Source organism: Hibiscus syriacus, unplaced genomic scaffold (genome assembly GCF_006381635.1).
Source record: "Hibiscus syriacus cultivar Baekdansim isolate YM2019G1 unplaced genomic scaffold, ASM638163v2 tig00110716_pilon, whole genome shotgun sequence".
NCBI classification, from domain to species: domain Eukaryota; kingdom Viridiplantae; phylum Streptophyta; class Magnoliopsida; order Malvales; family Malvaceae; genus Hibiscus; species Hibiscus syriacus.
The window spans coordinates 1,518,128-1,590,216 of NW_024062835.1; the positions used below are offsets into that span (position 1 = coordinate 1,518,128).

At 33.9% G+C, this 72,089-nt stretch overlaps 1 protein-coding gene and 1 pseudogene across 1 annotated transcript; one reads left to right on the forward strand and one right to left on the reverse strand.

Annotated features, from left to right (window-relative positions):
* Positions 1-27,829: 27,829 nt before the first annotated feature.
* LOC120138949 (bet1-like protein At4g14600) lies at positions 27,830-30,045 on the forward strand. Its single transcript, XM_039154329.1, has 4 exons — positions 27,830-27,980; positions 28,078-28,183; positions 28,883-28,939; positions 29,436-30,045. Exons 1-4 carry the CDS (start codon positions 27,913-27,915, stop codon positions 29,463-29,465), a joined length of 261 nt encoding a protein of 86 aa, XP_039010260.1. The 5' UTR covers positions 27,830-27,912; the 3' UTR covers positions 29,466-30,045.
* Positions 30,046-30,291: 246 nt separating this feature from the next.
* Positions 30,292-33,295, reverse strand: LOC120138948 (annotated as a pseudogene).
* Positions 33,296-72,089: the final 38,794 nt, after the last annotated feature.

The following is a 72,089-nucleotide window of genomic DNA, read 5'->3' on the forward strand; positions in this document are numbered from 1 at the left end:
GTTTGGCTCTAAAAAAGGTACCTGAATTCTCCTTGTTAGTTTCCCCTTGGGCCTGCCAGACCCTCAGTCCTAAGCCCATTACAAGCTCATGTGGACCAAGTTATATGAATCACAAAGTTTACTTGCTAGGCCTATACGGAGAATACATTCTCTTATGTCTATACGGAGAATAAATTCACACGAAGACATAAGTTATATGAATCACAAAGTTTACTTGCTAGGCCTATACGGAGAATAAATTCCCATGAAGGTGTCACTTTTATCTCCACTTAAAATTAAGGTTTGGGGCTTGGGAATAGAGCCTAAGATTCAATGAATTTTTTAAAAAATTGAAATCATCAAAAACAATCACTACAATTATTTATTTGGAAAAAAATCAAAGGTAAATAACAAAAATTGAAAGGAAAATTATAATTTAAACTTACAATTTTAGATTAAGAAGACAACCGAAAATTAATTTTAACCTGACTCAGTTACTGGTCCCCAACAAAGGCGCCAAGTTGTCATAACCTTCCTTCGGGTGGGCCCGAAATCAGGTTCTGACTTAATTTTGATGTGTTAGAGACGCCATTGATCTTTTAAAATAAGGTTGACCGAACACCTAAACTTACCATTTACCTGAGTTGTGTTTTACCATAAATTAATCGGATTCGAGAGTCGATTATAGTCAAGGAATGATTAGCACCCTTTTACTACCCGTTCGGTACCAATTTAATTTCCTGATTGTCCTAATTGCGAAAATATAATTGACATTAAAATTTAAAATTCGATCCAATATACTTACCTTTGACAAATTAAAATTTCCTAAAAAAGCCAAATTAATGTTAAATAAAAAAATAAAATAAATAAAACAAAATAAAAAAATTAAATTAAATAAAAAAATAAAATAAAAATTAAAGAGGGACTAAATTGGAAAATATTATAAATTAAAGGTCTAATTGATGTTAATTGAATGTTACAAGGAGGAAAATAAAAAGTTAGAGGGTTAATAGGCAAAAATATAAAAAATATAAATAGGGATTAAATTGAATAAATTTAAAATTCAAGGGAAAATTTACAATAGGTAACCAAAATGAATTACACTTCAGAATTAGAGGGACTGCATAAATAATTAAATTATTTGGTATTTAAAAACTAGTCGACCCTATAAATAGCTCAAATTCCCTAAAAAATCCTTTTAACCCATATTTCACAAAACACTCTCCCCCTTCCTAAAATCCTCTCAACCAAACCAACCGGCCTAATGGCCGGTCACCCTTCGGTGGAGCCCCACTGCCACCAGCCGCCACATCGGCCACCACCTCCGATGACCAGAAACCTAAATACTTACCTCTTTCGAAAGACCTCAACCACGTGAACCCGAAACTAAAGCCCAAACTCCCCCCAAATCAACGTAGATCTAGGTTTTAGTTTCTCGGTTTTTACCTTTCCCGGTGAGCTTTCTAACTTTCGATGGCATCTTATTCTCTGACGAGGCTCCCACGTGTTCTCGTCGACCTTTGATGAAGCAAAGCTTTGCCTTTTGGTTTTGGTTTTGAACGTTTGTGGCCTTGGATTTTTGATGTATTTGGCTTGGTTTGTTGTTTGGTTGCTTTCGGTTTCTCTTTTTCTGAATATTGATTATTTTTTATGTGGTTTTCATGATTGTATCTCTACTTGTTCTCTCGATTTTTCTCTCTCTATCCCTTCCGATGGATTTGCAGGTACATATATAACCCCTCGTCGGATTATTGATTTGTGTTTCAGTTGGACTTTGTCACCCTAATTCTGTTGTGTCAGGAAGATGGGCTTAACTGGGCCTCCACCGGGTTTGCTAGGTCAATATAATATAATATAATATAATATAATAATAATATAATATAATATAATATAATATAATATATATAATATAATATAATATATATATATAATATAATATAATAATATAATATAATATAATAATAATATAATATAATATAATATATAATATAATATAATATAATAAATATAATATAATATAATAATATATATATAATATAATATATAATATAATATATATAATATAATATAATATAATATAATATAATATAATATAATATATAATATAATATATATAATATAATATAATATAATATAATATATAATATAATATAATATATATAATATAATATAATATATATATATAATATAATATAATATAATATAATATAATATAATATAATATAATATAATATAATATAATATAATATAATATAATAATATACTATATAATTATATAATATATACTATATAATACTATATACTATATAAATACTATATAAAATAATATGATATAATAAAAAGGAACCCGAACGAAAATGAGTGTCTACATGACTCTCTCATCTTAATTTGTTTAATTTGTAAACGTCAAGATTTAAATTTTTGATCTTGCATAAGAGAACATTGGATAAATTGTTTGTGCGTTTATTTCATTTTAATTATGATACGATTATTAATATTTAAATTTGATTATTGTTATTTTTGAATTAATCACTGATATTTGATTTATTGATCGATTAATTCAGATCGGATTTTGCATAAGCCCGTGATGGGGTGATCCTTGTTAGAGTTTGCCCAAAGACCAATCATATGATGATTGTAATAATATATTTATTTACCGATTTTATTGAATAAAGGCATTGCCACTATTATTTTCAGTTATGTGTCTGTGTTTAACATAAACTGAAAGATAATAAAGTCCATATAATAACATTATTAAAAGATCCATAGTCAAGTATTATTATGGGCATGGACAATAATAATATGCTTAAGACTAACATGGTATTGATTGATGACAAGGAGTTGTCATTGACATAGAGATGTCAGAATTGATACATATTATATTGTTAGAGAACAATATATTGGATTGACCCATTATGAGCATATGTCTTGGATAATTATGTAACAGTCATAACATTGCTCATGGTGATGACTATATGTATGATCCTCAGACTTGAGATCAATGTCATCCCAACATATATTGTTGTATGTTTTGATACAGTTAAATATACTCCGTGACTGGTTGCACTATAAAACTGTTACTGAATATATTTCGATATATGTAGTGGGTTGATATGGTTAAGATAGGATTTGTCCTTCCTACATAATAGGAAATATATTACAGGAATTGAGTGAGACTAGAAATGTATGGCCATGCTCGAATAAGTTGATATGTGATATCATATTCATTAATTATAGCCTACTCTAGATATCAAGAAACAATAGATGGGCTATACAAGTGTGACTATTCTAAGACTTGTGCCTATTCTAGATATAAAGGACAAAAGGATTGAATACATAAAAGAGTTAATCACGAAGATGATATGTCGAATCTTAATTTCTTGTAACTTAGGTGACAATGATATATTGCTAGATGTCACTCATTGTATGTAATATAAGAATTGTTCTAATAATTACTACTAACGTTACAAGAACCTACAGGGTCACACCCTAAGATTGAAATGAGCAAAAATGTACAATTTGTTGTATGTTACTAACATATATCTAGAGTTATGATATGTATATTTGATATACATATGCTTTTAATTATCTCAAATATAGCAAGTAAGCATTAAAAGAATGTAATTTAGATTACAACTCTTTTAATTGATATATATAATTCGGAATAATTAAATAAGTTTTTAAATAAACATTAAAGATTATAAGTCTTTAATGTATATTTAATTGAATTAATTAAATAATATTTTATTGTTAATTCGAAATAACTTTGAAATCCCTAAGATGTTAGGGTAATGGATATAAAAGGGTGTGTTAGGTCTATCAACCATTTTTAACAAACACATATAAACATTCAGCCATTTTTCTCTCAAAACACTTTTGGGGAAAACAAATATTGCTCTCAATCGGTGAACTGAGTAGAGGTCGAGACGTGATTTCGTGGAGGCTTACGATTCGAACAGATCTACACCATCAGTATTCACTGTTGTTCTTGATGTTTTTCAAGGAACCCGCTGTAAGTATTCGCATCCCTTCCTCCCGATTTTGGTTTTAGTACTTGCATCGCTGGTGAGACCGTCGAGTTTTGTTTCCACTGCGCCGTGGGGTGCGCCGACGGTCCCAACAGTGTGTCAGAGCCACTTGTACGATCCGAATTCGGGTTAAATTCTTGGATGATGTGATATGTATGAGATACATGTTCTAGTTTTATCGATTTCGGTTAATATAATATGTTAATTTGTTAATATGTTTTTAAATCGATTTGTTGCTGTAAGGATTTTACGAAATCCATATGTCAATCGTTAACATGATGATCCGTGGGATTGCGATAGCAGATCGCGTTTGGCAGTGGAACAAAGGTTGTTACAATGCAGAAAACCTTCGGGATTGAAAATCACAAAAGCACGATTCGGTTGATAAATGTTATCAAATCGTGAGGTTTTTCTATAGAAACGTAAGTATTATTTTTCAAAAAATACCATATTAAATTTTTTTTAACAAAGGCGTAAGAACGTATATATATATATATATGATATGTTTGTTTTGCACATTGTTTGACATGCATGGTTATAGCCCTTATTCAATTTATAATGGTTTAATGTGAAATATGGTCTATGAGCCGTGCCTTTCTATATCTCTGTTGTATTTCTCTTCTCATCTTACTCCCTCGTATGTAAAACGAGTTTCTTTTAAAATTTTAAACCTATGAAGATTCACAAGGAGCATAAGAATGGCGAGAAGATACCTAGAGAGTAGTCTTAGGTTTTAGGGTTCTTAGTTCTCCCATTGGCTTGGGATAGGCCACTTTAGTCATTGTTTTGGGCTATAACCATTGCATATTATTTATTGCTATATTTGTTATGTATGCAATGCATAAAATGATAAAATAAGAATGAATATTGATGAGATCAATAAGGGTCTAATCTTAAAACGAACAATGATGAGATAATTACACAAATCCCTCTTTATAATCTAAGTTAACTTAACCATCCAATATTTACCCTCGTTAAGGCTTAGATCGATATTGTATGGGCTTTGCCAAAGCATTGGCACATAAATCTATCTTGGTTAAACGCGAAGAATAAGCAAGTGATATTCACCAGTTGAAATATTGGCAATAACTTAGCTAGGTTATTCTAATAGGATTAGAAACCTAGAGGTTAAATATTTGGATAAGTCATGAGATGACTTAAACAAAAGTTGTTCACCAAAATGAGGAGTTACATGAGATGTAACTAGTAAAGTGTTACTTACCTAAATAATCATTATCCTAAAAGAAAAGCCAAATCTGATTTAGGAAATTGATGTATTATGGACCCTCACCCACTAAAAAAATTTTCGTTGAAATTTTCCAAAATTGAAACAAAGAGGGTTTTTAATTTTGAATAAAATAGTGGGAGTAATTTGTAAATAAAGTCCTATTTATAAATTTTAATTCGGTAAATTTACTTACTTTAATATTTCCATTGTTGTAGATTTATGGCAAACAACACTTTATCACTACGATCACTCCTTGAGAAGGATAAACTTAATGGCATAAACTTCCTTGACTGGTTTCGTAATTTGAGAATTGTTCAAACATGAAAGGAAGGAATATGTCATTGAGGAACTTGTTCCTGATGAACCGGCAGCTAATTCTTCAAGAGCTAACAAAGACAAATTCAAGAAACATATGAATGATATGTTAGATGTTGGATGTCTAATGCTTGCCACTATGACTCCTGAGCTTCAGAAGCAACATGAGGACATGGTTGCATATGAGATGATTCAAAATCTCAAAGAAATATATGAAGGGCAAGCACGTCAAGAGAGATATGAGACCTCTAAAGCTCTATTTCAATGCAAAATGGCAGAGGAAACTCCTGTAGGAGCTCATGTCATCAAGATGAAGGATTACATCCAAACATTGGAAAAGCTAGGATTTCCTCTCAAAGATGAATTGGCTACCGATGTTATCCTGCAATCGTTGTCAGATAACTTTAGCCAATTTGTCATTAATTTCAACATGAATGAAATTAACAAGACTTTGCCACAGTTACTTGGCATGTTAAGAACTGCTGAAAGTAACATGAAAAAGGATGGACCTATGCCTTTTCTGATGGTCCACAAGGACAATGGAAAGTGAAAGAAAAAGGTAGTGGTAAAGTCTAAGGGCAATGATAAGACCAAACCAAAAGGGAAAAATGCATTGAAACCCAAAGGGGGAGTTAGCAAGGAAGGAAAATGTTTCCATTGAGATAAGACTGAACACTGGAAGAGAAACTGCCCTATTTACCTTGAAGAGGTCAAAAAGGCAAAAGAAAACGAAACGTTTGTTTCAGGTACTTATGTTATTAATGTTAATTTGTCAACATCTACTTCTTGGGTATTAGATACCGGTTGTGGTTCTAATATTTGTACTTCTATACAGGGACTGCAAAAGAGAAGGAATCCGGCTAAAGGAGACGTGGACTTACGAGTGGGAAATGGAGCAAGAGTTGCTGCATTAACTATAGGGACATATGTTTTATATTTGCCTAGTGGACTTGATTTAAATTTAGATGATTGTTATTATGTGCCTAGTTTGACTAAGAACATTATTTCTATTTCTTGTTTGGACAAGATTGGTTTTGAGATTATTATTAAGAATAATTGTTGTTCTTTTTATCTCGATAGTGTTTTTCATGGTTCGACATAATTGGTTAATGGTCTCTATATTTTAGATCAAGAAAACACCATTTATAACATAAATACTAAGAGATAAAAAACAAATGACTCAAATTAAACTTATCTTTGGCATTGTCGTTTAGGCCATATAAGTGAAAAACGCATATCAAAACTCCATAAAGATGGATTCTTAGATTCATTTGTTTTAGAACAATATGATGTATGCGAATTTTGCTTGTTGGGAAAAATTACTAAAGCTCATTTTAATAGTAAAGGTGAGCGAGCAAGTGATTTATTGGGCTTAATACATAGTGATTTATGTGGACCAATGAATACACAAGCTAGAGGTGGATTCCATTACTTCATTACTTTCACCGATGACTTCAGTCGATATGGGTATATTTATCTTATGCGCCATAAATCTAAAGCCCTTGAAAAGTTTAAGGAATTTAGAAATGAAGTACGAAATCAACTAGGCAAGAGTATTAAGGCACTTTGATCAGATCGAGGTGGAGAATACTTAAGCATAGAGTTTGATGAACTCCTAAAAGAATGTGGGATTGTCTCACAACTTACACCACCTGGTACACCACAGTGGAATGGAGTTTCTGAAAGAAGAAATCGAACACTGTTAGACATGGTTCAATCGATGATGAGTCATAGTGATCTTTTGACTTCTTTTTGGGGACACGCACTTGAAACAGCCGCTTTCACACTAGATCGTGTTCCATCTAAATAGGTTCAAAAGACACCATACGAGATATGGACTAGGAAACGCCCCAGTATGTATTTTATGAAGATTTTGGGTTGTGAAACTTATGTAAAACATCAGATGTCTACAAAGCTCGAACCTAAATCTCATAAGTGTATATTTGTTGGATATCCTAAAGAAACTAAGGGATATTATTTCTTCAACTCTAACGAGAACAAAGTGTTTGTTGCTCAAACATGAGTTTTTCTCGAAAGAGAATTTCTCTCAAAGAAAGGGAAAGGTAGAAATATTGAACTTGGAGAAGTTCAAGAACAAAAAATAAATGAACCTGAAGTTGGGCATGTTTCACAAGTTGTTGAGGAGCATTCAACAGATTTAGAAACACAACCACTGCGTAGATCCACAAGAGAATGACGTGCACCTAAGAGATTTGGATTTCTCGTTACGACACATGGAGATGTTCTTCTTATGGATCAAGATGAGCCCAGGACTTATCAAGAGGCAGTGTCCAGCCCAGACTTTGAGAAATGGCTTGAAGCCATGAGATCTGAGATGGATTCCATGTCAGTAAACCAAGTATGGACTTTGGTTGAACCACCTGAAGGGGTCAAACCTATAGGGTGTACATGGGTTTTCAAGAAGAAAAGAGACATGGATGGTAATGTACAAACATACAAGGGGTGATTAGTCGCTAAAGGTTTTCGAAAAGTTCATGGTGTAGACTATGACGAAACATTCTCCCCTGTAGCTATGTTTAAGTCCATCCAAATCTTGCTCGTAATAGTTGCATTCCATGCTTATGAAATCTGGAAAATAGACTTCAAAACCGCTTTCCTTAATGGAAAACTTGAAGAGGATGTGTATATGACACAACCAGAAGGTTTTGTCATTCCAGGAAATGTTGGAAAGGTTTGAAAGCTACAGAGGTCCATTTATAGACTAAAGCAAGCTTCTCGAAGCTGGAATCTTTGTTTCAATGATGCAATCAAAGAGTTTGGTTTTATCAGAAATGAAGATGAGCCTTGTGTTTATAAGAAGGCTAGTGGGATCATTGTTTCTTTCCTAATCTTGTATGTAGATGACATACTCATCATAGGAAATGATATACCTACTTTACAGTCTGTTAAGACTTGGTTAGGCAGTTATTTTTCTATGAAAGATTTGGGTGAGGCAGCATATATCTTAGGAGTTAAGATCTATAGAGATAGATCAAGATGACTTCTAGGTTTGAGTCAAAGTACATATATAGACAAAGTGCTAAAATGGTTCAGTATGGAAGAATCCAAGAAAGGATTTTTGCCTATGAGACATAGCATTTCTCTTTCGAAGAAAATGTGTCCTTCAACTCCACAAGAAAGAGAACGGGTGAATAAGATTCCATATTCTTCGACTATTGGTTCTATCATGTATGTCATGATATGTACTCAACCAGATGTATCGTATGCTTTAAGCATGACGAGTCTGTATCAAGCGAACCCTGGTGAAAATTATTGGGTTGCGGTTAAAAATATCCTTAAGTACTTAAGAAGAACTAAGAATAAATTTCTTGTCTATGGAGGGGATGAAGAGCTTAGTATAAAAGGTTATACCGATGCTAGCTTCCAAACTGACAAGGATGGCTCACAATCGCAATCGAGTTTTTATTTTGTCTTAATGGAGGTACTGTGAGCTGAAAAAGTTCAAAGCAAGACACGGTATCTGATTCTACAATAGAGGTTGAATACATTGCAACCAGTGAAGCAACAAAAGAGGTTGTTTGGATCAAGAAGTTCATATTGAAATTAGGGGTTGTTCCCAGTATATCAGATGATGTAAAACTTCGTTGTGACAATAATGGAGCCAATGCACAAGAAAAGGAACCCAGATCTCATCAACGATCCAAACATATTCTTAGGCGCTTTCATCTAATTCGAGAGATCATAGATCGAGGAGATGTGGAAATGCAGAGTACATACGGATGACAACATTGTTGATCCCTTGACGAAGCCTCTTACACAGCAGAGGCATGATCGTCTCACTGAGTCACTCGGTATTAGATATGTGAGTGATTGATCTTAGTGCCAGTGGGAGATTGTTAGAGTATGCCCAAAGACCAATCAGATGATGATTGTAATAATATATTTATTTACCGATTTTATTGAATAAAGGTATTGCAACTATTATTTTCAATTATGTGTGTGTGTTTAACATAAACTAAAAGATAATAAAGTTCATATAATAACATTATTAAAATATCCATAGTCAAGTATTATTATGGGCATGGACAATAATAATATGCTTAAGACTAATATGGTATTGATTGATGACAAGGAGTTGTCATTGACATAGAGATGCCAGAATTAATACATGATTATATTGTTAGAGAACAATATATTGGATTGACCCATCATGAGCATATGTCTTGGATTATTATGTAACGGTCATAACATTGCTCATGGTGATGACTATATATATGATCCTCAGACTTGAGATCAGTGTCATCCCAACATATATTGTTGTATGTTTTGATATAGTTAAATATGCTCCGTAACTGGTTGCAGTATAAAGACAGTTATTGAATATATTTCGATATATGTAGTGGGGTGTATATGGTTAAGATAGGATTTGTCCTTCCTACATAATAGGAAATATATCACAGGATCTTGATTGAGAGAGACTAGAAATGCATGGCCATGCTCGAATAAGTTGATATGTGATATCATATTCGTTAATTATAGTCTACTCTAGATATCAAGAAACAATAGATGGGCTATACAAGTGTGACTATTCTAAGACTTGTGCCTATTCTAGATATAAAGGACAAAAGGTGTAATACATAAAAGAGTTAATCACGAAGATGATATGTCGAATCATAATTTCTTGTAAATTAGGTGATAATGATATATTGCTAGATGTCACTCATTGTATGTAATATTAGAATTGTTCTAATAATTACTGCTAACATTACAAGAACCTACAGGGTCACACCCTAGGATTGAAATGAGCAAAAATGTACAATTTGTTGTATGTTACTAAAATATATCTAGACTAACATGGTATTGATTGATGACAAGGAGTTGTCATTGACATAGAGATGTCAGAATTGATACATGATTATATTGTTAGAGAACAATATATTGGATTGACCCATCATGAGCATATGTCTTGGATTATTATGTAACAGTCATAACATTGCTCATGGTGATGACTATATGTATGATCCTCAGACTTGAGATCAATGTCATCCCAACATATATTGTTGTATTTTGATACAGTTAAATATGCTCCGTAACTGGTTGCACTATAAAGACTGTTATTGAATATATTTCGATATATGTAGTGGGGTGTATATGGTTAAGATAGGATTTGTCCTTCCTACATAATAGGAAATATATCACAGGCATTTAGTGAGACTAGAAATGTATGGCCATGCTCGAATAAGTTGATATGTGATATCATATTCATTAATTATAGCCTACTCTAGATATCAAGAAACAATAGATGGGCTATACAAGTGTGACTATTCTAAGACTTTTGCCTATTCTAGATATAAAGGACAAAAGGATTGAATACATAAAAGAGTTAATCACGAAGATGATTTGTCGAATCATAATTTCTTGTAACTTAGGTGACAATAATATATTGCTAGATGTCACTTATTGTATGTAATATTAGAATTGTTCTAATAATTACTACTAACGTTACAAGAACCTACAGGGTCACACCCTAGGATTGAAATGAGAAAAAATGTACAATTTGTTGTATATTACTAAAATATATCTAGAGTTATGATATGTATATTTGATATACATATGATTTTAATTATCCCGAATATAGTAAGTAAGCATTAAAAGAATAATTTAGATTACAACTCTTTTAATCGGTATATATAATTCGGAATAATTAAATAAGTTTTTAAATAAACATTAAAGATTATAATTAAGATTATAAGTCTTTAATGTATATTTAATTGAATTAATTAAATAATATTTTATTGTTAATTCGAAATAACTTTAAAAATCCTAAGATGTTAGGGTAATGGATATAAAAGGGTGTGTTAGGTCTAGCAGTCGTTTTTAAAACACACATATAAACCATCAGCCGTTTTTCTCTCAAAACAGTTTTGGGGAAAACAAATATTGCTCTCAATCAGGTGAACTGAGTAGAGGCCAAGACGTGATTTCGTGGAGTCTTACGATTCAAACCGATCTACACCATCAGTATTCACTAGTGTTCTTGCTGTTTATCAAGGAACCCGTTGTAAGTATTCGCATCCCTTCCTCCCGATTTCAGTTTTACGTACTTGGATCGCTGGTGAGACCGTCGAGTTTTTTTCGCTGCGCTGACGGTCCCAACAGTCCTCCCAACCTAGTTTACTTCATTCACATACATCAGGATTCGAACCCCTGACGTTACTTAAGAAATTTGGAGTATCATCCCACTAGACCAACTAATTGTTAGTGGATTATTGTTTTTATACATACATAAATTGTTTTTGAATGCTTTATAAATGGTTTTTTTAAATAATAACAACTGGATTTCATTAATAAAAATTATGAAAAGATTTAGAATTATAATGTACCTAAGTATAGAAGAATAGAGACAATAGTCATCAACAAACTCATACTAAAACAAAAATATTAAACCCAAAGATACTAAAAAAATGAAACGTTCTCTTGAAAATGATGTCTAACATCAAAAGAACCAAATAACCTTCATAAAAATTCAGTGTCTCTGTCGAACGAGATTCTTACGAAGTAATAAAAGAATTATAAATGAATCAAACTATCTGATAGACTACTTTACTACATAATTTATAAATAAATTTTTAGTTGTTCATTAATGTTTACTAATAGACAAATTTATTCAACACAAGTTATTTAAGTGCAATTTTAAAATGGTTAAAAGAAAACACAAGCCAAAAGGAAAAAAGCTAAGATGAACAAATACCCATTCAACCAAGTTAGGTTCGTCTAGAATGCTCAAACTTTATACAATTCACCATTCGCCAATAATGAGTGATACCATAAGCTTTCAAACAAGGACCTTTAATGGCTATTCATTTGTTGTATCTATCATGTGAACCTTTGATCGAATTAAGTTGGGTCGAATTAAAAAAAATTGAATTATTCGAGTTGACGAGTCTTATTTGATAGCTCCAACTTGATTTGATTTTTTTTAGTTGAGTTTATAAAATTCGAGTCGAGTTTATAAAAAAATTATAATACTATTTAATTCTAATTTAAATAAATTTTTATAATCATATACAATACATATATATTTCTTCATTTTTTTCATTATTTTTTTCAAACTTTAAAATCAATCTACTAATTACTAAAATTTTTGAGTTATTCGATTTGTATTTTATAACTCAATTTGAACATATAAATTTTTTCGAGTTGAGTCAAGTTTATGAAATTACAATTCGAAGTCAATTCGAGTCGAGTTTTTGTGAATCGAGTTAAATAGAAAAAATAAAAATTTCAAGTCGAATCAATTTTGCTTAATCACTTCATCTAGAATGCTCAAACTTTATGCAAATCACCGATGGCTAATAATGGTGATACAATAAGCATTCAAACACTAAGCTTTAATTGCTATTAATTTGTTGTATCTACTAGGGTGAGCGTTTGATGGAGTTGAGTCAAATAAAAATTTAGAGTTATTTAAGTTGACGAGTTTTATTTTATAATTTGAATATGATTTGAATTTTTTTGAGTCGAGTTGAGTCTTCGAGTTTCAGTTTAAATTTAATTGTAAATATTTCTAATATTATGATACTATTTTATTCTAATTTAAATGAATTTTTTTATAACTATATACAATACATATATATTTCTTCATATTTATTTCATATTTGATATACATATATCATACAGAGTCGAAGGACTCGACTCAAACTTGAAAATCAATCCACTAATTACTAAAACTTTTGAATTATTCGAGTTACTATTCAAATTATTTGAGTTGTATTTAATAACTCGATTTGAACTTGAATCTTTTCTAGTCGAGTCGAGTTTATTAAATTACAACTCAAAGTATGGGTGAGAAAAACTCTACTTGACTCGAAAAATCATTTTTTCAATTTTAGTTATTTGAGTCAACTCGAATTATCGATTCAGTTTTCGAGTTTGAGTCGAGTTTAAATTTAAAAATTTTGAGTTACTCAAAAAATAAAAAAATTGGATGACTATTTTGACAATTTTACGATTTAGTCTCTAATTCCAATTCCTAATTCCTTCGATTCCTCTTTCATTTTAAGTCTATACTTTTACAAAAATTTGAACCACATGTTTCTAAACCATCATAGAATACCGATGTACTTTCAATTCCTCTTTTGTTAGCATTTTTAATTTTTTAATTTAGTCTCTAATTTCCTAATTCCTTCAGTTCCTCCTTCATTTTAAGTCTATTTGTTACCAAATTTAAATCACATGCTCCTAAACCATCGTAGAATACATATGTGCTTTCGATTAATCTTTTTGATAATTTTTAAAAAAATCAATTTAATCCCTAAACTTTCGTGATTTCCTTATTTCTTCAATTCATCATTTGTTTTAAGTACATTTTTACCAAATTTGAACCACGTATTCATATACTTATAGAATACCTATGTAATTTCAATTCATATTTTTTTACTAAAATTACATTGTATTTTGATTTAGTCAATTAGCCTTGCATTTACTCAATTTGGTCTTTTGACTACAACTATTTGCAAATTTTCTCTTTCATCAATTCATGGACTCTTTTATATTCTCATCAATATTTTACCCTCAAAATATCTTCTTTAAAAAATATAATATTATAAATATATTTATAATTTTATATTGTTTTTGATATATTAAATAACATTATAATGTGAAAAAACTATGAATAAATATATATTTTTATATAGTTAGAGAAATTCGAAAAATTGGAATCAATCCTTACCATAATACTATAAATAATTATAATGAAATTTTCTATAGAAACTCGAATAACTCGACTCGAATTTCTTAAACTAGACTCGATTTGAAAAATTTTCAAGTTAAGTTCGAGTTACAAAATACGACTTGTCAACTGGAATAACTCAAAAAAAATTTATTCGACTCGATCTAATGCTCACCCCTAACTCAAAGTCAATTCGAATCGAATTTTTTTGAATCTAATCGAGTCAAATTTTGTTCACCTCTAGTATCTAAAGAGAATCTAATGTGAGAAATTTGTGGTGATCACGACACAGAGAAAGTGGTTGAAACGCAGAGGCAACTTTCTTTTACATTTAATTCCTTTAAAATTGCATTGAGTTTTTCATTAATGTTTCCTGGTTTTAGTGGATGCTCTTTTCCTCTCTGACTTGCCTGCTCAATTTCACATACAGGTATCGTCTGTCGGACATGAAATAATCAACTCCATTCACGGATTTTCTTTATTATTATCATTACCCTCACTGTGAAACACTCAAGTTTGCATATAAAACGATGACCTAAATCAAAATAACAGGAAAGTTGTTACTCTACATGGATCTGGTTTAACTGGAACCAGTTCAACTAATAAATCCCATACAGAAAACATGAAAAGAGAGATGAGTTAATCGGGCACGCGGTAGGTGTGAAGGCGTCTCTTTTTTCCATGTGGAGTTGGATGAGTTAATGGCCCACAGTATGAAATGACATTGCCCCATTCTTCATTTCTCTGTCACATGATATACTGAACCAGAAGGTTCTTCTATCTCCATCAACTTACGACAATTCAGTGAAACAAAGGGTACTGCCTATTTTTCCACCGTTTCAATTAACTCATTAGTTATTATACTCGAATTTGATTTGAATTTTCAAATTGAGTTTATAAAGTTTTTATTTTTTCTATTTAGTTAATATATTGAACTATATTTAATAATTTATTCAAAACAATGGGTATGTACTTGACCCGTGAGGCCAAATGCATCCGCCCCTGTTTTGTTTGTGGGTAGTTATACGATTTGAGACTGGAGTCATTAATTAAAACTTGCACCTCGAGGAAGAGAATCAGAGATGGAGAAGAGTGACATTCCTGGCGTCGTGGTTGGCAATTATTGACTAAGAGTGCACTGTAACATGATGCAGTGCGAGTAGTGGTGTTTTGTGGTTATAGCTGCGATAGTGGTTGCACGAGTTATGGAGTAGAGGGACATACCTGGCGTCGTGGTTGGCAATTAGCGACTAAGAGTGCACGGCGACATGATGCAGTGCTAGTAGTGGTGTTTCGCTGGTTATAGCTGCAATAGTGGTTGCACGAGTTATGGAGAAGAGTGAGATGGAGGAGAGTGACATACCTGGCGTCGTGGTTGGCAATTAGCGATTAAGGTGGTGTTTGTTTTTACTGTGCAAGCTCTTCAAATCACTTATGTCTGCGTCGCGCAGACCACGCGCAGACATTAGACTTCGCACTGTTTGTTTTTTAGAAGACAGAAGCTCTTTAGACGTCTGCGCGAGCTCTTCTTGGTGCAGACTTGGTTTTATGTCTTCAAAATTCTTCAAACCTCTTCAAGAACAATTATAAAATAAAGTTATTTATTAAAATAATTTTAAATAATTTAATAAGGTTATTTATTTTAAAATAATTTATTTTAAAATAATTTATTATAAAATAATTTATTATAAAATAATTATTATAAAATAATTTATTTTAAAATAATTATTATAAAATAAATTTATTTTAAAATAAATTATTATAAATATGGATTGTTTTTTAAAATAATTATTTTAAAATAAATTATTAGTATGGATTGATTTATTTAAAACATATGGATTTTATTATTGTAGTTGTATGGATTGATTTATTTTAATAATTTATTAGTATGGATTAATTTACTTTAAAATATGGATGATTTATTTTAAATAATTTATTAGTATGGATTGATTATTTTAAAATATGGATTGATTATTTTAAATATTTATTAGTATGGATTGATTTATTTTAAATAATTTATTTGTATGGATTGATTTATTATTGTAGTTGTATGGATTGATTATTTTAAATAATTTATTAGTATGGATTGATTATTTTAAAATATGTATGATTTATTTTAAATAATTATTAGTATGGATTGATTTATTTTAAAATAGATTGATTTATTTTAAATAATTTATTAGTATGGATTGATTTATTTTAAAATATCGATTGATTTTTTAAATAATATTAGTATGGATTGATTTATTTTAAAATATGGATTGATTTATTTTAAATAATTTATTAGTATAGATTGATTATTTTAAATAATTTATTTGTATCCATGATTTATTTTAAAATATGGATGATTTATTTTAATATGGATTGATTAATTTTAAAAATAATTTATTAGTATAGATTGATTTATTTTTAATAATTTATTAGTATAGATTGATTTATTTTAAATAATTTATTTGTATTGGATTGATTTTTAAAATATGGATTGATTATTATTGTAGTTGTATAGATTGATTTATTTTAAATAATTTTAGTATGGATTGATTTATTTTAAAATATGGATTGATTATTTTAAATAATTTATTATTTTAGTTGTATGGATTATTTAAATTTCAGTATTGTAAAACTAAAATTATTTAAATCTCAGTATTGCAAAACTCTTTTAAGTTTAAAAAATCAGTTTATTTATATTTCAGTTCGGTTTAGCAGTATGCAGACGTTAAAAAACAAACAGTCTTCTTCTTGCAGACTGCAGACTTTTGGTCCGCCTCTTCTCCTGCAGATGCCTGCAGATGTGGTCCGCAGACTGCAGACCTTTTACCTCTGTAAAAATAAACACCACCTAAAAGTGCACATCAACATGATGCAGTGCTAGTAGTGGTGTTTCGCTGGTTATAGCTGTGATAGTGGTTGTACGAGTTATGGTTTCTTTTTTTTCAATTTTTGAAGGCTGTGGATGGATAGAGAGATTGGGCTAGATTTTGGGTAACTTTTTTAATAAATAAAATATATTATTTTAATTAAAATAATTTTAAAATTATTTATTTCCAATTAATTTCTCCCCATTCCATAAAGGTGCCAAAAGCGTCGCACCTGCTCCTACATCAAAAAGCACTAAAAGCGCACAGATGTCGTTCTGCATTGCGCCTGTTAGAGATGGAAAACGGGTACAATTTTATGGATTCCGCACCGCATCCGCTCCAATTGGAGCGGGGATGGGTATAATTTTAGCGGGTAGTGGGTGGGTGTGGATTATAAAGTGGTACCGTCGTGGGTGGTGGGTGGGTATGGGTTTGAGACATTACCCACCATCCGCGTCTTTATTAGGGAAATATTCGGCTCTTGATAAACCCTAATCCCACTAACCACGTCACTTTCCATGTTTTTTAGCCCATGCTGCCTACAAACACAAATTAGCCGTACTATAAGCATTAACATCAAAAGCAGCAGTTTCCATGTTCTTTAGCCCCTCAAAACCCATATTAGGCGCACTATGAGCATTAACATCGAAAGCAACTCAACAATCCAGCTCTGCGACTACATGCTCCCTACAATCTGTCTCCATAACATTCGTAGAACTACTCCTGACAAATTGAAGCATGCTGCTACCCCTCACGAACTGCTGGGAACCAACTCCAACATCCCATTAGTTTGTTGTCAGGCGGGTCTATATGGGTATGTGCTAGTGGATAGTGGGTGTGGTGATGGATTTGAAAATGTACCGCGTGGGTGTGTGATTTGAAAATTTGTACCCATCATGGGTGGGGGCGGGGGTGGATTGAAAAATATTAGGGGGTATGGGGATTCCAACATCCCATTAGTTTGTCAGGCGGGTCTATATGGGTATGTCGCTAGTGGATAGTGGGTGTGGGATGGATTTGAAAATGTACCCGCGTGGGTGGGTGTGATTTGAAAATTTGTACCCATCATGGGTGTGGGCGGGTGGTGGATTGAAAAATATTAGGTGGGTATGGGGATGGGGGAGGGGGTATCCGCACCCGACCCACCCGTTTGCCATCCCTACGCCTGTACCCCCGAAGATGATTTTCTCGGTGTCCACCTACGCCCCGAGCCTTATGCGTGCTTTTAAAACTAAAGTTTCATATATAATGATTGTCTGTATTTGTGCATGCTCGTGAAATTAATTTGATTTATGTATCACATGTCTTGCGTTGTCTTATAAGTTTTATAAGCATGTCATACTTGTATGGATTCATAGGTTGAATGTTAAGAAGAAGCTCAGTGGTCCACTGCTCCTATTTTAGAAGTGTCGAAACAATTTTTCTTAAAAAAACCGTCGCAACCGTCTTTCGGTGGACCCGGAATTAGGCTTTGACTTAACTAAAACACGTTAGAGCCGCCACGATCATTTTTTTTAAAAAAAATAGGTTGATCGATACCTTAATTTACCATCTTATCTAATCTGCGTTTTACCAAATATGTCGGATTAGGGAGTCAGTTACAATCAAGGAAGGATTAGCACCCTTGAACTGCCCTTTCGGTACCATTTTTTAATGTGGTTGTCTTAATTGCGAAAATTTAAATTAAAATTTAAAGATTCGATTTGAATTACTTAACTCCGATCGATAAAAATTGCCTATATTAAAAAATGTCAAAACTGAAGTTAACTAAAAACATTAGGGTTAGAATAAAACAAACAAAAATTAAATTAAATTAAATAAGAAGAAATAAAATAACATTCAAATTAAAAGGGTTAAATTGCAAAGAATTTATAATTAAGGACCAAATTGATATTATTTGAAAACTACAAGAAATAATATAGAGTTAAGAGGGGTTAATTTGTAAAATATAAGAATTCTAAACAGGGATTTAATTGAAACAATTCGAAATTTAAGGGCAAAATTACAACAGGTGACCAAAATGAATTATACTTCGAAAGTGCAGGGACTACAGAAATAATTTAAAATTTTCATAATTACACTTCGGTCCCCCTATAAATAGCCTCAAAACCCTAAAAATCATCGTTTCAATTCATTTTTTCAAAATATCATCTCTCTCCCACCCCTAAATGCTCTCAACCTAAGCCTCTCCGGCCAATGGTCGGTCCGACTCCGACGATGCTCTCCATCGCACCAGCCGCCACCGACCGCTCCGGCTGAATGGAATCGAACTCGAAAGTTTTCATTGACAGATAACCCTTCTCGCCTTGAGCTATGTTGTGCTAAGCTGAGAAATTTCCCCAGATCTTCTTCTTGACTTTAAAGACTTCGGCTTCAACCAGAAAGTAGTTTCTCGATGGTACCATGTGGTTATCGAGCTGAATGGAATCAAACTCGATAGTTTTTTTTGACAGATAGCTTTTCTCGGCTTAAGATATGCTATTTGAGATTGTCCTATTTGAAAATGTTTTTCTCCTTTATCTTATTTTAGGAAAAAAAGAATATCAGTCCCAGCAAGAGAATGATATGGTGTTAGAGTGTATTTTTTGGGGTAAAATCAAGGGTCATTATTTGATCATGTCACTTTATCAAAGATCTGTAACTCCGATCATTTACAGAGTTTTTAATTCAGTTGATATTCAAAGAATTTCAAGTTGTAAATTTAGTTCAATGCTCGGCATAAATTCATTTAAATATCCTTATAAAATTAATTATGAGAAAGTTCAAAATGAGAAAGTAAAAAAAACAAAGTTCAAACAGGATGTTGCAAAATTGAATAAGACCTATCAGGATGTTTAATCGTAAAATTCCAGCTCTTTTCTATCCATTATTAGTTGGGTTAAGGCTCTAAATTCGGCACATTCTTGTACATTATGTCCATCTTCATTGTAATAACAACAATGACTGCCACCTTCGGAATCTGATGTGGTAGGATGTAGTGCAAGAAACCCCCCATTTATCATTTGCTTCCATACCAAGCAAGAGGTGACTTCACTTCGGAGACTTTGGTTTTGGCCTTTTTACCCTTCTCCTTGGTGATTGAATTTTCCTCATTCTCTTGTGATAGACGGAGAGTTTTGTGCAACGTTGGGTGATTCTGAATTGTTGAAATGAATCTAGCTCCTGTTGCGCATTCTTTGGATGATCCTCTTAAAGGCGAGGCAGTTTTCAATAGCATGCCCCGGAACACTACCATGATATTCAAAGTGTGTATTTCGTCATGCCACCTGGGTATGGGGGCTTTAAGGTTTCTCTAGATATGGTGACCACATGTGCTTCAAAAAGCTATTGATAAAGCTCCTTATATCCCATGGGATTGGGATCGAAAATCCTTCCTCTTTTCTCTCCTTGGTTCTCTTGAATCTTGTCTAGAAGTACCTGATGGTACGTCTGCAATTGGTTTTGATTTGGAGATTGTAACGCCTTTGCTAGCGTTGAAAATGCTGATGACCTCTCCTCTTTTCTTCTTCATGGGAGGTTTTCTACTTGACCTACATTCTTGTTTAGCGGTCATTTCTACCTCTTTTGTTTTGACTTCCTCACCAAACATCAAAGTGTGGTAATAATCTGAATTATTTTGAAGGTTGGTTACGAAGGCCTATGCTTTCATGGTAGATGAATCCCCTTGAAGTACTGGTAAGATTCCAAGTGAAATTACCAACTGTTGAGAAGGTGGTACAACCACCCCCTTAGGTGCCCCTGCCCCAGGAGCATTCATTTGATTTAGACCGGAAAACCTTGAAATAATCTGGTTAACCAACAAGTCTTGGTTCCTAGTGATGGAATCCAAGGTATTTTGTTGATTTTAACTTATTTGTTTCTTCTAGTTCCTTCTGTAACCTTAGTATGTTCTCTTCGAATTGAGCAATTTTAGCTTCCATTTCCTTTCTTTGAATGAGGTTATGTGGATGAGGTATGTCCAACTCTTGAGGTGGAATGTCCAGTGTTTGTTCCTTTTTTATGAGATATTCTTGTTAGTTAATGTGAATGTAATGAAGAGAAGAAAATGCAAAATAAGTCTAAATGCATGATGAATGAAATGTTCGAGGCATTGATCCAAAAACATGTTATTATAAATAATCTTATTGGGACAAAGGTGTACTTCTTAAGAGACAAAAACCACTAAGTCTTCTAGACCCCAAACAATTTCTAATAGATTGATTCGTTTTCTGCCTTCGTTTGTACTGGTTAAATACCCTGTCGAGTCTTTCCGGCTTCTCTGGCTAAACAATGCAAGTGCCAAACTGCTTTTTGTACTCGTTCCAAGGAATCTGAAGGGTATTTACGGCTTTCACTCTCTGCTGAGCATGTTCCCTAACGAAAACGCCATTGAAAACCTTTATTAAGGGAACTATCTGAAGTTTATTTTTCCGTTTCTTGAATTCGTCAATAATATCCTCTAATTTAGCTATCGCTTTGCCATCTGTTGTGTTGCCTTTGAAGGGACTTTCGAGATCAGTAACCTTTTCTCGTCTCGCCCCTGCAACTTTGTCCAACCTGTTCTAGAAAAGTTGACTTTTGATGTGCTTGGTGTAAACCCGATCTATTTTGAGTTCTTTCTGACCATAGTCAGTCTTCTGAGCTTTTCATTCTTTTATTATAACCCTTTTTTCCATTAATGCAAATTTTATGTTTAATGAACACGTTTTTAGTGGATCAACGCCTCTTTTGAATGATTTAATGATAAAGATGAAAGAGAACAAAAAATGAAAAGAGTTAGTGAGGTAAATCAAAACAATAATGAAAATAAAAATTCCTACCCTACATGATATCTACCCCACAGCTTATTATTCCTACCCGAACATGATCTCTATCCCACATGTTAATTTGAATCAGTCCTAACTGCATAAATTTCTAGGTCACATGCTTTGAACAGAAAATAAAGCAGGAAATAATCTCAAAGTAGCCTAGGGTCGGAAATGAGGTTTTGGGGTGGGCTCTAATTCCATGTATTCTCCCGGTTTAGGTTCTAAAGAAGATACCCGAGTTTTCTTGTTGGGCCCTTTTGGGCTTGCCAGACCTTAGTCCTAAGCTCATTACAAGCTTATGTGGACTAAGTTAAACTCAGAGAGGATACATTCCCTTATCCCATACGGAGAATAATTCACACGAAGACATAAGACATATGAATCCCGAAGGCTACTTGCTAGGCCTGTGTAGAGAATAAATTCTCACGAAGGCGTCGCTTTCACCCCCACTTAAAAGGGTTCGAAGCTCGGGTATAGAGCCTTAGATGAAAAGCTTAAAAGACTGAAATCGTGAAAGAAATCATCAGTACAACTATTTATTTAAAAGATAATCAAAAGTAAGTAATAAGGATCGAAAAAGTTACCTTAAAATTTAAATTTACCATTTTCATTAAAAGACAACTGGAAATTAACCTTTAGCCTGAACTCACTTACTTGTCCCCAACAGAGTCGCCAAGCTATCACAACCGTCTTTCGGGTGGGCCCGAAATTGGGCTTCGACTTAAAATAGTGGGTTAGAGTCACCACGATCATTTATTTAAACACAAAAAGGGTGATCGGATACCTTGAATTCTTACCTGATCTGCATCTTACCAAAGATATGTCAGATTGGGAGTTGGTTATAGTCAATTAAGGATTATCACCCTTGAACTACCCTTGAATTTAAAAGCTTACCCTTAAAAAAGGGTCAGAAAAATGTTCGATAAAGTAAATGAAGAATCAAAAACACAACAACTATAAAAAATGTCTCGAGATAAAAAAGAAAATAAATACCAAATATAAAAAAAGTAAAAACCAAATAAGTTAACTAAATTAAGGAAGCAAATCAATAAAAAAGAAAACAAAAAAAAAGAATAGAAACAATTGAAAAAAGAGAGAAACAAAAGCAGAACAAAAAAAATATATATATATATATTATCTATGTTAGGTAAAATATAATAGAATAATAAAAATTGAAAAAAAAATAAATCACTTAATACCCACCTAATTACCTAACTCTACTCTAATCATTTCACTGGGGAAGAATTTGGGTAAAGAGGGAAAAAAGTGGGGGCCTAAATAATAATAATAAATGTAGGTAAAATATATATATATATATATATAGTATTTAATAAACAAAATAAAAAATAAGAGAAAAACCATTATGATAAAAACATATATAGAATGTTTAAAAAAACAAAAAATAATATATATATAACGTAGGAAAAGGAAAAAAATAAAAAAGGAAACCGAAACAAAAAAATAGTATAAAATAAAAATAATATATAATAATAATATAATAACAATAAAACAAAAGGGTTAAATTTAAAAGAAAAGAAAATAAATGGTAAAATTTAAAAGGAAATTGAAGTTAAAATAGGAATTTATGGGGCAAAATGAGAGTTTTAAAAATGGGGGACCAAAACTGTAATTCTCCATTATTTCGAGAAAACACGCGGATCCTGCCTTGGGTCAAGTCACACGCGGGTCGATTTGGCGGGTTGCTATAAATACCACTTTTCCAACAACACCTTTCATTTTTTCCCTTGCTTCAAACAGATCAAACCCAACCAAAAAAAAACCTCTGAAGCTATTCTTGGTGTTCTCATCAATGAAGACACGCCGTGGAACTCAGAAACCGATCGGCTACGTTCATCGGTGGTGGACAAATTTTTTTTTAAACCATTCGAAGATCTCCTCACCCCCATTCCAAAAATCAAAACCTTTTCTTCAAAATAGCCTCGGGGAAGGCTAGATCTGAGATTGATAATCCCGATCCCTTCCCCCATGTTCATCGGCTTAGAACAAAAAAAGGAAAAAAAATAGGGCACCGCTACATGCAAGAACAACCAAAAAAATGTGAGTCATTTACCTTTATTTTTTTCGAAATCTTTACAAAAAATGCTTCGGTTTCACTCCGATATTACTTCTATGATTTTCGTATTTTCTCTATGTATTTCCTCCCTTCGTATGTAATTTCTACATTTATTTATAGTGCTAAAAATTTATTTTAAGGTTCGGTTTTAGTATCCTAATAGGACTCAACCGCTTGCTGACTGTTTATTTTTTGACTTGGTGATGGTGCCGAAAACTCTGGGGAGAGGTTGTTGGAACGGCGCTAGAGTGGGGGCCTTAGGGTTGTCAAACCCTAATCTTTGGTGTGATCTGGACCGTTAGATGGTTCCAGATTCAACGGTGGATAACGAAGCGACTGGCGGCTGGAATTTAAAAACAATAATTTGCTTGAGGATTTCAGATCGGGTCAGGAACAAGTGGATCCGGTTCGAGTTGTCTTGGGCCAACTGGGTTTGTTGGTATTGGGCGGTCATCGGGTTAGACCACCATTTGGGTTTATTTTTGTTTGGTACTGTAAATGAACGAAAAAAAAAGAATAAATTAATTTGTAATATAGTCAAAGTATATAACGTAGTATTAAATACATCATAAATTAAAATGTCATTTAATAAAAGTAGGACGAAAATGCGTGTCAACAACCTGAATCATCGTTTCTCCATTATTAGATCAAATTACTAGAATTCTCCACGAACCTAATGTCCAAATGGCCCTGATTTCCTGAATAGTGGAAACACTCATGTCAAATCTGAAATCACAATTAACTATAATGCAAAAGATTTTGAATACCTTTCTGATTTTATAGTGCCTCCGAAAATATTCGAATATTATTTGATCTTGATAAATCATGTCCCGAATAAATGATTAATTTGTCAGCTATCAAACCCTTTTATAGGGATTCATTTTGAAATTTAATCAGTTTACAAAAGTTTCATGGCTCCTACCTGATAAATACCAAGTACCATAAAATAACTGGATCCTCTAGTGTGTTCCCTATGTGTATTATGATTGTTTTATCTGTTTGAAATGTGTTTACCGAGATTTCTGAGTTACTGAAGTTTTAAGTATGTCTGTTGATTCATGATCTCTGGATATCGTTTCTACTGAATGTATATGTCTGAACTTTGATTTCCTGCTACCATTGATTACTGTCTGAAAAATGTTTTCTTCGGGTACTCTAGGATATAGTATGAAGTATCTGCAGGTTTAACTCGATCAAATTGGTAATTCCTTACAGATCTAAGGTGACCCTTGGGTGGGCTCCTAGGCCTAATGAGCCTAGTGGTAAGACCTTATGAACTTTAAAGAACTCCTTATGGTGGCACCTTTGCTATTTGCTTTGGGTAAGTCCTTATGGACCTGAAGGCACTCCCCTCAGGTAGGCACCTACACTTCGGCTAAGGTAAGATCTTATGGACCCAAGATGTTCCCTTAGATTGGCACCTATGCCCAATGGGCCTTAGGTAAGTCCTTATGGATGCAATTCTAGGGAACTATTTAGCGTTCGGTTGGAGGGTTTTACCATGGTTTAAAAAATAATATGTTTTCAACTGTTATTATTTTAAAAAGATCGGTACCTTTTCATTGGTTTTATGGGAACATACTACACATCCTATCCTATCTCCTGAACCTAGACCTCTGAACATTCCCTCTGAACTGTAAGCTTTATGTCTTTTACTACATGAACATATCAATGGGACCTCCGCTCATCACAAAAATCTGTATGTTTGAATCAAAAAGGAAAATTTTTCTTGCCTATTATATGCATGTCCTTCAGCATCACTTGGTAGTTCTGTATTACTGAGCTTCCCAATGCTCACTTGTTACTCACTATTTTAGGTTAAAGAATTGATCCAGTGCAAAAATCGACATCAGTTGGAGTTCCACTGGTGTTCTTGCGCAGTACAATGCATGTGTTTAGGGGGCATGTAGGTGATATCTGTTTATATCCGAGTCTGAAACGTGTATGGTTTTAATTATTTTGTCGTATATGGATGGTTTTCTGAACTTGTTTTAATTATAATTTTTTATGATTTTACACGTTTTAACATAAAATTTAAATTTTCCTGGGATTTAACTGTGGGTTGCTCTGGTGGCCCAAATGTAACACCTCGGATCGGATCGAGTCACTCGCATCGGATCGAGTCACTCGCATCGGATCGAGTCACTCACATCGGTCTGTGGGTGTTACAATAGTGGACCACACATCAACACCATTAATCGTTATGTAGCATTGTGAATAATCACATCAACATTATAACAATCAACAATGAAATCATTAATTAAATTGGTTTTTTTAGTGTAAGGGTTACATTGAGCATGAAATAGTTCGAGACCGTATTAATTTTTGTAGAAAAGTTTGAGGGCCTCACAGCGAAAAAAAAAATTAAGGCCGCACTATCATTCTTTATCAACACGTCATCTCTGAAAATAGGCACTCTCTAGAATTAAGACTATAAATAAAAGAGAAAATAACCTCAGTGACCAAAAATGCCTTATAATATACGATTTTAACCAACTTTTTTTGGATTTGCTAAAATGACCAACTAAATCGTAATGCGATCGATAATCGCAACGCGATCTCCGGTATCGCAAATCAGTTTCCAGATTCGCAACGCGAACTTCGACTATCGCATTGCGATAGTCCAAGTTCGCGTTGCGATTTATTCCAAATTCGTTGCGATAGTCCAAAATCGCAACGACTGGTGGTATTGCATTGTTTCTTAAGAATTTTCTCTAAAAAGATAGTATTCGCGCGGAGTGTTGAAGACGTATACCACGACCACGGACAGCGGCGGCAGCGGCGCGCGAGAGTCCCCTTGTTCTCTATCACTCAACAAGGAAGTGGGAAAGCCAAGCCTTAAATACCATTCCAATAGTGTTTCCAATACTATGTGGGATTGAGCATTACCAACACTTGTTTCCAATACTATGTGATTATTCAGGAAACAATTAACAATCATGCACCTTAAAACAACTAAATCAGCAACCAATTGCATTAGTATTATATGATTAAATATGTCATAATTAAAAGTCAATCTACAATCAATCGCGATTATTGCAATTTAAGCAAAACATTCAAAAAAATTGCATCACTCGCGAGAATAAAAAAATTGTTATCGTGCAGTTACAATCAATTGAAAATAAATTAGAATTGCATGAAAACTAAACGAACCACAAATATTTTTCATACAAATACTAAAGTCATTAACTATAATTCACAAATAATATCACTATTTAAGGCTCAATCTCATATAGTATTGGGAACAAGTGTTGGTAATGCTCATCCCACATAGTATTGAAAAACATTGGAATGGTATTTAAGGCTGGCTTTCCCACTTCCTTGTTGAGTGATAGAGAACAAGGGGGACTCTCGCGCGCCGCCGCCGCGCCGTCCGTCTCGTCTCGTGTCGTGTCGTGGTCGTGCTTGTGGTCGTGGTAGTGGTCGTGGTAATACGTGTCTTCGACACGTCCGCGCGAATACTATCTTTTTAGAGAAATTTCTTAAGAAACAAATGCAATACCACCAGTCGTTGGAATAAATCGCAACGCGAACTTGGACTATCGCAACGAATTTGGAATAAATCGCAACGCGAATTTCGACTATCGCAACGAACTTAGACTATCGCAACGAATTTGGAAAATCGCATTGCGATAGTCGTAGTTCGCGTTGCGATAGTCGATGTTCGCGTTGCGAATCTAGAAACTGATTTGCGATACCGGAGATCGCATTGCGAATTATCGATCGCATTGCGATTTAGTTGATCATTTTGACAAATCAAAAAAAAAATGATTAAAATCGTATATTATAAGGCATTTTTTGTCACTGAGTTATTTTATCTAAATAAAAACTTCCATATCGGGCGAGCGCTTGCCTTTAATCTCTATTTTCCTTCTTTCAATCCGATTTGACTCAGCTCCCTTGTTGTTTAAAGGCGTTTTTTTTTTTGCTTCTTCCCTCTCGTTCGTTTTGATGGCGTATACTTCGTACCGAACCGGAGGCGATTCCTTCTACAGCGGTGCCGCTTCTTACCGATCAAGGTCTGATTTTAATTTTATTGAATTTCTTTTGATTCAGTTAATTTATTGAATTGGTTTGTCTGAGCCAATTTTGATTTGTGGTTAAATATTGAAATAGGGAGGGTTTAAGCACAAGACCGGTGGCTAGCTCCGATGAAATTCAATTGCGGATTGATCCGATGCATGGTGATTTAGACGATGAGATCTTCGGTCTCCGTAGCCAAGTTAAACAATTGAGAAATCTAAGACTCATTTATTGATTGTTTTATTTTCTAATTTCATATTTCTATGATTCATATGATATTTCTTTCTCTATTGGATGAATTGCCTAAAGGATATTGGCGATATTTGATATGATTGTCCACCTTCATTAGTTTGGCTTTAATATGTAATTTGAGTGTAATGATTTCCTTGGATAACTTTCAGTTTTCAGTAGAAGTTGTGAATCGTGCTAATATTATCATTGTTTATTTGGTCTATTTCTTTCTTGAAATATATGAAAATTAAATTTAAACCAATTTTTACAATTTCAAACATCGTTTGAATTGAGATAAACACGCTTGTAAGAATTCATCGTGTAATGATTTCCTTGGATAACTTTCAGTTTTCAGTAGAAGTTGTGAATCGTGCTAATATTATCATTGTTTATTTGGTCTATTTTCTTTCTTGAAAATATATTGAAAATTAAATTTAAACCAATTTTTACAAATTTCAAACATCGTTTGGAATTGAGATAAACAACGCTTGTAAGAATTCATCTCTAATGGCATTTAATAATATTTTCCTTTTCCTGTTGGAGCTATGTCGGTTTTTATTTCTTTTTTTTTAAGCAAATGAAGCGAACTTTGGCTTCTGTTCTTTTCCTCTCTATTCATTCTCTACCTTTAAGTGGCTAAATTGTGTTAATCTTAAATATGGTGCAGGTTGCTCAAGAGATAGGATCAGAAACCAAATTTCAGAAGGACTTTCTAGATCAGCTGGTATATTACAATTACATTTACCCTCTCTTTACGTTTTTTGGGTGGCTTCTTGCATGCTATGAATTATTGCTATGATGTTTTGTTGCTTTAAAATGAGGAATGACCACCTTAGCTTATCATACATGTTATGGGTTTTATTATAATATTGCTACATGGTCTTGTATAGCAAAGTGAAATCGAGGGGGAATAAAATTTTGAACTCTTTGTACCATGGAAGCCTTGGTAAATAACCTGAAAATGTGGGAAATAATTATTCTTGGGTTATCTGCCCTTGACATAGTATTTGTCTTGTGATTTCTCTATTATGTAAATGATAGTGATAGGATCTTTATCTTCACCTAAAGTTATCAGGAACAGTTTTTCCTTCAGAGTTCGTGGATAGGAGATATCCTTTTTATCTCTTCAGTTCATGATGTTGTATTATTTAAGTAATTTTTATTAGAGTAGCTGAACATTATTTAAGTATTTTCTTCCATCTCTCTAATTCTTTTGGTAGACAAGGAGGCAGGGTTCTATTGGCCATTGAGTTGGTATTGCTCAGCCTTAATGTGAAGGATAACCAGGAAGCCTTTCTTGAGGATTAACCCCATCTTGTTCCGAACTGTTATGTACAGTGATATCTTTTTATCATCCCTGCTTTGTTAAGTTCATTTATTCACGTGCATTCAAAATAAATTCTATCAGTTTATTGTCTTAAATGGTGGTTTTCTGTCGATGATAACATGGAATTACTTGATTTTCCTGTCATTCATATTTGGGGGGAAAAGATGTTTCATCTTTTTGCTGCTTCCTGAATGTGTAATCTTAATTTATGACGGCAAATGACAATGATTAAAGCTCAAGCAGGGGTAAAGAACAACATTAGGAAACTGAAGAAGAGTATAATCGAGCATGGCTCTAACCATATTGTTCATGTGGTTCTTTTTGCACTGTTGTGCTTCTTTGTTGTCTATATGTGGTCCAAGTTGTCCAGAAGATGAAGCTTGGGAGACTGCTAAATAGATGTTTGCGTCGATGATGGAAAATAGTGCCAAAATGTCGATGTTGCTATCGGTTTATGTATAGGTGGTTGGCTGTGTACTACTTTATGTTTTGTCTGCAGCCTTGACAAAAACATCAACGATTATAGGTTTCTTCTGTTTGATGTGGTGGGAACACTTTCTGTTTAACGAATGAGTAACCTCCCCTAGTTTTATGGTTTTTGTCCTGATGGACATGGTCCATAAGCTTGCATAAATTTCAACATAAATTTCTTAAGTACTGTTATTTATTAAGATTCAACATCTAAGCTAATGCAATTACATTAACAATAGATGGTTATGAATATTCCATTAACGGTAACAGCTTACTTGTGTGAATAATGAAGGGAACTTCCATTTCCAATAATACCTGTACAACGTGGGAGAAAAAAGTGATTTCGAAAGGAGCTATTTACATCAATTGTATATACGAATTCTTACCAGGCTAATACAATTACTTGGCTAATACCATTGCTTAAGAATCCAAAAAGGTTTTCGTAGGAGATGACAGCATTGTCAATAGGATTGTGTCCTTGTATGATGTCATTTTGACCATTGAAAATTGCAACCAGGGTGGTTAATTTCTAAATCCACAGCGCAAAATTCAGTGAAGATAATCATGTATGTTAGTCGTGTCAGCATGATCAAAAGGCTCTACAGAGGTGGTTAGCAGTCAAGTTAGATGAACATTGCTGCTCTATAGGTCCCGGTGGAGTACAAAGTCGGCTCCTCTTTGGTTCAGATATCCTCACATGGGAAATTGCGACGGCAAGCACATCCACCATACCATTTTCATCTTGTTCCTCAGACTTGCAGCTTGAACTGTTTGATGATAAGATCGACTGTGAATGCTGAGTATGAGGGTGATCATCCATCCTAAACACACACTCGGATCTGGGAGAATTGAATTTTTGGACAGATAGTTCTACTGAGCTCTTCAACTTTGATCTCATGTAGAATGTCCTTAATGAGTGCTCAGTGTAGAACAATATCCATGAATGCCCTGACATTTCACAATTCAGAAAAAGCAGAAAGAGAAACGTCAAAGTTAAAAGCCTTTTCTGATTTGAAGTCCGAAGGTAAAATTTAAACTAAATTTTTGGGGGAAAGAACATAAAAAGTTCCATATAAATCGAGGCAGTGTGTGTGTGTGTAAAACAAGATTCAGAAGCAATTCTAAGCAAAACTCATGTAAAAATAGATGAATGGACTACGTTTATGATGGCTCACGAACTGTATATGTATGTGTGTATGTATATAATTAGCAAAACTAAATGATATACATTTAACTGCAGAATACAGAGAAGAGAGAGTTGGGGCTTTACCTAGTACTTCATCGGCAGTTATTCTTGATGAGACGTCCCTAGTCAGCATTCTTAACAGATCACGTGCAGGTTTAGATACAGACTCCCATATCCCTGAGTGAAAATCCAAGCTTACGTTCTTGATGGCCTCAAATACTTCCTTCAAGGAGTCTCCTTGAAATGGAAGGACGCCGACCAAAAGTGCATGTACAGCACACCAGCACTCCATATCAACTTTCTCAGTAATCTCCCAAAAGTACTCAGGCGCAACATAAGCCGGACTTCCAGCCAAACCAGACAAAGTCTGACCTGTAGAAAATAGTAATTTGTCACTTACATGCATTAGACACAAGCTAATAGAAAATATAAACATATTTGGATACAGAAAGGATAATGTGTAAAAGGAGGATAACTCAAATTCTTTCATATATGTGTGCATGAAAACATTCAATCATTATGATGTTTTCATATTTGATAAACATATAAACATTTGGAACTTAAATATGCCAATATCAAAATTATGATGTTTCATTTTTAAAAACATTAGGAGCATAAACATAACCCCACATCTCCAAACATTTCATATTGAGTTGCAAATATAATAAACAAAGTGAGAATTTATAAGATTCAAGGTAATCTTTCTTAGATGGCAGATACTCACCGTTTGAGATTCTCATGGCAAGACCAAAATCAGCTAGCTTTATCTTTCCTGCTGTTGTGAGGAGAACGTTTTCAGGCTTCAAATCTCTATGCACAACTCCCATCTCATGACAGTACTTAATGACTAACATCACATCTTTGAAAATATTAGCTGCACGGTGCTCTGAATATTGTCCCTCCGCCATTTGGTCAATCAATCGACCTCCAGAGCACAACTCCATTACGATATGAAAACAATCTGGTTCCTCATACACTGCCTGCAACGTCACCACCCCGGGATGACCAGATAAATGCTGCATTATCTCTACTTCTCTGTGAACTGTTTCCTCTCCCTTATGCAAGGTTTTACATGCAAACTCTACTCCAGTCGTCCTAGACCTACACAACCAAACTAACCCAAATTTTCCCTGCCCGATCGGGTTACCTTTAACATAATCATCCTCAATCTTTTTCTTCCTACTAATTTGTGTAATTACCTCAATGCACCTTATCTTCCTCTTAAGACCTCTTCCCGGAGGTACCAAAGAGGAGGTACCAAAGAGGAGGCACCACAAGGTGGGGCAGTGGCAACACCAGCAAGTCTACTTTTACATGAACCAATGGGAAGTATATCCACATCTTCTTTACACCTCTTTTTAATCCTGGCATAATCTTCCAAGGAATAATGGGACCTAATATTAGATGATCGGGAGTCACAAGTGGGTGCAAAATTGTTGGTTACCTCCGGAGATACACTGGTTTCACTTCCCTTCCTCTTCTTTCTCATCTAGTCAATTATCAATATAAACAAACTTATCTAAAACTAGATCTTAGGCACATTGATGTTTCAGAAATAAAAAAGAAAAACGAAAACAACAAATTTTATTGCCCAGGATCTTCTGCTTTCCTTTCCTGTAAATCTAGAACGAAAACAAATGGATATAAACATGAAATACAGACAAAAGCAAATAATACATCATTTATACAAGTAAATTAGTAATCCATAAAAAATTGTGACCAAATTAAGCGAAGGAATTAAGAATCTGAAATAATATAATTAAAACGAAAAATACATTAAAAAGGAAAATCAAGAAACCAAATCCTATTTTCTTTTTCATAGGAATCTCATGGGGGCCAGTTAGAACCTAAGATCAAATTCCTACTAGTCTGCCATCATTCAAAAAAATTCAACAAAATCATAAAAAAAACCCAGAAAATTAAGGGCGAAGAACGAACCTGCAACCAAGGCCAGAAATTCCAGACTCCAACAAAATGAAGACCCCGGTTGAAAAATGGTAAAGAAAGGAAGGAAAGAAGTGGAACTAGATAATGTACATAATTGGGAGAATTCCGGGAGAGAAATTCGGAGGATCAAATCGGAAAACCAAGAAATTTCCGGGTCATGAGACATAGGGTTAGAGCTGGGTATATGGGCTCAGACATGTGAGCTACCCGTTTAACCCGCGGCTCGTACGGACTTCGGGCCTCAAATATTAAAGCTCGTTTAAATTGATGGTTTTTTAATCCGGACTGTTAAATTCATGGATTTAATGGGTATAACCGCAGGTAGCCCGCGAAGCCCGTAATAGTCTGCTTAATTTAAAATTTATAAAATTTTAAAAAAAATAAACTTAAAGAATTTTATAGAAAAAGAAAATAAATTACCTATAAATATGATGTTACTTATAACTATTGTAGTTCTTAAATTTATTAGGGCGTTTATCATAATTGTACTGCTGCTTGATATTTTTTTTTCATTTACAATATATCAAATTATTCTTCATTTTAAAAAATAAAAATTAAAAGATTTATATAATATTTTAGTCTTATAAAATTTACATCATTATCACTTTTATTTAAAGATTTTTTTATTTAATTTGAACATTTATTTTTTTCATGAAGTATGTTATCAATTTCGTTCTTTAATTATAAAAAGTCACGTGATATTCTAATAATATATCACATAACACGTAATATTTGTATTAAAAATAAGAAAGAAAAAAAAGAAAAAAATTAAAAACATACTTTTTAACTTTTAAAGGCTTTTACAAAAGAAAATTTGAGTTTAACATATATTATATTCAATGTGATATTCTAAATGTCATATTTCTAATATGTCACATAATATTTTTTGGAATAAAAAATATATTAATATATTTTATGTAAAGAAAATTCAAGAACCAAACAAAAAGGTAGCAAAATTGAAACTTGGCAAGAGAAGGTCAAATTTGATGATCTGTTCAGTTGTTTCAGAAAATTGGATATGCTGCATCAAACACTTCTTAATTAATCAAACCTCCATGATTTATACATTTTATATCGTTTCTGATTGTTCTATTTTATATGTAAAATAAAATAAATATATTTTGTAACACCCTCAGACCGATTCGGATCGGGTAACCCAATCCGATCTGGAGTGTCACATTAGGGCCACTGAAGCGACCCACTGTAAAAATAGCGTAAAATTTAAAACTTTTATTAAAACATGTAACTTATAAATGATTTATCAGTATGCAGAGATAAAACATATTTTCAGACTTGTATATAAAACAAAATACAATTACATGCCCCCTAATCACATGTACCATACTCTGCAACAACGCCGGAAAAACTCCCATACTGATGTCGATAGCTGCACTGGTACAATTCTTTTAACCTGCAATGTTGAGTAATAGAGTGAGCTTCGGAAAGCTCAGTAATACAGAACTACAAGATGATGCTGAAGAACGTGCAAATACAGGTAAACATACATTTCCTTATTGGTTCAGATATCTATAGATTTTTAGGCTGAGTTGAGGTCCATTGATATCGCAGGTAGTAACAGATAATATTTATTTCAGATGGAAATATTTCGGATGTCTAGGTTCAGGAGATCAGAATAGGTTTTCTAGTATGTTCCCGTAAAACCAATAAAAAGATACAGATATTTTAAAACATATATATATATACCCCCATCCGTTCACATCATAAATGTGTAGGTTCCCCAGAACCATACACCCAATCGCACATGCCATTTAGACCCTAAGCACAAAGCCGAGGAGTCTACAAATAATCTTCCTCCAACAATAAACCCCCAGATAAAACATTTCTCCGTCGGTAAACGGAGATATCAAAAATCAAAACATAATTCAGATCAGATATCAGAAAAGAATCCAGGTTAGGAATCAGAACAGATTTCAGATCAGATGTCAAAACAGAATTCAAATCAGAAATCAGATAAAATATTCATATAAGTATGGAACACAGTAGAGTTTCCAGATTTATCAAAGACTTCTCCAAGATTTCTAATTCAACAAAACCAACCCTTTGTGTTTGATGAGTTATGCCTCGGCATGTTCACTGAGCTGAAGCAACGATTGATCTCGGCACCTATTGTAGTTCCTCCCAATTGGACATCACCATTTGAGCTGATGTGTGATGCAAGCGATTATGTCGTATGAGCTGTTTTGGGGCAACGCCGAGGTAAACTTTTTCATGTTATTTATTATTCTAGCCGTACTTTGAATGAAGCACAATTTAACTACACCACCACTGAGAAAGAATTACTTGCCGTGGTATTTGCTTTTGATAAATTTAGACCATACGTAATAGGCACTAAAGTTATTGTTCACACTGATCATTCGGCTATAAAATACTTAGTGAACAAAAAGGATGCAAAGCCTAGACTTATTAGGTAGATCTTACTTTTGCAAGAATTCGACTTAGAGGTGGTAGATAGAAATGAAATGAAAATCAAGTTGTTGATCACTTATCTAGGCTAGAAAACAATTATGAACGCCATGACATTGTAGATATTCAAGAGGAATTTTCTGATGAGAAAATTTTATATGCCACGACAATCCCGTGGTACACTGACCTTGTTAATTTCTTGTTAGTGGAATATTGCCTTTTGATTTGAATAGCCAGGCTAAAAAGAAGTTCAAGCACGATGCAAGGCACTATTTTTGGGATGAACCATATTTTTTTAAGCATTGTGTCGATCAGCTTATTAGACGATGTGTACCTGAAGAAGAACAAAGTGAAATTCTATACCATTGTCATTCAGCCCCATATAGAGGCCATTTTGGTGGAGCAAGGACTGCTGCTAAGGTCTTGCAATCAGGCTTTTATTGGCCAACTATGTTTTATAGATGCTCAAGCATTTTACAAATCTTGTAATCAATGCCAGCGGACTGGAAACATATCTAGAAGACATGAAATGCCACTGCAAAATATTCTGGAAATAGAGCTGTTTGATGTATGGGGCATCGATTTCATGAGACCATTCTCATCTTTTGGAGGAAATCTATATATCTTGCTTACTGTGGATTACGTATCAAAGTAGGTGGAAGCAATAGCAACATCAATGGATAACTCTAAAACCGTACTCAAGTTTTTGCACAAGTTTATTTTCATTCGGTTTGGAGTACCTCGTGCTATTATTAGTGATGAAGGAACTCACTTTGATAACAAGTTGATTGCCAAGGCATTGAGGAGATATGGAGTTCGACATAAGATTGCCACGACATATCATCCGCAGACAAATGGACAAAAAAAGTTGGATGAAGCACTTTAGGCGTATAGAACAGCGTTCAAAACTCCTTTGGGTTGTCACCATTCAAGCTAGTGTATGGGAAAGCTTGTCATATCCCGGTTGAACTTGAACATAAGGCGTATTGGGCCATCAAGAAATTGAATTTTGATGCTCAACTAGCTGGGGAGCAGAGATTACTGAAACTTAATGAAATGAAAGAGTTTAGAGCACAAGCATATGAGAATTCTCAGATATACAAGGAGAAAACCAAGAAGTGAAATGACCAAAAACTAATGCCACGACATTTTCATAAGGCCAACAAGTATTACTTTATAACTTCAGACCTAAACTTTTTCCTGGGAAGCTCAAATCTCGATGGTCAGGGCCATTTGAGGTGCATTATGTCTATCCCCATGGAGCTGTTGACATCAATAATATAGATGAAATGATCTTCAAAGTCAATGGCCAGCATCTGAAAGCCTATACTGGAGTTCCACCATCGAACAACAAGGTATTTTTGCATCTACACGATATTAAATAGTGCCTAGAGGAGAACCACATTTTGATGCCACAACATTGAATTTGCGACTGTGCATAAATAAAAAATTTAATCTTTCCTTTATTTTAATTTTTAATTTTTATTTTCTATTATTTTATTTTGTAGATAATTTTTTATTTGATTTGTAGGGATCACAGTACTGCAAGCCATGCAGGGAGCGGTTACCAAAGGGAAGAAAGGACAAGCCATTAATTGGGGAAGATATTCTTTTTGATTTGTTTCTTTTTTCTTTTATTTTAATTCTGATTTTTACTGTTCTCTCTCCACTGTTTTGTCCCATCATCATCATTACTTTTGCAAGTTATTTTTCCTTCCCCATACACGCATTAACCCCCCACCCACTCATTTCTTTTAACCATCCTATCACTCAATTTCCTCTCAATTGTTTTTTTACTTTTTCTATTTCTCTTTCATTTTTAACTTTACCCATTTCTCTCTCATTTTTTTAACTTTTTCTTTTTCTCTTTCATTTGTAACTTTTTCTTTTTCTCTTTCATTTCTTCATCTTCTTCCTTCATTTTCCCTATAGCCGAAAATCCTTCAAGCCTTCAAATCTCTCAAAGTTACTTCATTTTTCATTTTTCTTGCTTCACAAATATTGGAAAAAATAGTGCGCTCCAGACCAACCGCAATCGAAGCTTCCACTTTGCAACAGTTCAAAAATGTTGAAGCCAAATCTCGATTTCAAAATTTCAAGAACAGAAAAATCTTCTTTGAGTTGGGTTTTATTTTTACCGATAAAGTTCACCGTGGCTTTGGACCGGATGTGATGGACATTATTACTCCGCACAGATGGAAGAAGTTTGCAAAACATCTGGGTTCGGTGAATGCTTCACTGGTTAAGGAGTTCTACGCCAACATCTCTAAGCCAAACCAACACTCCATTTTCGTACGAGGTAAGCACGTCCGTTTTACACCCTCTGCGATTAATAGGTATTTTCATTTGTAGGATGTTGAGGACCAACATGCCAAGTTAGAAAATGAGGCTGATAGCACCACTTATGACGAGATCTTGGAGGACTTGTGCTTCGCCAACACCATATGGAATGGTCGCCAAGCCAATCAATATTCGGTCAACTGTGAACGTCTACAACCGCACGCCAAGTTATGGAACCATTTCCTCAAACACAAGCTCATGCCTACATCACACAATACGACTGTATCGCTTTCTCGTTTAATACTTTTACACTCGATCATGCTAGCTCTTCCTATTGGGGTGGGTCAAATCATTGTTCATCAAGTTCATGAGTGTTTAGGTAAAAAGGCAAGTGCTTTAGTGTTACCTAATTTAATGACTGCTTTGTGTCGTAAGAAAAAGGTTAATGAGAATGCTTTTGATGAGATTTTACCTGGAATTTCGGGCATAACTAGGGCTAGATTACCACTGTTATTGGGACTTGAAAATCCTAAATCTAAGGACCCTACTCATGAGCAGTCTATAGGTACTGAACAATCAAATGTCGAGGCAAGGTTTGTTGCTCTCGAGGAAGTTGTGACGCAGACGCAGACGCACTTACATGCTTTACATGGTGACATTCGTAATTTCTTTGGTTATGTGAAGTAGAGAGATACTGTGGTGAAAGCGATGTTACAAGAGATCCTTCCCCCACATTCAACAGAATTTCCCAGGCTTTCCAGATGAAATTATTGGCTTTGAAATGGTTCGAAATACTTTGTAAAATTGTTTTGAAATTATTTTAAGATTAAAACTTAATTTTACACTTGAGTAAGGATTACAAATGACATTTGAAAGATTTGGAGTAATATTTTGATATTCGAATAATTATATCGAATATACTTAGAAAATCTTTTGGAAAATCTTAAAATTCATTTAACTTAATTTGTTATATCGAAATATCAAAATGTATTCAACAAAATCTCTAAAACTTTCTTTGGTTGTGATCTTTCAAGAATATAAGTTTTCTCTTGTTGTAAAAACTCTTTGACAAGGATAGGAGTAAAAATAGTTAACCTATTTTTTGGGGGATCACTACCTCTTTATATAGGTTGAATATGTCAATCTTTTAAGTATTTATAATTCCGCCCCTCGTCAAATTAGAAATACAACTTATGATATCTACACTTTATTTCCATGACACTTTAATACACATGACACATGTAACATAATTGGTCACTTAATTTTGTTTCATACTTTATGATAGCATTGTAAATTATACATGTGTCCATAATTATCAATTTTTATCCAACAATCTCTCACTTGGGAAAAATATGTTTCCTGACAAATGTACAACCTCATGAGCTCAAAATTTGCTATCATATAATAGGTATTCTATAAATCTCGTCCATAAACAATATCCATATAGGATCAAAGTGCTCTTCGTCGTAACAATAATGACTAGACCCATCAATGGTCATGTATACAAACACAGTCAAATGACAAAGATTAATCATGGAGAATAGCATGGAAACTACATGCAACGTGACCAAACATGTATATTTTCAACTGGTCATCTTTAAACATTAATGAGATCAACATTTTCCAAAACTAGAGTGTGGATAAACCAAAACAAACTTTATTTCTGCAGAAAATAACCTTAAAATAAATACTCTTAAACTGAAGTAACTGAAATTATGTCTACAAAAAATGAGCATTAATATTACAAACTCCCACTTGTCATAACCGATTTTTGGTGGGAAGAACGATCCGACGTTCTGGAAAATAAAGAAATTGATAAAATGATTGGAGTCGCCACCCATCATTTTTAAGGTGAGATTGGAACACCTAAACTCAGGTAATTATAATAAAACATTTTATTTTATAAAAAATACCAATTTTGGTTTGTGAAATTAGAAATAGGGTTCAGGAGTCAATTATACATGGGGAAGGATTAGCACCCCCACAGCACCCAAAATTGGTACATAGTCAATTACCCAATATTTTAAAATTAGAAATTTTGAGTTCAGAATTTTATTTAATTTAGAAATCACTATGTATGCAAAGTTTAAAAAGGATGTCGATTTACCAAGAGTAATAACGACCACCCCAAGAAAAAACGAAATGCAATCAAACAATTGGTTATGGAACTTATTTGTACTAAAGGGATTAATTAAGTGATTCTCTCTAACTTAAAGGATCAAATTATGAAATTTAAAGAACGTAGGGGATTGAAACTAAAAAAAATGTAGGCTCTAAGATTAATCCTAGTTATTTTTTAGTAAATTATTGAATCGAATAGTCAAAATGGAACCTCAAGCATAAGCGAGGACCAAATCAAAAATTCTCCTAGATAAAAGGACTAGGTGTGAAATTGAACCTATAATGGAATCTTTAAAAATTAACTTAATCAATTTTAACTAATTATTCAATTTGAATAATTAAAATGAAACCTCGATCGAAAGCGATGACCAAATTAAAAATTTCCCTAATTTAAGGACTAAGTTAGAAATTAAGCCTAAAATGGAAGCTCTAATATTAATCCTGATTAATTTTAGTCAATTATGTGATTCGAATAATGAAAATGGAACCTTGATCAAAAGCGAGGATCGAATTAAAAATTCATCTAAATTTAAGGACTAAGTTTGAAATTAAACCTAAAATGGAGGTTCTAATATTAATCCTAATTAATTTTAATCAATTATGTGATTCGAATAATTAAAATAGAACCTCGAGCAAAAATAAGGATTAAATTAAAAACTCCTAATTTTAAGGACTAAATTTGAAATTAAGCCTAAAATGGAGACTCTAATTATTAACCTAGTCAATTTTAACCAATTATTTGATTCGAATAATTAAAATGGAACCTCGAGCAAAAGCGAGGACCAAATTAAAAATTCCCTAATATAAGGACTAAGTTTGAAACTAGGCCTAAAGTGAAGGCTCTAATATCAATCCTAATTAATTTTAATCAATTATGTGATTATTCATCTAAATTAAAAAGCCTCTAGGGTCCAAATCAAAAGGAATCTAAATTTAAAGAGTAAATTTAAGGATAAGGTAATCTAAATTAGGACCAAAATGTGATAAGTCTAAATCTATGATTTAATCTAAAAACCTAAATAAGCTATCAAGGACCAAGTTAAACTAAATTAAAATTGGCAAGCAAAAAAATTAAAGACAATTAACAAACATAAATGGTTAAATTAAAATAATTTTAAAATACATAGCCAAAATAAAAAAAAATATAGTGAATAAATTGAAATAAAAACAAAATATAAAGTCCAAACAACAAGAAATTAAAGCTGGAAAATAAAGGACTAAAATGAAAATATTGATAATTTAAGGAAAAAAATGAAATAAAAAAATTTAAATGGAAAAATTTAAATAATGAAAAAAATTAATTAATCGAATAAAATTATGAGTTAGTGGTTAATATTTTTAATTGTTACCCGGACCATTAATAATGCGAATCATACCCCAGGGCAGGTTATCGCGGGGTCATAATAATTCAAATATATTTTAAAAGTTAGATGTTAGAAGTTAGAAAATTAACAGGTTAGCGAAATAAAATTTTACTCAGACAATAAATAACTCTCATCATACCCCAGGGAGGGTCATCGCGAGGTCATATCAAATATTCAAATATTAATATTTTAATTGGTAGGGACTAAAATTAAATAAAATGCAGAAACAATAAGAAAATCATAAATAATCAGTGACTAAAAATGAATAAATTGAAACTACCATGTCAAAATCATAATAAAATGACAAAACAAAACCAAACAATGAAAAAAAATGAAACAATCTAAAGATCAGTGGCTAATATTAGACAAATTAGAGTAATAACGATGACTAAATTGAAATAAATGAGAAAAAGAGGTTAAAGTCAGAATAAACAAACAAAACGAGACTGCTAGTTACTAAAATGTAAGAAAACAACAAAGTTACAAGGATCTAAGTTGGGATTTACCCACAACTCAAGCTATATACATATTTTTAGCTATATTTGGCTAAAAGCTAACATAGCCACTAAAAAACACTTCCCTCTTTTCATTTTTTCACTCAACCAAAATACCCCCCTCTTCTATACTCGGCCCAGAAACCGAAAGAGCCTCAAGCCACCGCCAACCACCATGCCTTGGTGGCTATCCACTACCATGACAGCCGCCTAACAGTCGAAAAGGCAAGCAAAGGTCTAAAACGCCCTAACAAACTCCTAAAACGTATAACCCGAAACCCAAACACCTAAAACCACTACGAGCCGACCACCTATGCTCCGGCCACCAACATCGGTGGGCTGTAACATGAACCTAATAAACCTAAAAAAATCCCCCCAAAAGAAGATCTAAAGCCCCGATATGGGGCCAAACCTCCAAAACTGATAGCCCTTACTCGCCCGAAGCCTAAAATCCTCACTCTCCGATGACATAGACTCCGACGAGGAGCCTAAACGAACAAGGTAAAAATCTCACTTCACTCCATCTGTTTTCCTTTCTTAAAACTCACATGCACACACAAAATAAAAAACAAAAAATAAGAAAACCAATAATACATTTCAAAAGGAAATGTTTTGCCTTTGTTTTTGCTTTTTTGATTTCTCGTAGGTAATATGTTACAATAGTGCTTCTTGGGTTTTATATCACCCTTTTTTACAAGGGTTAAAACAAAAAAAATATTTTTTTTGCTGATTTTCTTTCTTTTATATCTTGCATGGCTGATTCGGGCATCACTGACTGATTTGGCACTAATTTGGGGCTTTGGAGTGCCTCTTGGAGTTGGTGTAGCGAGGGGGTACCACTGATGTCCCATGGAGGTCGTAGGCAAGGGTGGAGCTGGCTGGGATGTGGTCTGGGACCATTGGCATAGCCCGTACGCTCAAGTGTGATGGGTGACTGAAGCGACAACTGCAAAGGGAAATACCCTTTAATATTAGGGTTATTCATAGACCGTTGTATCATCATCAGATCTAACGGTCGCTGGTAGTGGCGACTGACATAGCACTTAGGGTTTCAAAACCCTAACTTGGTTTGAATTGGAACTAATGAGCTCCATTGGTGTTGGGCCAACAAGTTAAATTTTTGATTTTGGGGTTTGGGTTATATTTGGGTTATGTTGTGTATGGGATTTTATGTATTTATTTAGTGTAATATGATTAATCTTGATGTATGTATTTTTATATATTTGGATTTTATTTTGAATGGGTATTGGGTTTAAATACATATATATATTTTGAAATAATAATAATAATAATTATTATTATTATTATAAAAAATGGTGATTACAACTGTCTCTCTTTGCTTGTTGATATGGAACATGAATGGAGTAAAGATTCAAAGCACCATTTTAGGTTTGGATTGTTCAAACACCTGATCTACAAGTTCTCATTTTGAACCCTTCTGTTGGAAATGATGATCTATTGGAAATGATGATCTGCTTTCTTCTGTGATTGATTTGAACAAAAAGTCGAATAAGTTCTTCTCATTATGAAATTTCTCTCTCTCTTCGGACGAGTTCTTCTCATTATGAACTCCTCCATTGAAAATGTTGATCCAACTCCTTTTATGATGAATTTGAGCAAAAGGTTGAACAAGTTCTTTTCATTATGAATTTCTTCTCATTATGAACCCTTCAATTGGAAATGTCGATCCACATCATTCTGTGATGGATTTGAGTAAAAGGTCAAAAAAGTTCTTCTCATTATAAACTTATTCTCCCTCTTCGGATGAGTTCTTCTCATTATGAACCTTTCTATTGGAAATGTCAATCCACCTCATTCTGTGATGGATTTGAGCAAAAGGTCAAACATGTTCTTCTCATTATGAACTTCTTCTCCCTCTTCGAACGAGTTCTTATTATGAACCCTTCTATTGTAAATGTCGGTCCACCTCCTTCTGTGATAGATTTGAATCTGTAAAAAGGTTATCATATGTTAATAATAGTTGTGTAAATATCCAAAGGTAATGACCTGAAGGACTTCAATTCTCTACTAAGATATACTTCTTTCAAAAGTGAGAATGTGAATTAACCTTTTGCTGAAATCTTCTTCTTCAAGCTAAAATGGATTGTAATCTTTGCTGACTTGTTGATACCCTGTCAAGAGTTCAAAATTGATAGAATGAATGTGTATGCTCCTATTTTTTGCAAATGCCTAAATATGGATGCATGATGTTATTTTAATATTGTGAGCTCATTTGTTCTTGTAAATCATCGTTTCATTCTCTTTCCTGAATCTTTATCTTCAAAGAGCTTTCATATTTGCTTTTCGATTGGATTTGACTTGCTTTTCGCATTTTCTCCGGGTTTCTACCCCATAGGCACTAAACTTTAGATTTCTTTTCTCAAAGCACATTTAAGGTTTTATTTGCTGGGGATTTCTTTTTATTTTTGTTACATTAAATACTTTACTTGTCGTAGATGACCACATTGTGACAAAAACTTACATTTGTAAGTTGAGTTGATATCATTTTACTGCCTTTTTCATATTTTGGCTTGTAGACATCTTTGTTTGGCGTGCTTTGTCATACATTTTTTCAACAATGATCATATGTGTTGACATTATGTCTCACTTTGAATTTCCTGCACTTAAAAGGGTTATCTTAAAGCAATACCAATAAATCTTTTGTTTATCTTGAAGCTATATTAATCCACTTATAAAATACTTATAAAAAGAATGAAATTGAAGCTTGAAATGATGAACTTGGAATTTATTGATAAATATATGAAAATTTGTACAATCATGGCAATCATAGGAATGGGAAAAATCTAGAAATTATAGTCAGATGCCCCAACAATCACTAGAATTAGTATTCCTGAACCAATCAACTTGATACAATATGGAACACTAAGGTAAGATTCTATCTGGAAGATCTCAAATGTTGCCAAAATATTTGTAGATGTGAAGTTCCTCTGAAAATACTAGGCTCTCGAGAGACTTTAATTTCCAGATGCCTAATATTAAAATACATTTGAGCCACCCTTTCAGGTTTTCAACTCAAATCATTCCTTTAGTTTCAAGCCGATCTTTGTGGATTTTCGTCTTGAACTCCTTTTTAATTTTCCTTCTTTTTTCTTTTTTTCCTTTTTTCCTTATATTTTTTCTCTTTTAAGCGTAGTATTTCTTGACATAGTATGAATTTACTGGATTTCTCAACTCCTCTCCATCTATCTCTACCACAATCAACGCTCCATTAGAAAATTACTTTTTAACAATGTAAGGCCCTTCCCAATTAGGCATCCATTTCCCATGAAAATCTTTATGAATAGGCAAGATCGTTTTAAGCATTATGTCACTCTCTCAAATGAAATTTCTTGTCACGAGCTTTCATCATTCACTTTTGATACATTTGTCCATGACAAATAGTTTTCAATCTCTTTTCTTCAATGAGGTTCAGCTGATCAAATCGAGCTTGAACCCATTCATCTTCATCCAATTTCAACTCCTTCAAGATTCTAAGAGATGAGATCTTAACTTCAATAGGTAAAACTTCTTCAATCACATAAACTAAAGAGAAAGGTGTTGCCCTGGTAGATGTTCGCACTATAGTTTGATATGCATACAAAGGAAAAAGGTAATTTCTCATGCCAATCCCTATAAGTTTCAGTGGTTTTTGCGATGATTCTCTTAATGTTCTTATTTTCTACTTCAATTTCCCCATTCATCATTGGGCAATAGGTCACTGAATAAGTATGTTTTATTTTGAATTGTGCACAAAGTTTAGTCATCATTTTGTTATTCAAGTTCTATCATTATCTGAGATGATTTTTTATGGCAGCCCATATCGACAAATTATCTCCCTCTTTATAAACTTGCAAACTATAGACCTTGTAAAGCTAGAATAGAAAATATCCCAATAATATCCATATCTCATGATCTTCTTGGCCATAGAGAGGCCATTTGCATGTTTTCCACATATTCCATTTTGCACCTCTTCGATGATACATCTCGCTTCTCTAGCATCAACACATCTGAACAACACTTGATCATTGCCCGTACAATACAAAATCTCTCCATCGAGAATGTACCCGAAAACCATTCTTCTTAGTGTTCTTTTATCAATCTTAGATGCATATTGGGGATAAGTTTGATACTTGATATATTGCAAGATATCATAATACCAAGGATTACCATATGGTTCTTTTTCTATGCTATAATAATGTGTGGGGATTTCAAATACTTGCATTCTGATTGAAATCATATCAACTTTCTTATTTGCTTTAAACATTGCAACCAATGTGGCCAAAACACTTGTCATTTGATTGTCTTATTAAAGGCGATAAGTAAATGTGACCCCTTCAAATTCTTTTATTAGTTCGAGAATCAAATTTATGTATTCTACAAGTTTTAGATCTTCTGTTTCCCATTCTCTCCGTAGTTGATACACAACTAACGAAGAACCTCCATACACCTATAGGATTTTAACTTTTCTCTCCATAGTTACTCTCAATCCCATAATACAAGCTTCATATTCTGTAATATTATTAGTGCAAAAGAACTCCACTCTACTTATAAAAGGATAGTAGATGCTTTCTGGAGAAATTAACATTGCCCCAATTCCTCGTCCCAAAGTATTAGATGCCCCAGCAAAATAAAGCTTCCAAGATTTATTATATGACTCAATTTTTTCTTCAGTAGAGATGGACAACAAGTCCTCATCTAGAAAATTAAAGCTTAGGGACTGATAATAATTTGATGCATGACTTTCTAGAAAATATTCTATGACACTCCCTTTTATTACTTTCTGGCTCACATATATGACGTCAAATTTGGATAACAACATTTTCCATCGATCCAATCTGCTTGTCAAAGTTGACTACTTCATCAAGAACTTTAGAGGATCAATTCTAGATATCAACCAAATAGTATGGTATAACATGTATTGTCTGAGCCTTTACGTAGCCCACACCAAAGCACAACATAACTTTGGAGTGGTGGGTATCATACATCAGAATCAATAAACTTCTTACTCAGATAATAGATGGTTATTTCCTTCCTTCCAGACTCATCATGCTACCCTAGCATACATCCCATTGGATTTTCAAAGATTGTCAGATAGAGAATGGCCAATCAGAAATTAGTTCTATTAGAATAGGAGCATTGTACAAAATATTTCTTAATAATCTCTAAAATTTCTTAACACTCGTCATTCTATATTTTAGGGTTATTCGTTCGAAGTAATTTAAACACTGGATCACATATATCAGTTAATCGAGAAATGAACTGAGATATATAGTTTAGTCTACCTAGAAAACCTCAAACTTCTTTTTATGTACGGGGTGATAGAATATTTTGAATTGCTTTTAATTTTTTAGTATTAATCTCAATTTCTCTTTGACTGACTACAAATCCCAAGAGCTTTCCTGATGTTATGCCAATGGTGCACTTAGCGGGGTTAAGCTTTAATTGATAATTCCTCAATCTTTTGAAAAGCTTTCTTAAATTGTGAATGTGCTCCTCTTCAGTTTAGGATTTGGGAATCATGTTATCCTTGTAAACTTCAATTTCTTTGTGTATCATGTCATGGAATAGAGTCACGATTATTCTTTGATAGGTTTCACCTGTATTTTTCAATCCAAACGACATTACGTTGTAGAAGAAAGTGCCCCACATAGTTATAAATGTTGTTTTTTCCATGTCTTCAGGGTCCATTTTAATTTGATTATGACCTGAAAAGCCATCCATGAAAGAGAACCATGCATGCACTGCAGTGTTGTCCACTAATGTGTCTATATGAGGCAATGGAAATTATCTTTTGAGCTAGCTCTGTTGAAGTCTCTGTAATCTATGCACATTCAAACTTTTCCATCCTTCTTTGGTACAGGGACTATGTTGTCTACCCACTCTGGATATTTGGCTACCTAGAGAAACCCTGCATCAATTTGCTTCATCACTTCCTCTTTGATATTTAACAACATTTATGGCCTTATTCGTTTGAGCTTTTGCTGAATTGGTTTACACTTAGGCTTAATCGGAAGCTTGTGCACTACTATATCGATACTTAACCCGGTCATATCTTGGTAGGACTAGGCGAAGATGTCTTTGAACTCTCAGAGTAAATCTATCAATTATTGTATTACCTGGTCTGACAGGGTAGTGCCATTCTTTACCTCCCTTATTTTTTCATCGGTTCCCAATTTTACAAACTCAATCTCTTCCATGTGATGTAAGATTTATTTATTTTCTTTTTCTACCAGCCTTAGTTTGGTAGGAACATCACATTCTACCTCATCCTCACACTCATTAACTTCTTCCAGACATATTGGCTATTCGAAATTTATCTTATGATTGGGTTCAAGAACAGTCATGCTATTAACGTTGTGACACCTGCAAAATAAATTCAAATCGAACATATTTTTGGTTGGACATACTAAATTTATGAAATGAATGTAAAGAATGAAGAATAACGAATGTAAAGAATGTAAAAATATGAATGCAAAGAACGATTTCCATTTGAGAATTGAAAGAAAACATCTCTTATTATAAATTAAGTAAACTTAACATAGTTTCCCTGACAAAAAATCCCTTAATGCTCTTGGGCAAAAACATAAGGGTTGGTTCTGGGTATTACACTGAGTTAATCTTAAAAACTACAGGGAGATCCTCTACAGTCCAATTGTTAAGTGTTTCCCCAAGGAGACAAGGGTGAATTTCAGCCAAATATTTTCCAGCCTTGTGATCATCAATGATCATATTTATAAGAAATCATTATATAGCTTCATCAAACATGCCTTGAATTTTCATCATCTCTCCTTTTTGAATGGCATTAACCAACTGTTGCTTCATATTAACCTTCCTACATATTTGAAGGTTTGTTGCAGATAGGGAAAAGACATACGTTCCCATATGATTTCCTCTCCCCTTAGTCTTGTTCTTATAGTTTCACCTCTCTTTTTTCAGTTCTTTGCTTCTCTTCTGGAAGTTGGGCTTAAATCCTAGCCCAAAATGGTCTCTCTTCATCTTGACAACTATAGGACGTAGGCTTCCCTGTAGATGCTTACCAAGGCCTTTTCCATTTTTGGCTCATCTTCCCAAAGTTTGTCGTACAACCATCTTGGTGCAATTAGTTAGCCTAGGGCGGGGCATTTTGTTTCCTTCAATGATAAAGGTTGCATTAATGAACTCCAAGATTGAAAAGAACACTTGAGAGCATCTTTATTTGTTTCGATTGAGGGAGCCCTACTTGTCACGGAAGCGATGATTTCTTCCATAGCTCCCAAATAGATCAATTTACCATTAATAAAAATTTTCATTTTTTGGTGTAGTAGAGAAGGAACTGATCTTGTGGAATAGATCCATGGTCTCCCAATAGACAATTGCATGTAGGGAGAATATCCATCACCACATAATTGATGTTGTAAACTACTGGTCCTATCAATAGTGGAACCTCCATTCTACCTAATATATATTTTTTAGTGCCATCGAATGCCCTCACAACATTATGATAATCCTTCATGTGTGAATTATCTATAGGCAACCTTTGAAGGGTGGCCAATGACATCACATTGAGAGCAGATCCATTATCAATTAGGACCCCTAGTAAGACATGGCCATGGTAATGTGTGGTGATATTTAAAGCTTTCACACATCCCATTCCATCTTTGCAAATCTCGTCATCAGTGAAAGTGATGTAGTTGTCTGCAACTATATGCCCCATGTCTCTATCAAGTTTGTTCATAGTGATATCTCTAGAGACGAACATCTGATTAAGCACTTTTAGCAGGTCATTTCAATGTATTTCAAATTTCATCAACAAATCCAATATTGAAATCTTTGCTTGTTGCTTATGTAGTTTCTCAACCACAATATATTCACTGTGTTTCAAGAACCTCAGGAACTCTTGTGCTTGAGCATCAATTACTGGCTCATTAATTATTGGTGGAGGTTCATCATTGAATAACTTTGAAACCATTGCTCTTTTTTCTTTTCCCTTCATCTTATCTTCTCCTTTTGATATCTCGAGAGAGTAACATCTCCCACTTCTTGTGAAGTGACCTACTTCACTTACTATCTCCTTGTTTGGCATCTCTTCTTTTTTTAAATATCTTCTTTTGACTTCCTTCCTTCGGTTGACCCTAATCCCTCTGGAATTGATACATTAACAACATATTTCCAAGGGACACTTCGAGTATCCTTGAACGAAAATGGTGAAGGGGCAGTTATCATAACTTTCGGTGTTACTGCCACATGATTCATTGGTTGTTGCCTTACAGTGATGATTACAGGTTTGCCTGCTCCATATACTGGTTTGAAGATCTCAAATATACATATGTCAACCTCATTTATTCCCTCGTCTTTGTCAAAGATCTCAATTTCTTTGTTGTGCATCATGGTCTGAATTAATTTCTTAAATTCATGGCAAGACTAAATTTCCTGGCCATCAACTTAATGGTATTCATAATAGACTCCACTATTGATATGCTTTGATTTTGAAACAAGGCAGATGAGGCAACCTTTAGATAAATGTTTGAACACCCAACTGAGGGGAGATTTCACTTCAACAAAGTCCATTTTAACTTTCTCACCATTGTCCTCATGAATTACATTCACTCATTGGCCTCAATGGTTTGACAGTGGATGAGTTGTAGGTCTTGGTGAGTTGAACTCCAAGTTTCTAGTATTAATAAGATTTTACACCACCTTTTTAAAAGTGAAGCAATTCTCGATGGAATGTCCATCAATGCCGACATGGTAATCACAACGTGCATTGGCATCATACCAACGAGGATAAGGATGTTGTCTAGGAGTCAAATGATAAGGTCGTACCACGTTCACTTTTAGCAATGATGCATATATCTCAGAATATGTCATTAATAAAAGAGTGAAGGAATCCTTTCGGTTTCTCTCCTTGGTCCCCTGTTCTCATTGTTATTTACATAAATTCTTTCTACCCTCGGTTGGGTGATTGTGACACTTTTAGGAGAAGTCTTGCTATAGGTGCTTGTGTTATTCACCTCATTTTCTTTCTTCTTATATACAAACTTCTTCGAGCTGGATCTATCGCCTCCCTTGATTAGGTTACTTTTAATGCCATTTTTAATTAACTCGCCTAAAATGATAAGATCTGCAAAGTTCTTGGTGGTATTCCCTAATAAGTGCCCAAGGTATGTGGCTTTCAATGTGTTTACAAAAATGACGATTGCTTTATTCTCTAGCAGTGGGGGGTGAACTTGGGCAGCCATGTCTCACCACCTCTGTACATATTGACGAAAAGTCTCGTTATGTTTATTCTCCATATTTTGGAGAGTCCATCTATCAAGAACCAAGTCTGTAATATGACTGTACTATTCCATGAACGCCTTTACAAGATCTCTTCAAGACTTAATGTGAGACCTTGTCAGTTGATTGTACCATTTGGTAACCAACCTAGACAAGCTGTCATAGAAGTAGTGAATTAACAATTTTTCATTATCGACGTGACCAACTATTCTTTGGCAGAACATGGTTACGTGGGACAAGGGGCAGGTGGTCCCATCATATTTCTCAAATTCTGATACCTTGAACTTTGGTGACAGGATTAGGTCGGGGACCAAACTTAGCTCTTTAGCATCGAAACCTTAGAATGGCTCAATTATTTTAAATGACTTCACTTTTTGAGTGAATTCATCATTGTATTTTTCTCTTTCAAAGATTTCATTAAGATAGGGGACCTCATTATTAGCTTAAAATCTCTCGGCTTCACCCAGATGTAGCAGGGTAGTTAACATGGAATGAGGTCTTAGGAGGATGCTAATGCGGGTTCTCTGTAGAAAAAAAGTTTGAGCTCGAGGTTCTTGATGCACATGAGTGCGCACTTGAACATGGGTTGGTGTGAAACCCGAAAGATGCATGGGATCCTCAGCGTGGCTTTTTACAGCATGTTTCAAGAACATTTCCTCTATAATTTGCAGTAAATCGAGCTGGGAACTAGCCATATTTGTCTCCGTTTAGCCAATTTGCTTCTAACTTTATCATGCATCTGTTTTTACTCATTCTCAAGACGAGCTATTTTTTCCTCCATTTCCTTAGTCATTTTTCTAGTTCCATATGGGTGTAGGGTATTCTTGCTATTGGTATGGGCCAGCGTCACTGCGTTCAGAAATCTTACTTTAATATTTAATGTTTGATTAAATGAATGAATGTTTTAATGTGATTTTAGAGAAAACAAAAACAATACATATGTAATGTAGAATGCATGTATGCAAAAGACATTGATCCCAAAATAATTATTTCATAAAATATTTCTCGAAGAACGCACAACATCTTAGTAGATTGGGAAAGTGAGAATCAAAGATTAAAAATAAAATCTAGCCCTATCTCTTAATTCTTCAGTTCTTATAAGCAACTGAATGACGTGTTGTTCTTCATCAGACTCCAGCACCACAAAATTCCTCAAACTTGGCGAGCTTTAGCTACTGCCCTTTTCATTGATTCATGTTGAGCTTGGATTGTTCCCCAGCATGACGAAGTATGTCCCTTGCTTCCCTGTTAGTCAAAGGTGTATTCTCTTCAAGGCTTCATTATCATTTTTAACCAATGGTCTAGCTGATGAATGGATCAATTCGGCCTCTTCTAGCTCAGTTATTTTCTTTCTCAAGGCTTCATTCACTTCTTGAAGGCTTAAGCCATTCTCATTGTATTGCCCTCGAAAAGCCTCCTCTAAATGAATGAGTTATGCCTCGAGCTCTTGTATATGTGCTCGTATATAACTCAATTAATGTTTAATCCCATCACGTTGTTCAATCAACTTTTTGATTCGGATCCCAGCTCGCTTTTTGTCCTCATCGCTCTTTCTGGCATGCCTTTCAGTTGTATCCATTTTAATTTTCAAGTCTTTGGCTGTGTGGTGCAAGTTTTGAGCTTTCAAGTTCCTGTGTAGCTCTCTATAATCCCCATCCATAGCCTCAAAGCTTTCTTAAACTTTTTTCTTCTCTTTTATTAATTATTTTATGAATCCCTCTTAATTTTCTACCTTTAGTTTCATCATGAATCTTTCATCGTTGAACTTTTTTTGATCATTTCCCCAGTCGGTACTCATCTTCCTCGATTTCTCTCTGAGCAACTCAACTTCAGTTGGAAACTTTCTTAACCTCTCAGCCATAACTGAATGACTCTCTTGGATAGGATCTAGGATGTTGTCATTTACTCGGCAATTTCTCCATGAATCATACTCTGGCGTGGATGAAGACTCAATCATCATAAAATCCATTCTACGTGGAGTTTTCTAAGAAATAAATATCTTGAAAATTTGCTCTCAATAATTTGGTGTAGAGAAAGAAAATTCTGAAGTGTTTAGACCACAAGTGGCTGGGATGAACTGTCGAGTACAAAATTGTCTTAACACCATCAGAGAGCCATACCCAATTATACCCTAAAGTCCATGTAGCATGATGTAGACATAATCCCTACATCTATATATTACATCCTCTTTTGTTAGCTCGTACACTCTCCAAACGACTTCGACAACACTTAAGTTCCTCAAAGTCTCAATCTAATCCTTCTTCATACGGTGTTTAGGAAATTCACAATGCTCAAAAAAATCTTTCATAGGATAATAGTATGATAGAAAGCTTCGTGCACATCATTTCTTAACTACCCAAGAGTGTCTTAACCACTAGATTGTAATCAACGACACACATCCCAATTATAATTTTCTACCAGATTGTCTGTACTCATTTAAGGATCGAAACGTATCTGCCAGAATAACTAGAGCAGGGTCTACCTTATTCTCTAAGTCTTCAAACATGTCTATTACAACTATATCAATGTGACCAAGAGTTTTGGAGAAAATGACCAACCCATAAACTTATAGAGCAATTAAAATCTCTATTTTGCTTTGACGATGGTTGCTCATGTATTACACTCTTCAGAACTACCCAAGGAATACCCTCACCTTGATTGTGCTCAGTTACCCACTCTTTGGTCTTCCCTGTGAGCAGCATAATTTTCGTCACAAAACCTTGAGGTCTAACTACCTTGACATATATCTTGCACTTTTCAAGGTTGGGTATATTCAGTAGAGTGGTATATTCTTCAATTGTTGGAGCATTGTCCAGTTTACCGTTAGTGAAATATCGATAAGCAACATTCCAACATTCCACCATGACTCAGATGATTACGGCATCAATTGGAACCATCATCAATTCGATTAAGTCTCCATAGGCTAATTGAAACAACTTTTTCACACTTATCCCATACTTCCCAGATTTGTAACAACTCTGACCAATTATTTTGTTTAACCCTTAACGAGACTTTCTCGGAGAGATTAGAACCTTCACCAACTACTAGATTATCTCCACACTGAAGTTACTTCCACTCAAACCATAGAAGAACCTATGAAACTTTATCAAACCTATCCGAAGACATTTTTCGTTTCAAGAATCTTCTAAATTAATCAGCCAATTCGAGGATCAATATTTTCTATTGTCATGCTATGTTTATGCAAAAATATAAAAATATGCAAAGCAAGCAACAAGACAAAGTAAACGAGTTAGTAAAATTAAAATAATAATTAAAAGAAGATATTAAATAAATAAAATTCAACTAGAAAATAAACACTCAACACAGTGAATAAAACATACAAGAAAATTTAAAATCCTAACTGCATGCATTCTAATTCTCTTAGGGTATGTAAATTGCTCTAGATGGTTGTGCTTACTAAATTCTCTGCATAAAGTTTGGTTCTAAAAAAAGGTTCCCAAACTGTCCTTACTGAGAATATTATGAAAAACCACCACACTTATTAGTGGTGAGAAATTTCATATATATATATTCAATTACATAGTGTATAACTTAATTACAATAAAGATATGATTACAAAATAAATAGAAAGAATAAGCTAAACATGCTCCTACAATTGAGGGTCAATGGTTATATATGGAATGCCGTAGATTATGGTAGAGGATCCTCAACACCTCCACAAGCTAAACGTTGGATTAGAACAGACGTGTAGCTTGGATCTGAAAAATTGAAAAAGAGGCCTAGATACACTTTTGGTGAAGATATCAACAATATGCAAGTGTGAGGGTACATATTGTGTTCGAAGTTTTCCAGCAAGAACAAGTTTGCGAAGAAAGTCGTAGTCTAATTCAACATGCTTGGCCCGCTTATGAGAAATAGGATTGGAGCAAAAAAATGGCACTTTTATAATCGCATAGTAGGAGAGGCCATTGTGGAAGAGAAAATTTGAGATCACGAAGGAGATGCGTAAGCCAAAGAAGTTCTACGGCGGTGAGAGCAAGGGCACGGTATTCAGACTCACAGCTGGAACGAGAAACGGTAGGTTTCTTCTTGGCACTCCAGGAAACCAAATTGTCGCCAAGGTAAATGGAATAACCAGAGGTAGAGTGACGTGTGTCAGGACATCCTACCTAGTCAGCATCAGAGTAAGTAGCTAAAGTACCGGAAGAAGCAGATGGATGAAAAGAGAGGCTAAAATGCAGTGTGCCCTTGACATAACGAAGAATGCGTTTGACAACAAGAAAATGGTCATCAGTAGAAGAGTGTAGAAATTGACTGACAGAGTTGACAGTATAAGCAATATCGGAACGCGTGATTGTTAAATACTAAAGAGCACCAACAAGAGATCGATAAATAGTAGGATCTGAAAATAGAGAACCATATGAAGAGAGGTGCTGGGAAACAACCATCAGAGTGTGAACAAGCTTGCTGTCAAGTAATTGAGCATGACTAAGAATGTCGCGTGTATATTTCAGTTGACTGAGAAAAATGTCATCACTGGTTGGTGTAGCTTCAAGACCAAGGAAGTAACTGAGAGAACCTAAATCCTTGTATCAAACTCAGAGTGAAGCTTACGAGTAATGCTGTCAAGAAGAGAGGAATTGTTGCCTGTAATAACAATGTCATAAACATAAAGCAACAAATAAATGATGTCGGATTGCCTGTGAAAGACAAAGAGTGATGTGTCCGCATGACTGCAAGAAAAACCAAGGTGAATGAGAAAGTAACTGAATCATTGAAACCAAGCACGAGGTGCTTGTTTGAGGCCATAAATAGCTTTCTTCAACTGACAAACATGATTGGGGAAGCGAGGATCAATATACCCTGGAGGTTGTTCCATATAGACTTGTTCAATAAGATGACCATTGAGTAAGGCATTTTTGACGTCGAGTTGGCAGAGAGGCAATCGATTAGTCACCGCAAGAGAGAGTACAACACGAACAGTGGTAGCCTTGATGACAGGGCTAAAAGTATCCCTGTAAAAAAGACCAGGTACCTGTGTATATCCCTTTGCAACAAGATGGGCTTTGAGACGTTCGATATATCCATCAGGCAAATATTTGGTCCGAAACACCCATTTGGAGCCCCAATGTTAGTATTGGAAGGGAGAGGGACCAAAATCCAGGAATAATTATTTTCCAAAGCTTGAAAATCCAAGTAGGATTCTTGGCAGCTGATTTGAACCCTTTAGGCTCAGTGGATATTAGAAGAGCAGAGAGAAGGCCAGAGGATCCCGAGACAGCAAGATTCGCCAGGTGGCGAGGTTTGAAAATACCATCCTTGGCTCGTGTGAGCATAGGATGAGAGCTCATTAGAATGGTAGTAACATGAGAAGTATAGGGAAACTCAGTAGACTCAATAGAAGATGAGCCAGAATCAGAGGACTGTAGAGATGAACCTCCAAGAGAATCATGGGCCTGCAAAGACTTATCCACGGGATCAGTACAAAGAACACATGAACAAGATCCAGATTCAGTAATGTATTGGGAATGGGGCATAGGAGAAGTTGGGGTTATGGTGGTGGGAGGAATACTTTGTTCTAGAAAATTTGAAAATTAGAGGGAGGATAATGGTTGAGCCTGAGAGGTATCCAGAAAGGGAAAATGAGTCTCATCAAATTGAGCATGGCGGGTGATATATATCCTAGAGGTAGTGGGATCAAGACAACGAAACCCTTTATAAGAAGAGTTGTATCCCATAAAAATGCAAGGAATACTACGAGGGGAAAATTTATTAGGCATGTAATCACGTAAACATGTATAAACACGACAACCAAATGGGTGAAAATTTTCATAATTTGGAGAGGAACTGTATAGAAGCTCAAAAGGGGACTTACCTCTAAGAAGTGGCGTGGGCAAGCGATTGATGATGTAAGCCACAGTGCTAAAGGCGTCAACCCAAAAGCGAGGAGAAGTGTGAGAGTGGAAAAGTAGAGCGAAACCAGTTTTAGTCACATGACGATGTTTTCGTTTAGTGCGACCGTTTTGGGCGGGAGTATATGGACAAGATAGTTGATGATGAATGTCAGAAGTACGAAGGTGTGTTTTAATGCAGTTACTAGTAAATTCTACACCACCATCACTTTTAAAAATTTTGATACGAGCAGAATATTGATTTTCCACAAATTTTTGAAATTGAATAAAAGTAGGATAGAAGTCAGATTTAAATTTCAATGGATAAAGCCAAGTGAAGTGAGAATAATCATCGATAAATAAAACATAGTAAACAAAACCCAAATTGGATTTTACTGGTGAAGGACCCCATATGTCGTAGTGAATAAGATCTAACACATTGGACGACCTATTTTCATTATGAGAATAAGGCAAACGATGACTTTTTACAATTTGGCACGTATCGCATAATTTAGGAGATGGCAATAAAGAGGTAAGATAAAACTGTCCTTTTTTATTCAATAAAGAAATTACAGAATGATTCACATGACCCAAACAAGCATGCCATAAATCATACGAAGCATGAAGAGATTTATTTTTAAGGACAAAAATTAAAGTGGAATTTCTGCGCTATAGCACATATAAGCCGCCATCACGTTTACTGGTTGCCACCACCTTTCCCGTTTGGTGATTCTGAATAGTAAAAAATCATTAGTAAAAGTAATGTATAAGGGAAAATCATTAGTTAATTTACTAATGGACAAAAGATTTTTAGTGAGATGGGGAATAACCAAAACATCTAACAATTGAATATCCGGGAGAGGGGAAATTTTATCGGTGAGGGTAATGGGTAGGGATGTACCATTCCCTACAATTATAGAATCCTTACCCATGTAGGTGGAAGACTGGTCCAAAGTGGAGTGAGCTGGAGTGATGTAGGCCAAAGCCCCTGTATCCATAAACAAATCAAAAGCCTCACTTTCGGATAAAGAGCAGGAAGAGGTAAAATCCTCTGCAAGGTGTGCCGTGGATTCAGTCTGATCATACCGCTGCCTACACCGATTGGCAAAGTGTCATTCCTTCTGGAAAATCTGGCAGCGTGGTGTACGACGACCATGAGTGGCATTGGTACGGCTCTGTCCGTGATTGAAGTTGTTACGCCGGTCATTTCCACGGCCCCGGTGTGGGCGAGAACACCTCCACGATGAGAAGAGTTCCGGGTAGCAGTAAATATAATAGTTGAGGACGCCAGAGTCTCTAGAGATTTTTGAAAAATTTCAAAACTCTTTGCTTTAAATACAAGATCAGAAAAATAGGGGAGGGGTTTTTTGCCATCTGGGAATTGGAAAAGCTAGAGAAATCGGGACTGAGACCACGCAAGAACCAATGGTCTTTGTTGGTTCAATCAACCAGACGACCGATTGCATGTAGTTGATCACACAAAGTTTTGAAGGCACGGGTATAGGCAGTAACAGAACAAGTGACGAGTTTCATCAATTAGAAGTCATCTTTGAGGTGAAGTTCACGGGCTTTGGAGCGGTGGCTGAAGGTATTTTCGAGTGAAGTCAAACCTCATGGGATGTAGAGAGGCTAATAGCTTCAGCCATTGCTTCATCGGTAAGGGAGGAGAGGAGAAGACTAAGGAGGCGTTGGTCGGTTGCTTTTCACGCCAGGTATTTCTTATTTGGCGTCTGAGAGGTGGGAGGATCAAATAAAGGTGATGGCATAAGGGTGCCATCGACGTGACCCAGTAAACCTTGTCTTTCAAGGAGGGGAAGGAGTTGGTTCTTTCATAGAAGATAGTTTGAGGAGGAAAGCTTGATGGTAACCATGTGGATCATGGTGTTGAAGGGAAGGAGGGTGGGAGAAGAATCGGAAGAGGAATCATCCATTGAGGATCGTGGGATGCTAATCCAATTAGGCTCTTTATACCATGAGAATATTATGAAAAACCACCACACTTGTTAGTGGTGAGAAATTTCATATATATATTCAATTACATAGTGTATAACTTAATTACAATAAAGATATGATTACAAAATAAATAGAAAGAATAAGATAAACAAGCTCCTATAATTGAGGGTCAATGGTTATATATGGAATGCTATAGATTATGGTAGAGGATCCTCAACACTTACAACTCGCTAAGGTAAGTAAAGATTTTGATCCTGGCCCATTATAGACTTTTTAGATCGAATTTAGTGCAGGGATCACATCACTAGATGACTATCAAGGAAAACAATATCCTAACATACATAAAGAATGTTTTCCAGACGTACTTTGCCAGGCCTACACAAGGAAAAACAATATTCCTTGGTGGTGTGACGTTTCCCCAATACTTAGGTGAAACAGGACAAAGCTCGGGTATAGAGATATGATATGCAACAATCCTATACATATTCAAATAAGTGAAAACATTAATGAGAGAAAATATTTTTCAGTTTTCTTAAAACATAGTGAATCATTACCCAAATAAATTCAAACTCAAAATTTTAAACTATAAAAATATAGAGTAATCGATTTGTGCTCGAGACTTTTTGTTTTTTAAAAACCAAATGTCCCCAATGGAGTCACCAAGCTGTCATAATCGATTTTAAGTAGGAAGATCGATCCAATGTTTTAGAAAATAAAGGAATTGATGAAAAGATGGGAGCCGCCACCAATCATTTTTAAGGTGAGATTGGAACACCTAAAATTAGGTAATTTTAATAAAACATTTTATTTTATAAAAATACCAAGTTTTGGCTTATGAAATTAAAAATAGGTTTCAAGAGCCAGTTACACGTGGAGAAGGATTAGTACCCCTACAACACCCAAAATTGGTACCTAGTTGATTACCCTATATTTTAAAATTAGAAATTTTGAGTTCAGAAATGTATTTAATTTAAAAATCACTATGTATGCAAAGTTTGAAAAGGATGTCGATTTACCAAGACTAATAATGACCACCCCCAAGCAAAAGCGAAAGCTTCATTATCAACCCCAATAAATAATCATTGCCTTAATAATTTAAAAATCATGATGTGGGGTTTCAAAAAAGATGTTGATTTACTTCAGGAATCAATAGCATCACTCGGGTAAAAGCGGAAGATACACTACTAATTCGTAATAAATTAACATTGCCTTAATTTTGAAAACAAAATGTAATCAAATAATGGTTATGTAACTTATTTCTACTAAAAGGATTAATTAAGGGCTTCTATCAAACTTAAAGGAGAAAATTATGAAATTTAAAGAACATAAGGGGTTAACCTAAAAATGTAGGCTCTAAGATTAATCCTAGCCATTTTTAGTAAATTATTGAATTAAATAGTCAAAATGGAGCCTCCAGTATTAGCGAGGATCAAATAAAAAATTCTCCTAGATAAAAGGACTAGGTGTGAAACTAAACCTACAATGGAGGCTCTAAAAATTAACTTAATCAATTTTAACCAATTATTTAATTCAAATAATTAAAATGGACCCTCGAGCAAAAATGAGGACTTAATTAAAAATTTGCCTAAATTTAAGGACTAAGTTTGAAATTAAACCTAAAATTAAGGCTCTAATATTAATCCTAATTAATTTTAATCATTTATGTGATTCGAATAATTAAAATAGAACCTCAAGCAAACGCGATAACCAAATTAAAAATCCCCTAATTAAGGATTAAGTTTGAAATTAAGCATAAAATGGAGGCTCTAATTATTAACCTAGTCAATTTTAACCAATTATTTGATTCGATAATTAAAATGGAACCTCTACTAGATCCAGTTGCATTTTATTGGAATTGAGAGAATAACCAAAAAATTTGACTTTACTTTTTTTTTTTGTTTCCGAAGTAACTCTCATCAACTAGTACTATTTTGATATGAACTTTTAGAAGGAATTCATCAAATTGCTTAGATCTAAAATCATCCCCTTTTATATGATCCCCTATACAAATCTACTAGTTATATAGACTTTAATTTCATACATCCTTTTTTGATTAGAAGGGATAACTCTTAAGCCTTAGGCTAGCAAGGTAAATGGATTTAGGAAAGAAAGATCCCACGTCCCATACGAAAGACCATGCGATAAAGAATAAAGAAAGAAGGATATGGGAAAGATCCCAGACCAGGCACGCTCCAGGCAGATTCACTTGAATAGGAAGTTGAATCATGACGTAGCTATTGGATTTGTTCTTTGCTACCCACCTTCTGAGCAAAAGCGAAGACCGAATTAAAAATTCCCCTAATTTAAGGACTAAGTTTGAAATTAGGCTTAAAGTGAAGGCTCTAATATTAATCCCAAATAATTTAAAGCATCTAAATTAAAAGAAAAACCCTTGGGAATAAATGGAAAAGAATCTAAATTTAAAGAGAAAATTTAAGGATAAGGTAATCTAAATTAGGGCCAAAATGTGATAAGTCTAAATATAAGGATTCAATCTAAAAACCAAATAAGCTATCAAGGAACAAATTAAACTAAATCAAAATTGGCAAGCAAAAAATTAAAGGCAATTAACATACATATATGGTTAAATAAAATAATTTTAAAATGCATAGCCAAAATAATAAAAAAACAAATAGAGTGACTAAATTGAAATAAAAACATAATATAAATTCCAAACATCAAGAAATTAAAGTTGGAAAATAAATGACTAAAATGCAAAATTGATTATTTAAGGAAAAAATTTAAATAACAAAAATTTAAATGGCAAAAATTTAAATAACGAAAAAATAAATCAAACGAATAAGTTACAAGTTAGTGGTTAATATTTTTAATTGTTACCCGGACTATGAATAACAAGAATCATACCCCATGGTGGGTCATCGCAAGGTCGTACAATGATTTGAATATATTTTAAAAGTTAGATGTTAGAAGTTAGAAAATTAGCATGTTAGCGGTTAAAAAATTAAAATTTTACTCAGACCATAAATAACGCGAATCATACCCCAGGGCGAGTCATCGCGAGGTGGTATAAAATATTTAAATATTAATATTTTAATTGGGAGGGACTAAAATGAAATAAAATGCAAAAATAGTAATCGAATCATATATAATTAGTGACTAAAAATGAAAAATTGAAACTATCATGTCAAAAGCATCATATAATTACAAAGCAGAACCAAATAGTGATAAAATGAAATAATGTAAAGATTAATGACAAATTTAAGAAAAACAGAGTAATAAAAATGACTAAATTGAAATAAATGCGAACAAGGTCAAAATCAAAATAAACAAACAGAATGAGACCCCTAATGACTAAAACATAAGAAAACAACAAAGTTACAAGGACCGAAGTGGAGGTTTACCCAAAACTCAAGCTATATATTCATAGTTTTAGCCATATTTGGCTAGAAACTAACCTATCCACAAAAACACACTTCCCCTTTTTCTTTTTCTTTTTTCTCTTAACCAAAACAACCTCTCTCTCTCTTCTATACTCGACCGAGGAACTCAAAGAGCCACAAGCCACCACTGACCACCATGCCTTGGTGACCATCAACTCCCATGACTGTTGTCAAATTAGCCGAAAGGGAAAACTAAGGTACAAAACGCCCTAACAAACTCCTCTCCTACTTCTAAAATGCCTAAGCCAAAACCCCAAACACCCAAAACCACCACAAGTCATCCACCTACGCTCCGACCACCACTATCGATGGTTGTGCTCTAACCCGAACCTAATAAAACCTAAAACAATCCCCCTAGAAGAAGATCTAAAGCCCTAATTTGGGGCCAAACCTCCAAAACCGAGACCCCTCACTCATATGACGCTTAAAATCCTCATTCTCTGGCAACCTAGACTCTGACATGCACACACAAAATCAAAAACCAAAGAAGAAGAAAACCAATAATACCTTTCAAAAAGAAAAGTTTTTCCTTCGTTTTTGCTTTTTTGATTTCTCGTAGGTAATCTATTGCAATACTGCTTCTTGTTTTTTATATCACCCTCTTTTTACAAGTGTAAAAATGAATGAATTTTTTGCTGATGTTTTTGGTCTTTTCTGTCTTGCATGGTTGATTCGGGCATCACTAACTGATTTGGCATTGATTTGGGGGCTTTGGAGGAGGGACACTTGGTGGCCCGTGGAAGTCGTTAGCAAGGCGTAGAGCTGGTTGGGACGTGGCCTGGGACAATTAGCATAGCCTGTACGCTCAAATGATCTGGGCTAGTGAAGCGAAAACTGCAAAGGGAAATACCCTTTAATATTAGGATTATTCGTGAACCGTTATATCATTATCAGATCCAATGGTTGCTGGTAGTTGTGACTGACATAACACTTAGGTGGCGTTTGGCTCGCTGGAATGTTTCTGAGGGAATTGGAATCTGTGAAGGAATTGGAATCTGAATCTGAAACCTGTTTGGTTGGTAGGAAATTGAATTGGAATCCAATTCCATATTCTGTTTGGTTCGTAGACATGTCAGATGAATTTGATTTCAGTAATGTAAAATGACAGAATTACCCTTTTTGTTTTTTGCTTAATTTTAGTTTGTGTTATAACTTACATGTAGCAATATATTATAAAAATTTAAAAAATATTAAATTTTCATTTTATTGATTGATTATTCATCTCAATAAATTATAAAAATCATGTTAGTAAACATCATATGTTAAAATCATCCCAATCAAAATATGTTAATAAGTTACCAAAAGATAGAGCAATATTTCGATACATTCCAATCGAAGTGTGTCAATTAGTTACCAAAAAAATATACCAAAAACTTACAAGTCAAGGAAGGGTTAGCACCCTTAAACTGCCCTTTATGTACTACTTAATTTCCAGTTGTCTTTAATTAAGAAGATTCTAACTTTAAATTAAAAGGTAAAAATAACGATCTCAATCACTTACCCCTGATGGATTCGGAAGTGTACCCTTAAAAGAGTCGAGAAACATGTTAGAAAAAAGAGGCAATGAAGATTAATAAACTAAAGAAAAATAAAAAAAGGAAATAAAAAAAAATAAAAAAGGAAAATAAGATAAAGAAAAGACATAAAAAATAAAATAAAGATAAAAAATAAATAAAATAAAGAACATAAAAAACAAAAGAAATAAAAAAATGAAGAAAAATAAATAAAATAATCAAAATAAAGATAACGAGCAAAATAAAATAAAATAAATAAATAATAAATAATAAATAAATGAAAATACTAATAATAGTATATAAATAATAAATAAAAAAACAAGAGAAAAATACAAATGAAAATTAAATATATAAATAAAACTAATATAAAAAATAAAATAAGAAAAGAAAAAAAATTAAAGAAAAGAAAAAAATAAATAAAATAAGAAAAATAAAAAGTAAATATATGGAAAATAATGATGAGGGTAGTATGGTCAAATTTCACATTCCCTCCTCAAAAGGATTTTAATTCCCTCATGTTATGGATGGAATTTACTTTCCCTCCCTTGATGGAAAGTTAAAGCCTTTTAGGATTCCAATTCCCTTTGAAAACTTGAACCAAACATGGGAAAGTGGTGGAATTGGATTCCAATTCCCCCTAATTCCAAGGGGTTCCTGCAAACTAAACGCCACCTTAGGGTTTCAAAAACCTAACTTGGTTTGAATTGGACCGAACGGGCTCCATTGGTGTTGGACCAACAAGTTGAATTTCTAATTTTGGGGTTTGGGTTATATTAGGATTATGTTGTGTATGAGTTTTTATGTATGTATTTAGTGTAATATGATTTGGCTTGATGTATGTATTTTTATATTTGGGTTTTATTTTGAATGAATATTGGGTTTAAACACACACATATATATTGAAATAATAATAATAACAATAATAATAATAATAATAATAATAATAAAATAATAATAATAATGCTAATAATAAAAAATGGTGATTACACCACTAAAATTGAATATCCTTAAATTATATTACACCCATATGAGTAATGTGTACATGAAAGACATAGGGTGATAGTTCCTTAATAAACACACAATCATGAGTTTTTACCAATATGTTCTATAAACACTTAATCATTTTGAATTTTCTTTAACAATAAAAAACATAATGTCTATATACTTAGACTTTAAGATGTTCTTGTTATATATAAAATAAAAGATTGTAAATTTATTGTCACAAAATAACTTAAGTGGTCTTTCTATTCAATTCATAAGTAACAAATCAGGTGACAAAATTTTTGCATCCATATTTTAATAAGTCAGAGTTCATAAATCTGATGATCACTTACTTAATAAACCTCTGATATGCGAGCATGTAATATTTTGTTCTTAAATGTATCGTATGTATCATTTGAATGCTATCCAATGATCTATAACTAAATTTCTTAAATTTCTGTTTAATACCCTAAAGTCATACGTTGCAACTGAATGCGTATAAACCTGAGTATACATTAAACTCATAATTTATTTTTGAAGAATAAGGAACACTTTTTCATTTCATTAGTTTCAAAATCATTCTTAGGGCATTTATCAAAACTAAATTTGTTTCTTTTGGCAATAAGGGGTATCACATGGTTTACTCCCATTGAAATTGTAGTATATACAATCATCAACCAAATTCATCTCAAAACCAAATGAGGTAATCGATTTATGAAATTTGTTATAAAATTAATTAGAGTCATACTTAAGCTCATAAAGGGATTTTTTTAATTTGCATATTATTAATTTTGTAATATCAAACACAATTTTCTAGTTGCATCGTTGATAACTCCGTAAAAAGGTCATATTTGGGACCTTTTCACTTAAGTTATTGACTGTCTAAGAGCCCATGTAGGATCATATAGATGCATTTAGGAGCATATAGTTGCATGTGGTGGAAATATGTTCGTCACAACATTTTATTTTGTAATCGGTGTTGCGTTATGGGGAAGGTGTTTGTTTGGTTATGTGCAGGATTTGCGAGCAAGGAAAAGATAAAGGGTAGTGACGTGACCTGGTGAGACTGCTGAGTAGAATGAAAATGTCGAATTGGTTGGCATTTCAAGAGAGAACAAGATGATAGAATATATTTTTTAGAGCCAGTTGTCCCTATCTTCATGTGTCCTCTACCACAAGTCGCCTAAAAGGAGACATCTTCAACCTGGGATGCCCAACTGCCTAGAGGGGGCCACGCAATGTTGTAACTGATTCTGCTGAACCACGACCTAGTATAGCCGGATCTTGTCAGGTACTCAGCCACCATGCCTTGGTGACCATCCACTCCCATAACTGCTATCGAATCAGTCGAAAGGGAAAACTAAGGTACAAAACGCCCTAGCAAACTCCTCTCCTACTTCTAAAATGCCTAAGCCAAAACCCCAAACACCCAAAACCACTACAAGTCATCCACCTACGCTCCAACCACCACTATCATGGTTGTGCTCTAACTCAAACCTAATAAAACCTAAAAATCCCCCCCCAAAGAAGATCTAAAGCCCTGATTTGGGGCCAAACCTCCAAAACTAAGATCCCTCACTCGTCTGACGCCTAAAATCCTCATTCTATGGCAACCAGACTCTGACATGCACACACAAAATCAAAAACCAAATAAGAAGAAAACCAATAATACCTTTCAAAAGTAAAAGTTTTTCCTTTGTTTTTGCTTTTTTGATTTCTCGTAGGTAATCTGTTGCAATAGTGCTTCTTGTTTTTTATATCACCCTCTTTTTACAAGTGTAAAAATAAATGAATTTTTTGTTGATGTTTTTGGTCTTTTCTGTCTTGCATGGCTGATTCGGGCATCACTAACTGATTTGGCATTGATTTGGGGGCTTTGGAGGAGGGGACACTTGGTGGCTCGTGGAAGTCGTTAGCAAGGCGTGGAGCTGGTTGGGACATGGCCTGTGACCACTGCATAGCCTGTGACCAATCGAAGTATGCCAATTAGTTACCAAAAAATATACCAAAAACTTACAAGTCAAGGAAGGGTTAGCATTCTTGAACTGCCCTTTCGGTACTACTTAATTTCCAGTTGTCTTTAATTAAGAAGATTATAACTTTAAATTAAAAGGTAAAAATAACGATCTCAATCACTTACCCCTGATGGATTCGGAAGTGTACCCTTAAAAGAGTCGAGAAACATGTTAGAAAAAAGAGGCAATTAAGATAAATAAACTAAAGAAAATTAAAATAAAGGAAATAAAAATAAATAAAAAAGGAAAATAAGATAAAGAAAAGACATAAAAAATAAAATAAAGATAAAAAAACTAAATAAAATAAAGAACATAAAAACAAAAGAAATAAAAAAATGAAGAAAAATAAATAAAATAATCAAAATAAAGATAACAAGCAACATAAAATAAAATAAAAAATAAGAAAATAAATGAAAATACTAATAATAGTATGTAAATAATAAATAAATAAATAAGAGGAAAATACAAATGAAAATAAATATATAAATAAAACTAATATAAAAAATAAAATAAGAAAAGAATAAAAATTAAAGAAAAGAAAAAAACAAATAAAATAAGAAAAATAAAAAGTAAATATATGGAAAATAATGATGAGGGTAGTATGGTCAAATTTCTCATTCCCTCCTCAAAAGGATTTTAATTCCCTCATGTTATGGATGGAATTTACTTTCCCTCCCTTGATGGAAAGTTAAAGTCTTTTAGGATTCCAATTCACTTTGAAAACTTGAACCAAACATGGGAAAGTGGTGGAATTGGATTCCAATTCCCCCTAATTCCAAGGGATTTCTGTGAACCAAACGTCACCTTAGGGTTTCAAAAACCTAACTTGGTTTGAATTGGACCGAACGGGCTCTATTGATGTTGGACCAATAAGTTGAATTTCTAATTTTGGGGTTTGGGTTATATTTGGATTATGTTGTGTATGAGTTTTTATGTATGTATTTAGTGTAATATGATTTGGCTTGATGTATGTATTTTTATATATTTGGGTTTTAATTTGAATGAATATTGGGTTTAAACACACACATATATATATTGAAATAATAATAATAACAATAATAAAATAAAACAATAATAATAATAATAATAATAATAATAATAAATGGTGATTACACTACTAAAATTGAATATCCTTAAATTATATTACACCTACATGAGTAATGTGTACATGAAAGACATAGGGTGATAGTTCCTTAATAAACACACAATCATGAGTTTTTACCAATATGTTCTATAAACACTTAATCATTTTGAATTTTCTTTAACAATAAAAAACATAATGTCTATATACTTAGACTTTAAGATGTTCTTGTTATATATAAAATAAACGATTGTAAATTTATTGTCACAAAATAACTTAAGTGGTCTTTCTATTCAATTCATAAGTAACAATTTAGGTGACAAAATTTTTGCATCCATATTTTAATAAGTCAAAGTTCATAAATCTGATGATCACTTACTTAATAAACCTCTGATATGCGAGCATGTAATATTTTGTTCTTAAATGTATCGTATGTATCATTTGAATGCTATCCAATGATCTATAACTAAATTTCTTAAATATTTGTTTAATACCCTAAAGTCATACATTACAACTGAATGCGTATAAACCTAAGTATACATTAAACTCATAATTTATTTTTGAAGAATAAGGAACACTTTTTCATTTCATTAGTTTCAAAATCATTCTTAGGGCACTGATCAAAACTAAATTTGTTTCTTTTGGCAATAAAGGGTATCACATGGTTTACTCCCACAGAAGTTGTAGTATATACAATCATCAACCAAATTCATCTCAAAACCAAATGAGGTAATCAATTTATGAAATTTGTTATAAAATTAATTAGAGTCATACTTAAGCTCATAAAGGGATTTTCTTAATTTGCATATTATTAATTTTGTAATATCAAACATAATTTTCTAGTTGCATCGTTGATAACTCCGTAAAAAGGTCATATTTGGGACCTTTTCACTTAAGTTATTGACTGTCTAAGAGCCCATGTAGGATCATATAGATGCATTTAGGAGCATATAGTTGCATGTGGTGGAAATATGTTTGTCACAACATTTTATTTTGTAATCGGTGTTGCGTTATGGGGAAGGTGTTTGTTTGGTTATGTGCAGGATTTGCGAGCAAGGAAAAGATAAAAGGTATTGACGTGACCTGGTGAGACTGCTGAGCAGAATGAAAATGTCGAATTTGTTGGCATTTCAAGAGAGAACAAGATGATAGAATATATTTTTTAGAGCCAGTTATCCCTATCTTCATTTGTCCTCTACCACAAGTCGCCTAAAAGGAGACATTTACAACCTGGGATGCCCAACTGCCTAGAGGGAACCACGCACTGCTATAACTGATTCTGCTAAACCACGACCTATTGTAGCCTGATCTTATCAAATACTCAACCAGCTGCCTAGAGGGGACCACTGCCACCTCTACTCACCCCTTCACTTGAATGAAGCATGTTTGGGGTATCCTAGGAATTTTAACACAAATTCCTAGGTTTATTCCCCCTACAAATAGAAGATGAAGCCACCATGAAAAGAGGACTTTACACACGTAGCCTTAAGCCAGAAAATTCAGAGGAAAAAGATCTCTTCTTTCTCCACCTATCTTATTTACTGTGGCATTCCTCCGTTGACAAGATAGATGGAGTGGCGAGCTAGGCTTCCAAGAGGAGCTAACGAGCTGAGGCAGTTCGTGGTAGTCGAGAGAAACTCTGACAGTGCACGTCAAAGGCTTTTCCTCATTCCCTTTGCTATTTTCTTTCATTTATATCATTTGGGTTGTAAAGAACGAATTAACTCCTTGCTTTGTGCTTGAAACATTTGAACCCCACCATGAACTAGTCTTATTTGGTGGGAGTTCATTTTGGATATTTAAGTTTTACTTTAATGAATGGTTGTTTTTGTATGTTGTTATCTATTTTGTTTATGATGTTTAATGCCTTAAGGTTGTAGGAGTTGTTAGAGTAGCCATTCCTTAAGAGATTGCTTAGTGTTCAAGAGAATGGCTAAGTAGCACATCCTTAGTGCTCAAGAGAAACTAGGGAGGAATTATATAAGCAAGGGGTTCTAGGTAGTAACTAGGCCTAATCCAACCTTAGAGATAAGGCTAGGATTTCAGTCAACTAAAAGGAGTAGTGCATGATCGAGAGGTTATATGTTAGTGCTGCCGCTAAAAGGTATTGTCATGACATATCCTGTTATCTGGACAAATAGGATCCCTGCATTAGCTAACGCCAATAGGTTTGCCATAGAAATTCAACCTGTAGAGTCCCTTAACTAGAGATAGCATATGGCACACTTAGTAAACTCTGTTGGGCAGATAAGGCATAGAAGTAAGTCCATTTTGAGAAGTAGACTTAAATTTCGTAAGTGACTAATATCATTCATTCCCATAGTAGCTTGTTGTGTGAAGAGTCTAAAGTCCTGATAATCAAATCCAACATTTACATTTTGTTTTACCTTTACATTTTCATTTGTTTGTACCGAACACAATATAATTTGCCACAACATATCCATTTTCTACTATATTACCATCATTCCATTTCTACAACATCCATTTCATCCTGCCATAACATTCTCATTTGTACATACCATCACTAACTATACGTAGGTAAAGTAATTAATTGTTTTGATTGAACTTATCAATTTTCTCCAATCCATGTGGATACGATACTCACTTATCACTTTATTATTTGTTCGATTGTGTATACTTGTACATATTTTCGCGACCATATATATTAGTCACAATTCGCGGACAAGTTTTTCTGCCATTGCCGGGGATTGGCAACTGGAAGTTAACTAGTTTTGTCATAGTATTTGTAGTTTACTTGTTTTTATAAATATAGTTTTACTTTTTATTTTCCTGATCTTTTTCAGGTTTTTCATGATGTATGACCAAAAGACATTCTAACGAGCCGTTAGAACTCGTTGAACCTGAGATCGAGAGGCTTTTTAAGCAAAGAAGGCGTGCTCAACGTGAAAATATGTATCAAATCATAAATCAAGGCATTGGTCATGAGGAAGATCCGAATGTCGAGGCAATTCCAAACGTTGGGAATGCAGCCAGACCTCGTGCCATTTGTGATCACTTAAACAATATCTTTGATGACTTAAATCCTAGAATTGTGGCACCAGAGATTCAAGCGGCCCATTTCGAGCTCAAAACTATCATGTTCAATATGCTAAATTCCATAGTGTAATTTGGGGGCATTAGAAATGAAGATGCCAGACAACATATTCGTAACTTCTTGGAGGTGTACGATTCTTTTCGTCAACAAGGAGTGCACGAAGATGTATTGAAGTTAAAGCTATTTTCATATTCTCTGCGTGACCGAGAAAGGGCTTGGTTGAGTTGCGTTCCAGCGGGTTCAATAGAGTCCTGGACTGATATGTACAAAAAAAAATTCTATGGTATAATCCTCCGAACATAAATACCCAACTGAGGAACGACATCGCTTCTTTTCGGCAAGCTGATGACGAATCAATGTATGAATGTTGGGATCGGTATAAAGGATTGCTTCTCAAATGTTCAAATCATGGTTTTAAAGATTGGACAAAAGTGGTGATGTTCTATAACGGAGTTAATGCACCCACGAGGATGATGCTAGATGCCTCGGCAAATGGGGCATTACTTGAAAAATCACCTGCAGAGGCATTTGACATTCTGGATAGGATTGCCAACAACGATTATCAATTTCCATCTACAAGGCTTGGACTTGGGCTAAAATCACATGGAGCATTTGAGCTAGACATTAAATTTGTTTCTTTTGGCAATAAGGGGTATCACTTGGTTTACTCCCACTGAAGTTGTAGTATAGACAATCATCAACCAAATTCATCTCAAAACCAAATAAGGTAATCACATTATGAAATTTTTTATAAAATTAATGAGAGACATACTTAAGCTCATAAAGGGATTTCCTTAATTTGCATATTATTAATTTTGTATCATTAGACACAATTTTCTAGTTGCATCGTATAAATAATCTTATCAATGTTACCATTGAGAAACACAATCCTAAAATCCAACCAATGTATATCAAGATCAAATATGGAAAAAAGTATCTTGATTATCCTGAAAGAGTCTTTCAATGAAATCAGACAGAAAACCTCAACAAAATTAATGCCTTTTTTTAGTAGATCTTTTAGATTCAAGACATTCCTTATACTTGCTAACATCACTATTTACATCCGTCTTGGTTTTAAATATTCATTTGTAACCAGTCAATTTTTCACCTTCAGGTAATAAGATAAGTTCTCAAACTTTATTATCTTGTATAG

Coding starts and splice junctions, on each gene's coding strand:
- LOC120138949 (XM_039154329.1), top strand. CDS start 27,913: ATGGCGTATACTTCGTACCGAACCGGAGGCGATTCCTTCTACAGCGGT. Junction 28,184..28,882: donor TCTTCGGTCTCCGTAGCCAA/GTTAAACAATTG, acceptor AATATGGTGCAG/GTTGCTCAAGAGATAGGATC. Junction 28,940..29,435: donor AGGACTTTCTAGATCAGCTG/GTATATTACAAT, acceptor TTCTTTTGGTAG/ACAAGGAGGCAGGGTTCTAT.